The sequence below is a fragment of the Acinonyx jubatus genome, chromosome C1 (genome assembly GCF_027475565.1).
Source record: "Acinonyx jubatus isolate Ajub_Pintada_27869175 chromosome C1, VMU_Ajub_asm_v1.0, whole genome shotgun sequence".
Taxonomy (NCBI): domain Eukaryota; kingdom Metazoa; phylum Chordata; class Mammalia; order Carnivora; family Felidae; genus Acinonyx; species Acinonyx jubatus.
This window is the reverse complement of record NC_069381.1, coordinates 50484132-50541618: the sequence shown is the minus strand read 5'-3', so window position 1 is coordinate 50541618 and position 57487 is coordinate 50484132. Positions and strand designations below refer to the sequence as shown.

General features: G+C 39.7%; 1 protein-coding gene across 3 annotated transcripts; it reads right to left on the bottom strand.

The window, feature by feature from the left end:
- Nucleotides 1-1543: 1543 nt before the first annotated feature.
- USP1 (ubiquitin specific peptidase 1) lies at nt 1544-30661 on the bottom strand. 3 transcript variants are annotated; one of them, XM_053214174.1, is made up of 9 exons: nt 30453-30661; nt 10766-11004; nt 9188-9308; nt 8329-8433; nt 7625-7785; nt 5764-6455; nt 4909-5079; nt 4036-4237; nt 1544-3042 (listed from the first exon to the last, which is right to left on the bottom strand). In XM_053214174.1, the coding sequence occupies exons 2-9, from the start codon at nt 10933-10935 to the stop codon at nt 2310-2312; spliced, it is 2355 nt and encodes a 784-aa protein (XP_053070149.1). In that variant the 5' UTR covers nt 10936-11004; nt 30453-30661; the 3' UTR covers nt 1544-2309. The 3 variants fall into 3 exon arrangements, with proteins under 3 accessions (XP_053070149.1, XP_053070150.1, XP_026914817.1); XM_053214175.1 differs by lacking the exon at nt 30453-30661 and adding an exon at nt 13221-14025 and having other exon boundaries at nt 6091-6455; XM_027059016.2 differs by lacking the exon at nt 30453-30661 and adding an exon at nt 13221-14021.
- Between the last annotated feature and the right edge of the window lie 26826 nt (nt 30662-57487).

The following is a 57487-nucleotide window of genomic DNA, read 5'->3' as shown; positions in this document are numbered from 1 at the left end:
ATTAGCAGTTTTAGTTAAATTAAGAACTAATTTAAAATATAGGACATGAAAAACTAAGGCAAAAATTATTTTGGAGAATATTTATTTTCAATTACTTGCCAGGTTTATCCAAGAAACTACCGATTAATGATTTTCTGAGGAGTGTTTTGAACAATGTGTTTTTCTTTGTGTCGTTATATATCTTACAGAAAGACATTTTAAATCTATCCCTTTGATCCATAGACCATTGACACGAATCACTTAAAAACTGATCAAATACAGTGCCTTTATTCTTTAGTTGCTGTTGAAACAAGAGCTCAAAAAATGTCTACTTCTCCTGAGAGCATAGGAGATGGTTGACATCCTTTCTCCAGTTTACCTTTATAACTGGCAATATTATGTCACATTCATCTTGTCTACACCAATTCAAAGCCTGAATCACAAAAAGATTTTTCAGATGAGTCAAGTGTTGGACCAAAAGGGTTGTGAACTAAAGGAGTCAGAAAGGCATAACCTCAGAAATACATTTGAGGACAGAGGATCCACATGCACAATAAGTAAAGCCCAGGAGTCAAGAATGGAAATTCGTTAAAACTAAGGTAACAAATACTCTCATCTTTAGGGCAAGGGACGGGGGAGGTATACATAAGGGAAAGAATATTAAAGAACCTGTAGGTCATTTCTCATTAAGTTATATTATGGAAGAGTTTAAAGTGTTTCACATGAATCTCAGTGACAGTATCAAGAACCCTAAAATTCCTATGATTTAACTGTCATGCAACACTGTTTTCTGATTGAAGAAGAGACTTCCTCCGAGAACACTGATACGATACTGAACACATCCCAACCTTCCATATACTTCAGTTTTCTTAAAATACAACGTTCTCATATCAAGAACTCGTACCAGTAGTTCTTAACATTAACTGTCTCTGGAGTGTGAGAGGCCCAGGCTCTGTCCTAGAACTACTCTATCAGAAGCTTATGAGTAGTGTTCAGGGCCGTTTCTTTTAAAAAGTTCCATTAGTGATTCTGAATGTAGAGTGAGGGGAGAACCATGACTTTTTGTAACACACCATCTTGTGGAAGAATGTTGAGACATGATTTAACTGTGACTAATTTATTGGTACTTGAAATGGGGGTATCAAAGTGTTATTCTAATAGTATTTGTGTATTTTTTAGAATGGTTTTTAATGTCTTAGCAAGTCATAAGGTAACTGATGATTTGCCAATTTAATATACATTTAAAATGAAAATTTAACCACATTTTTGTGTGTGCCCAAAGCCTCATCTTACGGATTCCATAAAGTATGTCTACTTTAAAGGGCAACCAAGAATGCAACAATTTTTACTGTAAACCTCTTTTAAGTATGACAACTTGGATGGACTAAGTTTCTCCTATTTGAAAAATCTCTTCACCTCCAACTATTACTAAAGGTAATTATGCATGTTTATTCTCTTCTAGGTATGTGTGTGTATATACACATATATATTATACATATTCTCAAGAGAACTCCACTATATTATAGCAAAAAATATGCAAAACAAATATGAGCAGTTGTACATGTAGTTGTTAAGCAGTTTAAATTTTATTGACCTCCCAGTTTTTAAAAAAAGTTAAATTTAAGGTCACACACCTCTAAATTTGATATACTATATACAGATCGTGCAGAATATGACTATGAAGAGATACAAATTAGTCCATGCCCAAAAAGATTTACTAGAATACAGAATCATTTTCATAAATACATATAAAATTCTTCTCAAGATAGAAGGGGGATTGGCTGTCCAGGTTTTCTGAGACACTTTTCAAAGTGATTCAAGGCACAAAATGTACACTACTGTGAATACACACATATTCCAGACTTTGTGCCTCTAAATACAGCCCATTAAAGATCTGGCTTCATGACTTAAAAAACTAAAGGTACTGAAATGAGATTCTTCTTCTTAGCTGGAAACCCACAGGACCTATAAACATCATATAGATAATTACTCCAAAATATGGAGATACAAATACAAGCACTTTATTTTAAAAAGCAAACACAAAAGATAGATGTGAATTCAAAAGTGTTTAAATGCTTCCATTTGGATAATTCAATTAAGAACCTATACAAGTTTGTTCCCAGAAGCTAATGCATCACTAGTCTCTACTATGGGAAATGAATTCTAAAAATTAACATGGTTTTCAGTAATTCAAATTTCACTATTTATATAAAAACTTTAGAGAGACCAATAATATCCAATAGCTTCAAAAGATAAGCTAGACTCTTTGATGTAATCAACTTTACCAGCTTTTGTCCAGGTCTGTTTAATATATACATAAGGAAAATACTCTATAATTTCTTATAAAATAGCAAGTAAGGAGTAGATGTAGGAGATGTAGAAGGAGAAAGAGAATTGAGAAAGTCCTTCTCTTCAGTAACTTTCACTTCAGAATCATCAAAAAGTAACCACTTTCCCTCATACTCCTTTAAACTTTGCACTACATATGAAATTTTGTTCTCAAATCCACTAAAGTTAAGGCCTGTTTGGTCACTGGATTCCTTGTTTGTATCAACTTCATGAGTCCCATTAGTACTGTTAGTCTCAGAATTTCTGTTTTCAGCAAATGCTGTATTGGCAACTTTATCAGGATTAGATGCTTTGTTGTACAGCTCATAATCTGCTTTGCTCTTTTGTCCTCCAAGAAGTCCAATAGCTTCTACATTTTTTTTGTTCAGAACTTTGCTTGGCTGTGTATTTCCACTGACTCTAATTGACATTTCTTCATCATAATTTTCAACCACATCCCTTGCTTCCTCCTCATTCAATGGTTCTGGTTTACCTATTTCACACATTTGGTCAATCACAAAATTTCCCTTATCTAGTTCTAAACTGTTAAGGTCAGTGACTTTAACAGAAGCAGTGTAATGCCCACTACTGATGGTAATGCCACTGTGCATCACAACTGCAAATAACCCATAGCTGTCGTTGGTTGGCTTTGTGCTCCATTCTTCTAGTGACAGTTTAAGAGGTGTCAGTAAAGGAGTGTTGATCTTGGAAAGTCCACCACCATAGCAATCAAACCTTTGGAAGGAAAAAAAAAAAAGTTTTCTGCAATTCCACTTTACACATTTCAGTTTTACATCCAAATGTGAAACCAAGTAGAAGTCTGAATGAATCCTTAATGTTTAGTGCACACAAGAAATACTGAAATAAGTGCTAATATTCAGCAGTTTCTATGAAGAACAGCTCCCTTTTATTTACTTTCCTAATTTTTTAAAAGTTAATGTTTATTTATGAGATAGCACCAGAGGGAGGGGCAGAGAGAGGAGGAGACAGATTCCCTGTCAACATGGGGCTCAAACTCACAAACTGTGAGCTCATGACCTGAGCCAAAATCAAGAGTCGGATGCATAACTTAACCGACTGGGCCACCAAGGTGCCCCTTTAACTTTCCTAATTTTGTACAATGAGAAAGCCAGTGTTTTAAATGCCATTTAACTTCAAAATCCTTTAGTGAGTAATTTTAATGTGACAGCCATCTCTACCAAGATTTGGGGAACAAAAATAAACAGCAAAGAAAAAATCCACTGAAAGGAAACACTGTATGTCTTCTTCTGTAATAATAAAGTGTGTAGAGGCTCCCGTGCTAACTTCGAACAATTCATTAATATGGGACGGAATAAAATCTACAATGACATGTATACATGTCACAAAGATACTTGAAAATTCTTCAAAGACTAGTTTGATTCTTGGCTTACCTTAAATATAATTTTGCCTTTTTCACCCCTCAAAAAACCTTGATGTATACAAGATCTGTTTCCTGCTTTAATCACTTCAACTTGAAACTGTATCTAGTAAGGAACGAAGATTAAAAGATGTGGGAAGAACCCTAGACTATGTATTCATACCAAAAGGATTTATATTGATGCATTTTTACAAGTAAACTTAATAACAAACTTTTCTAAGGTTATCTTTATATTATGCTATTACACTATTTTGTTACTATTATAGTATTTTGAACAAAACTTATAGCAGCTCATTTTTTTTCATATAGCTTTTATTTATAATACTCACTCCAAGCCACTAGCAGCAAAGCACTTCAAATGAATAGTTATAACTTCAGGCATTTTGTCAAACAAAAGACTTCGTTCGGCTTCAGTATAATGATGGCAATTTTCACAGAAATATTTATCTTCTCCTACAATCCTCTCCACTGAAGCAAACTGTGAAATTGCCCATCTCAGGGTCTTCATTTCTGTTTTTGGCTCTGGAGAAACTACATAAGAGAATCCTTTCACTCACAAATGAAGAACCTCTCAGACATTTAAAAATTAAACAAGTTCCATGTTCAAAATTAGCATGCCATTTCATTTGACTAATCCTTCCCAAACAATAAAGACATTTTAGTTTCAGAAACTTAAGTTTATCATCCTCAACAGGACACATATCTTTTAAATATTTATACTTGGCTGGCCAAGTACAAAGTATTTAGGTGACAGGGCCAGCAAAATGATAACCTAGTCTCTGATTCAATGTTAAGACAGACTTTTTAGTTTACACTTTAATGGCTAACTTCCGATATCTGAACAAGCCAGTCTCATGATCACTTCCCTTAACGTTTCCCTACTTCTTGTCCTTTTATACTAGACAAAACACTGGCTCAAATATTGTGAACAAAAATATCCTCTGTAGCTCTAAGGCTGAGATACCTAAAACTTAATAAAGCATTTCACTTCCCATTATAACATACTCTACACATCAAAATAAAGATACCATAATCTTCTAAATGTTAATTATTAACAAGTGAACCTATATGAGCAGAAAGATTTTATTATACCAGAGACACTATTTTTTTTCCCCAGTAATTATACAAGCTATTATTAGACTGTGTTTTGTTGAAGAAAACTACTTATTCCATCATCCATACAAGACTCCAATTTTGCTTACTTTCAGAACTCTCTTCTACTTTGGAAAGCTCATCTTCTTGTACTGGCACACTGATGTCCTGAAAATCTTCTCTTCTTTCTGTTAAACTTTCACATTCTAAGCATCGAGTCCTTAATACCAGCTGACCTTGAAATAATTTCTCTACTAGCTCAAAACCAATTTGCTCTGCACCTAAAACAAAAATAGGAAAAATTTTCAGCTCAGCGTAGCCCAAATAACCAATATTGTTTCAAGTGTATCATGAATAAAAAGCTGACTTTTAGATCTAAACTTGCTTATTAAGAGGTGTCTTATTCATGATACATAAATTCCCTGTAAAGATCGTTTTGAAGATGAATTACTGTGGTCTCTAAAAAAGAAAGTCACAATTTTGTCACCTTAAGTCCCTTCCCAAAGAAACTCCTATAGAAACAACCCCAAAATAAGTACGACACTTTTGGTAAAAACCATTAACCACATCAATACTACACATTTTCCCTGAGAGTTGGACACAATTAGGTAGCTATCCAGTTCAACTACAGTAGAACTACTTAGTTCTCTAAAATTGTATTTCATTAAATGCAATTTCTTTCATGAGTTTATTGTCTAGTACTACAGAGGGGGTAAAATAATTCTCTTTCCATTAAAATGTATGGAATTCCCCTCGTTTATAAACCATAAATTAACATTACCTTAAGATTAGTGAGATTTATACACACACATCTGAGCACAGTGGTTAAAACACCACACAGTTCACAGTGTTAAAATTTTCTTACAACTTGAACCACATTTACCTTGTACATGTATCTAAGAGAACACTGCAGTTCTGCAGCTGTTAATCCTACCTATCAATGTCTAAGAATAAATTATACTGACCTTTGTTTATGGGCTTAACTTCATTAACATTAACGGACTTAACATTATTCCCTGGAGATTCAAGTTCACAACCATTAGTTGTGCTTTCATTTTCACACTTCCCCAAGTCCTCTTCAAGATCATATTCATTTTCTTTCGACTGTCCTTTGGATCCCTGGTTTGTTGTTATTTTCCCCAGACTACAGAATTTAGAAAGAATGCTGGGTTGCTTAGTTGCAGGCTTTAACCAATTTATTTTAACTCTTGATTTCTTTTGTGAGGGTCTTGAACTTTCATTTTCAGAAACATACTTGGGGATTATTTTAGAAGGAATCTCTAATGTATCACCTGTAGCTTTCCTTTTTGATCTGGTTTGTCTCTGGTTCTCTTCCAGTGACTGGTGTTCCTTAGAGGCTTTAATTTTTTTCTTTATGTTACCAAATTCAATGTCATTTTTTCTTTTCCCATTTCCTTTTGTGAGTTTTTCTTTATAGTCTTCAGAATGCCTCATACTGTCCATCTCTGTGGTGTTAATACCACTCATTTCCTCCTTCTGATGAGGTTTTTCTTCTACCTTAGTAGATAATTCTACCACATTTTTTACTTCTTCTTTTTTTAGGAGTTGGCATGTTTCTTGAATGTTTCCCAAAATACACTGTAATACTTCCTGTGCATCGTGCTGTAGATATCCTTCATACATAGGGTTGAGTTCCCTATAAATAAAAATTTCCATTTCATCTATTCTAGTTTTCAAGATAGAATATAAAAAACACATCCTTTCTATAGAGAAATTAATTCATTTACAGGGGTATCAAATTATTTTAAAAACGTAAAAACATTTATTCAACTAATTTGAAACTTCTTACCTAAACTTGTAATTAAAAATAAAAACAAATTTTACCTCATATTCATTATCACAAATACTAGTAACAGCTAGTATTTGTATAGTTTACCATGTACCAGGGTTTATTCAAGATGCTTTTTATATTAGATGTAGAACATAATTCTCACAATAATCCTATAAGGTAAGTACTGTATCACCATGATTTTACAGATAAGGTAGCTTGCCCAAGGTCAAAGAGATGCAAAGCCAGGACTCAAACCTGCTGTTGGCCACCATGCTATACTGCCCATTAACAAATGTATGACAATTACACCTAGGTCTATTTTTTTTTTTTACTGTTAAGTAATCTCTACACCCAATGTGGGGCTTGAACTTACAACTCTGAGATCGAGTCACATGCTCTACCAACTAAGCCAGGCACCCCTCACCTAGGTCTATTCTTTAAAAAGTTATTTAGTTTTAAGATTTACCCTGTAACATTAGGTAAGGCTATTTATATATTGGATAATGTTTCATTTAAGACAATACAAAAAAAAATCTAATCCAGTGAACTAATAGTTACGCAAACACATACAACAAAACTGGAATATTTGGTATTTATAGTTCTTATGCATAATATATTTTGACTAAAAACCTACAATTCCTAATCTGAAATCTCTTAGGACCAAATCTGAGAATTCACTAATTTTCAGATTAAAAAAATACATATGGCATGTAATAAATTTATTTTAACCCAAGGGGCAGTATCCCATAATTAAACATATTACTATTCCTATTTAAAAATGTGTGAGTATTCACATTATAAATAAAAATGAACAAAGACTATTAATAGCCTCATACCAATTCACATCTAATGAATTTAGTACCAAACTTACAAAAAGATTTCTGATTTCCAGAGCCTCTGGGATATCAGTGAGTATAGGATCTGTAGTTTCTACTTTCCTGGCCCTTCACTCCCCCTATTTGTTCCCATATCACTCTCCCCCAAAGAAAGCAGTAAGCTACTAAGTTGGAATCCTAAAATTATAGGCACAATACCTGAGTGTGTTAAGCAGTCGCCTTGGCTGAGTAGCAAGTTCATCAGTGTATTTCTCTGGATTTAAGAGAAAGCTAGCCTGAAGCTGTTCAACTGAAATGATCAAGGACTGTAAACTGCATATGAGTTCATAACTTGCCAAAGAATCTTCTTTACAATTTCCCTGTCAAGAAAGAAACACACAAACCATTATTTTTATTTATGAACAAATTAAGTACCTTCCCCTTTTCTTGTGTTTCACTAGACAATACTAGCTTTGCTAAATTTAATTTCATTCTAACACTAATTCTATAGAGGTATACAAACTTTAAACAATTTTGAGTTTTTGATTATTTTCAATTACAGGGAAGATAGTGGTTTTCTGACTGTGTAAATCAAAGGTTGTGAGTGAATTTGAAAACACAATATATAAATAACAGGAGATACAAGGGCATGATAAACTGTGACTGTGATATACAATGTTTATTGGTAAGCAATAAATTAGAGGGCAAGAGAAGACACTGTAAAAGAGGATAACCTAGTTAGCTAACCTACAAGAATGGAAAAATTGCCTTTCTTAAAAACACAGGATACTAAGAAATTCCATTTCAGAGAACCAGTCTGTTATCCTCCTCCCAAATCCTGTGTTTCTATTACTTTTTAATTTCTAAGCAAGTTAATTTCCATTACTTTACTTTTTATATATTTTCTGTTCTTTTATTTTTACCTTATCTTTTTGATTGGCTTCATCTTTCAGGGCTTCTTTCTTCCTTGAAATAATGTTAAATAAGTGCTTCACTCCAGACTTAAAACCAGGACAAAAATATAATACCTATAAAAAGTAAGACTGTCTGAGTGTTTACTGAACAAACAACAATGTAACTAAAACCATTAAAGTACTATGTTTTTTGTAGAGCATTTTAAAAATTTTTTTTAAATTTTTATTTGAGAGAGAGCATGCGAAAAGGGGAAGGAGGGACAGAAGGAAACACAGAATCTGAGCTGTCAGCACAGACCCCGACGTGGGGCTTGAACTCAAGAACCGCAAGATCATGACCTGAGCCAAAGTCAGAAAACCGACTGACCCACCCAGGCACCCCTGTAGCACATTTTTAAATGTGCATTAGTTAAAATTCTGAAATTAATACTGTGTCAAAAATTGTTTTATATTTCATCATAGTAGCTCACTGTCTTCCCTCACTGGCAGCAAAGCAGTGAGCCTGGGCACATATTGCTAGGATGTAGGGTTCTAAGAGTACAATATAAAACAGAGTTCCAAAGGTTAAAATACACATCACCATAGTACTAGGAATAAGGCAGGAAAACCAAGGATTTGTCATCTTCCAGTTAACCAATGTCAATTCAATTTTGCTAGCCCAATTTTATTTATTACTTTCTCTTACCCCAAAGGAAGCTGGTAACATGCAATTTAGAATCATTACTTTAGTCCATTCTAGTTCATTTACAGTCAAAGACAAAGACCCTATGGACAATTAAAATACTCCACTCTGAAATTCTCAAACATTAAATGTTACATCATGCTTTGCCTACTAAAGCTTTATTATATAGCAAAATCCTCAACTTACCTGAAGTATACTGTTAAGATAACAAGTATTGCCGAGATTATTCAGTCCCACAAATGGTAACAAGTTTTCTCTCTTCTCACAGTTTATAGGTGAGGACTGTGCTGCAGGAACAACTTGATCACTATAAAATATAAGCAGAGAGAGGTATTACGAAGTATAGTATCTTAAAGAAACAAAGTGGAACGAACACTTCCTTAGATATAGTCTTTTCCCAAAAATTGTATGAACTGAGATATGGATTTTATTCAGGTGACACTTTTCTAAGAAATCTATACAGGTGCAAAAATTGCTACATACTCAGAATAAAAGTTTTATAAACACTTTAAAACCATTATACACAACAAGCCTCAATTCCATCCTGAGCTATTAATCCCATTTTAGAGAGTAGAAAATTGAGGGCCTGGTACTGTGATGAGTTAAACCTACATAATTTTTAAAAGCAGTCTAACTCTGAACAGAAACCTGGAAATAAGCTATGACAATATCTAGGAGAGGATGCACCACCTAAGAGGTCAGGTTCTGGTAAAAGGAAAGAGTAGATAAAGAGAATTACACAGTTGTCCTTCACTTTAAAACGAATTGTTCAAGTTATCCTTTTACCTTATTTTAACAAACAGTAGGTCCTCACAGAATTTTTATTTTATAGCAGCTAGCTACTACCCTGGCACCTCAAAGTGTTTACAGGCATGAATGCTGGTACACATAAGGTTCACATCTCCTAAACAGATTACTGGGAAATATTAGGAAATTACACATGGGACCAAACCCATTTTAGTCATATAGCAGTGTACCTATGTGTTGAATAGTGAGCTAGTATAGACTCTAATTACAACAACTATATGTAAGTATTCCATTTTGTTCAGATTTCAATCACTAAAGGATTTGCACCAAAAGATTTATTTTTATCTTACTGGCAACTACATACCAATAGGTTTGATAATTCATACACTAGGTTGTCAAGTCTTCTGAACCAAAAAAAAAAAAACCCCAAAATCACGTTATTTCTTTACCCTTACACAGAATGCGTTACATTACAAATAAGTTTAAATTGAAAAATAATTTTAGCCAACAAATATTTCTCCAAGTCAATCTAACTGGCTGACCATCAATGTAAACAGGTTAACATTATGGATGTGATCCTGTGCTGAGCCAGCCAGTTTTGCGGTTTCTAAATTTTTTAACATTTATTTTTGAGAGACAGACACAGAGCATGAATGGGGAAGGAGCAGAGAGAGAGGGAGACACAGCATCCAAAGCAGGCTCCAGGCTCTGAGCTGTCAGCACAGAGCCCGACACACGGGGCTCAAACTCGTGCACTATGCACCATGCACTGTGAGATCATGACCTGAGCCGCAGTCGGATGCCTAACCGACTGAGCCACCCAGGCGCCCCCCCGCCCCCCCCTTTTTTGACGATTATTTACAGTTTTGCTGTTTCTACTATACACTGCTAGGTTTGTCTCACTGCTGTGTGTTTTTGCCTCCATAGACTATCAGATCAGAATGGAGGTATCAAAGTTCACTGCTTCTTCACTGATACGGAATTTTAAAAGTACCGAAATATACTTAAGATACATACATTTCAGATCCTCTATATTCAGAAGCCTTTTCTTCATTTTCTTGAGAATCTGTGAAATCCAAGGCTCTCTTAGTTTCCTTTTTCTGAAAAAACTTCAAGGAAAGTCTATTTTTTTTGGATGGGCTACCTTTTGAAAGCCCATTACTTTCGCTAGGTATGACACCAGGCATTTTCTCTTCAAATCCCAAGGAGTTGACAAGAATTAACTTATACAAGGATGTTGTAATCACCAATCATATCTGTTAATCACAGAAAAGGTTTCATTATTTTCAATTATCAGCTGTAGGCAGTAAGATCATTAAATTTTGAAAATTTACCAAGGAATGGTACCAATTAGATCTTCACATTTGAAAACCCAATGCTTGATCAATAACAGGCACTCAATGTTTATTGCTTAAACGAAGGAGCTTGTCATTTGTCCTTAACTTTCTTAAATAAAAATATCAGATACTGAATTTTTATTATTTATTAGCCTACGAGATTAAGGGTCACACCACAAAATACCCCCATTTGAGTAGACCTACGGTAAAGCAGTATTGACTAAGAAGTTAATTTTTATTTTAATTTATTCATTCGGAAAACACTGAGCAACAACCATCTCTAATTCTAAAGCACCAGGTAAAAAAGGGATGAATGGGAAATTAAGAGTGCTGGAAGTGAAGGAGTCCTCCCTCCAAAGCCTTTTCTAGTTACTAATATGAATACATGAAATAGTCTCTAAAAAAGCTTATATAAAATGTAACTTGCACAAGTCACTATGTTGTACACCAGAAACTAATGTAACATTGTGTGTCAACTATACTCCAATAAAAAAATATAATTTGGATACAAGCAAAGGCATAGATCTGGTTTTCAATTATACCTAAACATTTGAGTGAAAAGTAATAAAAGATGCAAAGTTGAGAAAATGGTGCAAAGAACTGCTGCACTTGTGCTACCAAACTGTTACTGACTAGACACAATATACTGAGTTTCCAAAACTTCTTTTAAACTATAAATTTTGTTAAATGCTCCCTTGAGTAGAAAAAAAGATTTACCTTTTTTAAACTTTTTTCACTGTTAAAACTTTTGGATGAAAACCCCCCCAGCAGTATTTGTGGTATTTATTTTATACACACGTCCTATTTTCTTAAGATATCGGGGGGAGGGGGGAGGGAATTATCTGGGGTATTAGAGTACAAAACCTCAGCAATGATTTCAATACAGACACAGTAATAGGATGAACAGAGAAACTAACAAAATTCAAACTCCATCTTTACTAACAAGCATTTCACTCCACTGTCTCTGATCTGGGAATTCGCAACATTGAACTCGGTTGTGAAACCACACTTTTGAGACTCAACTCAGGAGTAACTGCAAAGTTGACCAATTTCCCCATCCCCCTCCCCAACTCAATTTACCCTCCTAGCCACTTACTGCTACTGATGGAAAGCTATCACGAACGATAAACCAGTCTACGCGAAGTTGTCAAGGATCTCTAAGCATTAACGATTCTCGTAAAAGATTTTTCTTGGGAGCCAATTCTTATAAATGATGTAAAGTGGATTCTCTAAGACACAGAGTAGTAACCGGACTTAAATAAGCAGAAGAAAAAACGACCAAGCAGTTGAAATAACGGATAGATCCTAAGCAATTAAACCCTCCTGGCTCCCTCAAATCACTAACCATTTAACGTTGCTGAAAATACCACATTTTTACCAGATGCCGTATCTTACACCATTTCTTACTCCTGGCTTTATTACTGGAAAAACTAAAACGTTTCTCCTAGAAGTCTAAATCAAATGTCACAGAAAACACAATAAATCGAACATTAGATACTCTTGAACAAATGACAATATGAACATTCAGTCCCACTAGTTTCAAGTTCTTCCCTTTATAAGACGACAGGACTCAATGCCAGTTTTTCATGAAAAACGTAAAACAAGGATAACATCCTCGACAAAGGCTTAAAAACACGTGGCTTTCTAAATACTTCTGGAAAAATTAAGTTACAGTGCGCGATAAAATTTAGCAATTCCCGACACCGGACAACATTAGTAAAAACATGCTCTCCCTACGCCGCACCTCTAGGAACGAAAAGTGAAAAGGCGAGGCTGTGCTGCCGTCCGTGTCGGTCAGACACAGCCCTGGGTCCTGCGGGAGGCTGACCGGTGGCGACTCCGGCCCGCACCGCAGCTCCGGGCCCCTCGCCCGCGGAATTGGCCTATTGACGCCCAGCCCGCACCTGCCTCCCCGTGTCCCCGCGGCGGCAGGAGGGGCGCCCCTCCCTGCCACCGGTGCCCACAGGGCTCGACTGGCAGCTCCGCAAGGGCGCAGCAGCGAAGCGGTCCTGGCGTCTCCCCCCCCACACCCCCCCGCGGATCCGACGCCGGGGTCCTAGGGCGACCCCCTTGGGGGCCGGCCGAACTTGTCTCGGCGCCCAGACACCGGCCTCTCCTCCCCAGGCCCTCCTTACCTGGTCATGGCCCAAAGCACGGTCCGCGGCGGTGACGCCCCGAGTCCAGCCGGGATGTATGTGGGTGCGACAGGTGAGCCCCTGCCCCGAGCCCGCGGGGGCCCCGACCCAAGGAAAAGCTGCCCGGATTGCCCTCCCCGCAGGGGAGTGACCATTCGCTCTCAAGAGCGGGAACCCGGGCTGCCGCTCGGTCCTGCCCTGCGCCGGCACCAACTACATCCCCGGAGCGGCGCCCGCCCCCGCCCTCCCCCGCCCCGGGATGGCGAGGCGCGCCAGAAGTAGTCCCGCTCGCCAAGCGCCTGAACCGCTAGGGTCTTTCCCACTCCACCACCGAGGGGAACTTGGCGCGTTTTCCTCAGTCTCAGGACCCCCGTGTTTTAGCCTCCGCCCGCGCCAGCACTGCGATTGGAGGTGGCGTCCTTCGAAAGTGCCGGTTCTAGTCTCCACGCTGCAGGGACGCGAAAGGCAAGAGCCGCCTCGCGACCGCCACTCGCCCCCCTGCCACGCACGGGGTCCGGAACCAGCTGGAACGGTAGTTTTCCCAAGATCCTAACGGGTTCTGCAGTTTCAAACAGCGCAGGCAGCGTCAGGGGCAGCTCGCGCGGGTCCTCGCTGAGGGCGCGCGCTAGGTGCTGGAGGCCTGGCTGGCGGGCTCGAGCCTCACACCCTTTTTTTTTTTTTTTTTTTTTAACCATTCGTGCGCGCGAGTTGAGGAAAGGCGTACGGGTCGGGAGACGGGACAGAGAGAAGATGGGACGGACTCCTTCCTCGGGAAGACGACGCTAGGTGCTCAAATCCACCAATCTGTGATGACCAATCCCCCAAACCTTGTCCCCCCACCACCACGCTGAAGGAGCCAATCAGAAGTACCTAGACAAAAGCAGTGGGTGGGCGGAGGAAGTCCAGCCAATACCAAAAAGAAGACAGGAGGACTCCACCAATCATTGCTGGATATGCAGAGTACCCTTCAGGAGCGGTCCACTCCTTCCGCTCTCATTGGCGTTCGAGTGCGCGCTTTCGCTGCCGACTGTTAAATCTCGCTCCGCGTTTTGTGAATCCTTGGCGGTGGGACGCCTCCGCGGGTGCGGTTTCCGGAGTGAGGCCCTCACAATAAGTCCCGCCCCCCCTTTCTTGCGTACACATTCGGGCGGGGTTACTAGGGAGCCTAGTTTCGGAAAATGGCTGACGGCTGTGCTTGGTGCTCGGTGCCTGGGCTTTCTGATCGGAATCACAGCCCCAGCCCCGGGACCATCCAATAGAAACCAGCGCTGTCGTGGATAACAGCGTATTCTCAACCGTATACGGTAGCACTGAGGCTCCTTCCTCAGCCCTTCCACGCCTCATTTTCTCCCGTTTACTCCTTTCCCTTCCCGGCCAGACAAGGAAACGAAAAGAGCACTTTAAGGCCCAGCTCCGGCTGCGGGTGCTGGAAAGTGTTTCTGCGCGAGCCCTTACTTGGGGCTCAAATGCGGCGAGCGAGGCCTTAACCTGATTTTTGCTTCCTTTCGTTAGTATGCTTACCTTAGTGAGGTGACCTCGCAAAGCAAGTTAAGCAGGATAAGTTCAGTTCAAATGCATTTAATCAAGTTTGTTTTTAGGTGCCTACCAAGTTGCAAAGCATTTTTCAAGGCGCTAGGGGTACGGCGTGAATGAAATGCATTCCCTGCTCGAAAGGAGCTTTACATTCTAGAGAGGGGCAGAAGTTAAAATGATAGGACATAATGAGTGGTAGGGAAAGGAGATAGAGAGTGGACAGTTTTAGATAGAGTCTGGAAAGACCTCTTTGAGTTGACATTTGAGCTGAATGAAAGTGGAGTGAGCCTTGGAGGAATCTCAGGGAAGAATGGTTCAGGCAGAGAACAAGTTTTTAAAAGTCCAAGCTTCATATGCATATACTGGAAAGAAGCAAGTAGGCTAGGGTATTTAGAGCAAAATGAGCCTAGATGTGATAACTGTGGGAAATGAGAGTAGTGACATCTGCAGGGCTCTGATTAAGCAGGGTAAGGAGATGGAATTCATTGGATGGTTTTGAACTGGGCAGTGGCATAATTTGTAAAGTGGCTGCTTATGGTGGATAGATTGTTGACCTTCAAACATGCAAGCAGGAAAGTTAGCTAGGAGGCTATTTCAGACTTCCAGGAAATAAATTATTTGGCTTGCAATAAGGTGGCAGTAGAAATGTTAAGAACTGGTAGGATTCTGGATGTATTTGGGGTTTTGTTTTTTTATCCTGAGAGAGATCCAGCAGGGGGAGAGGGGGAGAGAGAGAATCCCAAGCAGGCCCTGTGCCACCAGCACAGAGCTGGATGCAGGACTCCATCCCAGGAACCACAAGATCATGACCTGAGCCAAAAGCAAGGGTCAGATGCCCAAATGGTTGAGCCACCCAGGCTCCCCAGTTCAGAATATATTTTGAAGTAGAGTGAACAGGATCCCTTGATAGATTGTAACAAAAAAGAAACAAAAATGACCAGGATTATTTTTTCCCCAAAGCAACTGGATAGTGGTTGGCCCTTGCTTAAAATGGGGAACATTAGGTAGCAGTGGGTTTGTTGTGAGGTGACATTGTTCTCACACACTAAAACTCAGATGCCTATTTTAAATAGAAGCTGAGCCAACAGTTAGCAAGGTTGGAGCTGAGGGGAAAATTTAGATCAAGTGATATAAATTTAGGAGTCACCAAATGGTATTTAAAACCACAAGACTGGAAGAAATCACCTAGAGTGGAAATCTTTATCCTAAAACTCTGCAGAACATTGATGACCATTTCCCTTGCCCAGCCAAGAATCCTAAATCCAAGTAACTGCCTCTTAATTTACCCATCTTAGAATCAACACCCATAACAAATACTCATTTTAAGAGTGAGACCTTAGGGGCGCCTGCGTGGCTCAGTAGGTTAAGCCTCCAACTCTTGGTTTCAGCTCAGGTGAGATCATTATCTCACGGTTGGTGAAATCAAGCCCTACATTGGGCTCTGTGCTGATTGCTTGGGTTTCTCTCCTCCCTCTCTCTCTCTCTCTCTCTTTCTCTCTCACTGACTCTATCTCAAAAAAAAAAAAAAAAGTGAGACTTTAAAGGTCCTAATCACTGAATTTATACAAAGAACAGTATGACACGTTCATACTGAACATAAAGTTCAAAGTCACTGCCTAAAGAGAAATTAATGCTGCTATCACTTGGTAAAATAAACTCAAAGTTAGGGTTTGAGCTACTTTCAAGGGATTAATAATTCCTATTTGAGAGCAGAAAAGAAAGCAGCCCAACTCATTTTGAAGCCAGTATAACCCATAATAGACAAGGACAGAACTAGAAATATAATTATAGGTCAGTCCCTTAGTTTGCCATTGTGTATCATGGACTAGACAATCTCATTCTCTAGTACTAGCAGAATCATTGCTACTTTCAAACTCTACCAGGATAGGTAACCAATTCTAGTTTCCTATTATAATTTTCCTAATTCTAGTTCTCTTTTTTAATTTTTTTTAACGTTTGTTCAATTTTGAAAGAGAGAGAGTGCGTGTGCGAGCAGGGGAGGAGCAGAGAGAGAGGGAGACACAGAATCTGAAGCAGGCTCCAGGTTCTGAGCTGTCAGCACAGAGCCGGACGTGGGGCTCAAACCCACGAACTGCAAGATCATGACCAGAGCCAAAGTCGGACACTCAACCAACTGAGCCACCCACCCACCCCTTCTCTTATCTTAACTGAGATCCTATTGTCTGCAGCCACCATTCTTCCTCTATAATACATAATATGAGTCAAGATTCAGTTGAAGAGAATAGAATCCACTCCCCTGGTATAAGCAAAAAGAGCATTAAATACTGGGGGTGTTGATTAAATAGACTCAGATTAATTTTCAGGAATGAGTCCCAAAGTCTTCACAGAACTGGCCACCAAGGGAAAGATGACTCTTTTATGATCAGGAAATGAAAACTCCTGAACTACATTGCTCCTGCAATACCTAGGAACCACGACCATCAGAAAGCTGCCCGTGTTGCCAACTCCAGAACCACACTACACACACTGTGATCTACTCTTGCACAATACATGTGTTCAGTCCTGAATGTTAGAGCCCACAGTACTAGTGGCTAGATATTGACACCTCTGCTAATGCTGCTCCAGAAATCCCAAAACCTCCATAACCGTGCTTGTCAATAGCAAGAGCGGAAGCCCATGGATGCATAGCAGGCTTGGTGTATCTGGCAATATAACTGATGCAAAAATGTAAAAGGTCTCTGATCCTTTTCCTTTCACTCAGTACTATGTGGGAGAAATTACAGCTGTAGTTCTTGACAAGATATAATTTTTAAGCCCAAAGACTCTTATTTCCTGGCTTCCATGTGCAGTGCAACTACCTCACTCTTAATGACAGCTACCTTGGGGGCATCTGAAACAATGGGACTTAACAGGTGGACAGCATTCTTAATCCCATTTTTGTCAGCCTTGTATGGCTGAACGGCAGGCACATTTCCTTGCAAGGCTTTTATTCACAGGCAGTTCCTGTGTGCTTTGACTTAAAGGTATAAACGTAGTTGGTATTTTTTCAGCCCTTCCAAATTACAGAACTCTTAATCCACTTAGATTATAGACAGAGTTCCCCTCTTAGGAAAGCTGAATACCCTTCCATCCCTACTTGCAGATTGACTAGCTCTGGCCTGAGTTAATCTCTCAAAGAACTTTGCTGAAACTGGCAAAAATTTAAAGCCAGCAAATACCAAGTTCTATAAATTTTACCAATTATTTCCCTCATGCTACAAATATCTTGCAACTGGACAGTAAGGGTCACCAGTTTTCCATGTGGCAATATCTGAGTCTTTACCACACATTGCCCTAATGCTTCCACTAAAGTGACAGTTCATTTATTTTAAGGTCATGTAATGTGCTGTAGGAAGTTTCTAGGGCTCAAATTCTGCATCAGATAGGAATAGGTTAATCTATGAGAAACAGAATATTTTTTAAGTGTCCTTAGCCAAGATGCACATTTATTTCTTCATCACATAAACAGAGTGCAGAAGTAGGAAGTCTAAATTAGTGGTGATTCCATGACCATCAGGGACCTAATTTCCTCCATTCTCGACATGTGTGGCTTCTACCTTCTGGTCCAGATGGCTACTTAAGTTCCAGCCATCTTGTCTACATTCTAATAAGCAGAAAAGAGAAAAGGGGAAAGATGATCATGCCTCCTCCCTTGAAAAATACTTCCTGGAAGTTGTACACACCACTCCTGCTTACAACCCATGGGCCAGAACTAACTTTATTCTCTGTGTCTGTATGTCCAGTAAGAGGTCATAACATCAAGGAAGAAGTATACAATTGATATTGGAAGACAAATATTCTCTGCTATGCTTCTCCTTTCCTGATTCAATAAAAGATTTCCCTGAGCGCCTGGGTGGCTCAGTAGGGTAAGCATCTGACTCTTGATGTCGAGATCTTGTGGCTGTGAGATTGAGCCCCACCTCTGGCTCTGCGCTGAGTGTGGCACCTGCTTGGGATTCTATCTCTTCCTGTGCCCCTCTCCCACTCGCTTCCTCTCTCTCTCTCTCTCTCTCTCAAAATAAAAAACTTAAAAAAAAAAAGATTTCTCCAGGTGGGGGAGCAGAAGATTAAAAAAAAAAAAAGCGTATTGTTTGGTTCTTTGCAGAAGAGGATGTGCTCGATAACTATGTTTGCCCTAGTAGTAGATATGGACATGATGCCCAGAACACCCTTCAAGGAAGGACTTGCTCCCAAGCTGCGGGGACTATCTCCACTTGTCAGCTCCATCAGGGTCTACTTTAGCTGCAGAGAGAAGCCTTGCCCAAGGTTATGACATTTCCAGGGCAGCCAATATTGGGTGATTGCACAAGACTGGAATAGAAAGGCTCAGCCATTAGGGCCCACCATGGGACACCTCTGATGTATGATATTCACTCTGGAGCTTCTGGGCAGGTTGTTCAAAGCTTTATTACACCTGTATTAGAATTTGACTTCTTTCTCTGCCCAGTCCTGCTTCCTCTCCCTTCCTTCCATATCTTCTATGCTCTGTCCCAGTGTCTGCTACCCAAGAACCCTACCTGTGATAACTGGTACCAGGATTGGTTGGAGAGAGTAGACAATAAGATGGAATTTGGGAGATGGATTATGGACCACCTGCTGATGAAGCACAGGCAGCCCCTGGCACAAGGTGATAGTCCAACTGGGGTGATATACCAGGTGGAAGGGAACACCAGAGGTGTGACATTTCAGGCATTTGAGATATTGGTAAAAGAGTGATAAGAATAACAGAACTGGATGGCTATTACTAAGCTCCACTGGTTACAGAAAAATAATGAACAACTGAGGATAGGTAATAGGCAATTGCAAGTGAGGAATGAAAGCCAGAGAACCTCTTTATTGTACACACACAAAAAAGGTCTCATTAGCAGGGAAGGGGTGGAGAATGACAAGCAACAAGACTCAAACTTTAGAGTGGCTAAAATATGGTTAAATAACCAAAAATGGCAGGTCTGTTGTGCCAAGGTCAGGGCCATGATTGAGAAAATCTAGCATTCCAACAACATGGAAGGGTCATCTGGGTGGTGCTCCTAAAGATTTTCAATCCTTGGGCTCCTCAGATGCCTAGTGACTGTGGCTCACTCCTCCCTACCAAGAACTGTCACTTTCCTGTGCTAGAAGACTTTGCAGAGGCTTCTAACTGGAAGGCAACATGTTTCCCCCTCCCGTAGTAGACCCCCCTCCCCCCTGCCGCCACATGCACACACAAATCTTCCGGCCACTAGGCCTATAATTAGGGCTTATAGCATAACCTAGTTGAGAAGTGCTGTGCCTAATAATGGAGGTAAAGGACTATTCCCCAAAAAAGATGTAAGACCTAACCAGCATGTACCACCAGGAGCTTGGGGACTATGCATGGGACTGGATTCACAGAAGGCTTGATAAAGGAGGCCAGACCATAAAATGGGATAGGGAGAATTCTATTGATGGTGGAGCACTCTCCCAAAATATTTAACATCCTGGCCAGGGTCTCAAGAGTTGTGTGAACTCACTGCTATGATGGCTCCTAGAAGGATGAAAAACAAAAACAAAAACAAAAAACAAAAACAGTGACTTTGACTAAAACTGAAATGCCAGAAGTGCTAGGGCAGGTAGGTAGGACATGAAAAGATTAAAAGGCTCAAGGAAGTGAATAGGTTAGAATGGATGTGCTATGTACAGCCCAAAGGTTATGATAATTCTGTTCTGAAGGACAGCTCAGAGGCCATTTATCAAGGCCATAAGGAATGCATTGGTTCAAAGGGCAGGAATACCACTCAAAATTTGTGGTGACTCTCAGCAAGTCATGGCTGAAGGTAGTAAAGGCCTCTAGAACCTGGTTCACTGATAGCAATGCATATGCCAGGACCCCAAAGCAGTAGAGGCCAAGTGGTAGTGCTCAATGACCAGAAGCCAGGAAATTACAAGTATTATAATGTGGACCTAACCCACACAGTTATGGAAATGGTTAACAGGACATGGTATCCTTAGGGGCAAAACAGGCAGCCAACAAAGGTCCTATTTAGTTTGTATCAGCAGAAGAAAAAATCAAGGATAATGACCAGGAGAGTAAAATCCTTCATTCAATAAAGTCACCCACTGTTCTTTAATCCATTTGCACACCTGAGTTAGTTTATAGACCTGGAATCCACTGACTGAAGAAGGCCTCAGGAGGAAGGACCCTATTACATTTCAAGTATAAATGGTAATGATTTTCCTAGCCCATCCCCAAAGTATCTTTTGTCATTTACCTGGGTAATTGTACCTTGAGGAAATGGGAATACCCAGACATTTCAAGGACTGTTAGACACAGGGTCTGAATTGACACTGATACCCAGAGACCAAAAGCATCATCATGACCCTGTTAGAGTGGGAGCATAGAGGCCAGTTAATAGATGACAAGGTCTGGCTCAGAGTGGGTCCATTGGGTATGTGGTCTCACCCAATGGTCATTTCCCCAGTCCCCAAACTATAATGGGATTCACATATTTGACAATTGGTACAAACCCCTTGGGATGTTTGCCTGTGAAGTAAAAAAGCCATCATAGTGCAGAATGCCAAGTCGGGGTCTCTGAAATAGCCTCCCCTCCCCAGCCAACCATGGCACCAGAAGTCAAAATAATACTGTATCTCAAGAAGGGATGGCTGAAATTAGGGCCACTCTTAGGAGTTTAAAGGATACAGAGTTGCAGATTCCCATCATAGCTCCATTTAACTCGTCATGTGGCCATGCAAAAAATAGATGGTCTCTGAAGGATGACACCAGATTACTGTAAAGCTCAACCAATTAGTAGGTCTGATGGCAGCTGCCGTGCCAGATGTAGTGCACTTGCTAAAGTAAATTAATACAGCTTCAAGTATTTGGTGCACATCGTTGATTTAGTGAACGCATTCTTTTCCATTCCAATCATAAGAAAGGATCAGAAACAGTTGGCATTCCCACAAAACAGACAAAAGTACACATTTACAGTGTGGCCCGGGGCTATGTTAACATTCCTATCCTGTGTGATAAAAAAAACCCGAAAGAGATCTGCACCTTCTGGATATCCTGAAGCACATCCCATAATCTCTGACATCAATGACTTCCTGCTGATTGGGCAGGATGAGCAAATTATGCTGTGAGAATTAAAAGACTAGAAGTACACATGTGTGGTGGTAGAGTGCAGAGGAATGTGCAGAAGAAAGCTGACTCCTTGCCTTTCGTATCAAGAAGTCAGTAGATAATGGCTGACTGAAAAACCAAGAAGTAGAAATATGAGCATGTTATTTAGATAAGTGGAGGTAAATACCAAAGAATCAGCTTAAAGTTGAAAGTAGTTGCCTTGAGGGAAATGAAGTCTTGTTGGAAGCATTTAACTCTTTAAGTCAGGCACATGTATAACTTTGAAAAAATTAAAAAACTAATATATATATATATTATATATATATTATATATATTGTAGTATATATAATATATATATTATTATATTATAATATATATATATTACACACACACACATATTTAAGCACTGTAAGTGAATTATTTACTGATTTCATCTCCTGGGAAAGGAGCAAATAGAGCAAATAAGCTCAACAGGAATAGATTATTTGAGATTGGAATGACCGTTCTTCCAACCTCACCTTCTGGGTGCTAGTTAAAAAAAAAAAAAAAAAAAAAAAGGCTCAGTATGTGAACATTTGGCTGTAATCCAGCATCTTTAGTAACCACAAAAGGCAACCAACCTCAAAACAGCTAGTAAAACCACTATTCAGTAGTTCAATTTAAATAAATGATTCTTTCCACAAATTAAAGTCTGTTTAAAAGGTAAAATCCACTTGGCTTCAAGATTTAAAATTTTTGTTTCCCAATCTACAGCCCCAGGGTCAGGTGGAATGACTTCCCTTGCCTATTCAGGGAATGCCTTGCTCCACTTCTTTAATGTTTGGTAACAATTTAGTAGAGGAATGTCCGGTAAGGGGGTGGGTGCTGTGGGGGTAGCAGGAAGTCTCACGAGCCTATTTATATTTTACGGAAAGGGAGTCTTGTCTTTCTCATACCATTAAGATTCTCTTATCCTTTGTATATTTAACCCATCCTGAAGAGAGATCTACAGTTAAACTTCAATATTTTTTTCTACTCTGAATAAAGTTTACTTTAATAAAGTACTAAGTACTTGGAGAGGAAATAAATTCCAAGAGAGTATTATTATGAGTATTATTATGGACTCATGGCTTTTTATAGTCTTAACATGTTTTAATTAAGTATAATTCTGATTGGATTTTTGAAGCAAATAAGATTCCTGTTTTAACCCGTGGGGACTCCTTTTAAGCAGGCTTCCAGGTCTCTGAACATTTTTTTAATGTTTATTCATTTTTGAAAGAGAGAGAGAGAGCATGAGTGGGAGGGGCAGAGAGAGAGGGAGACACAGAATCCAAAGCAGTCTCCATGCTCCGAGCTGTCAGCACAGAGCCCGATGAAGGGCTCAAACTCACAAACCACAAGATCATGACCTGAGCCGTAGTCGGATGTTTAACAGACTGAGCCACCCAGGCACTCTGGTGTCTCAACATTTTGAAAGCATCCTTGCCTTCTGGCGATTCCAGGTCCATCTTTAAAAATATTTTCTTACTAACTTGAATGTACTATATAATATGTTGTTTTTACCATATTACCTGTTTAAAAACCACAATATTATTATACACCATAATTAAAAAAAATAAATCTAAGTAAGTCATAAGTCAGTGTATACTACTTTGCCATTTCATTCTGGGCTTTTAAAAGAGTGCATGTATTTTTCAATCAGAGAAGAATACAGTTGGCTCTAACATGAGGATTGTATGATGATTATCTTTCAGCCTAACTAATTCAGATTTAGATTTTGTGTAGGTCTTGGTATGGAGCACCCCAAAACTTGGTGGCGTAAAATAACAATTTCTTATTTCTCATGATTCTGTGGGTTGGCTACGTTCCCTTGGAGGATGCATTCAGCTGGGACGGTCACCCGGGAACTGGAATCAGTGGGGCTGACTAGGCTTCCCTCTCCCTCGGATGCTCCTCCTCAAAGAGGTGGCATGAGGCTTCTCCACACAGTCATGGTAAGCAGAGTTCCACGAGGGCAAAACCCAGTGTACAAGCATGTACCAACCCTCTGTCTGCATTACTCCCTTTGGCCAAAGGAAATCCCATGGCCAAACCCAAAGTTAAGGGTTTTCATAAAGGCATGGATATGGGGGAGGAGGGGGGGTCCTGAGTCACTGGGGTCATTAATATAACAAATTACTCCAATCTTCCTGTGAATATTATCTTAAAGTAGAAGTCCTATCACTCAGGGTGTTAACCTTAAAAAATAAAACTGCTAGTTATTTTACCAGCAAGAATGGTTTTGTCCAGTAATAGCAGAGAATTACAATCTAGAACTAAAGCAAAATCATAGGCAAATCTAGAGAACGAAGGAATGGAACCCTGTTTTATAGAGGAAAGGGGAAGCTGGGAGGGCTATTATAAGCAAAAAGTCCATTGGAGTAAACTGGGATTTCAAAGTATAGTAGCTTTTCATTGGCTGACTTCTGACAGTCACTCATTGGCCGGGCTGTTGCCAGGGGAGTAAGAAAAACTTTCTTCCTTCTGCTGGGATGGAGTAAAGCAGTATCCACTTGCAAGGTCCCTCTCTCTTCCTGTTGGTTCTGCAGCTGCCAAGGAGTGCCAGTGTGTAAGAGCACTCCCTTTGCTGGCCTCCCAGCTTCATTCTAAATGATATTCCCTATTATTAATTTTCATATTTCACCCTTTTGTTCAAGATCTTTCTTAAAAATTTTTTTTCAACATTTATTTATTTTTGGGACAGGGAGAGACAGAGCTTGAACGGGGGAGGGGCAGAGAGAGAGGGAGACACAGAATCGGAAACAGGCTCCAGGCTCTGAGCCATCAGCCCAGAGCCTGACGCGGGACTCGAACTCACGGACCGCAAGATCGTGACCTGGCTGAAGTCGGACGCTTAACCGACTGCGCCACCCAGGCGCCCCACCAAGATCTTTCTTTGAAAGCATCACTGATCAAGAGTTAGATTCTCCATATTTAGTAGTTTTGTCCCTCAGTGCCAAGAAGAATCTTTCCTAGTTGTCATGTCCCATGTCAAAGAAAAGGAGCATAGCAGCTGAAAAACACTGAGGCCACATCTGAGTAACAAGGAAGGTTGCGGGGAGACCTCTTAGGCACTTCCCATCTATAGTCCATATTTATTAAAACTGTAAGTGTTGGAGATCGTCTCAAAGCATCAAACCAGCATTGCCTTATTGGGTACATCATTTAAAAAACTTGACAGGTGACAAAATACAAAACTTAAAATAATTATATAAAACAGAAGAAGTAGAAGTAACATGAGAATTCCAAATCGTGCATGATGGTTCTACACCAGGACTCTAGGTGTGAAAGTAGCCAACTGAGATATTTATTGGCACTGATTATTATTATTTAGGGGAAAAAGGCTCTCTCATGATGGTAAACCTGTAGTCATGTATGTCTCCTAGAAACCTCTGCCTAAAGCAACCATGAACACAAAATAGTGAATACTGCAAAGGCACACTACAGAATTAACTGAGTGGATTTGGGAAGATACGGTACAGGTATAAACAGGAAGCAATAGCTGATGAACTTTTTGCAAAACAGCAAAACTGCAAAAGTGTTTTTGAAAAAGTGTCATCTCAAAAGAACTGTTTGGAACCAAATGTGTTCTCAGTGATATTGTAGAGTTGTAAATTCAGAAACCATGAATTTGGATAAGAATCCAGAGTCAGTTAATGGTTCAGATGAGAAAAGACTTTTTGTGAATTCTAAATTTTCCAAGCCTTCAGAAAAAGCAAGTGAAAATTAATTTGTCATAGGATCATGATGAGGCTATTTCCAAAAGATGGTAAGAGGTTTCTCCCTTTTGTATGAATTTGAAAAAGCAGATAAGAGAATGGTCTTTCCACAAAAGAGACAGAAGCAGCAACAATGAGAAAAAGGTATACAGGCCTGGTCCAGACATCCTGGGAAAGCTGTCCCATCAAATGTCACCTGTTTTGATTCCCGGAAATCTTTACTTTTAGGTCACCAGATAATGTGCAGGTATAGTCAGGGCTTGTTGCTTTCTTTAGATGTGTCACATGAATCCAAGAGTCTATTTCCCCAATTTTGGTGGCATAAGGGTTGGTTAGAAGTTCCTAATGAAGGCATTTCCAGTGAGGTTGAAGAGAGTCTTTCTGGAGGTGTCTTTTGAAATCTCCATGTTGCCAAGGCATGATTTTAAGGTTTTCATCTCCTGGGAGTGCACAGTGAAAAGATTGCTCTACCAAAGCATGGTTAGTTTTAATAGAAGAAATTGGGCCTTTACAATATTGAAGTATATCTCCTTTTATCAACTGTGGGTCAAAGGAGGCAGAGGGCAAGTGCATTGGATGCCTGTGACTGTCTCAAAGGATGAAAGTCTGTGAGTTCCCAAGGGGGTGGGACTGAGATTTAAAAGGAACAACGGCAATCCTTTCGGCCAATGTATTTTGAGGGTTTCCACAAATTTTCCCAATTGAGTCTTAATAGTGCCATTAGTGTGTTCCACTGACCCTGAGGATTGGTGATGGTATGCACAATAAAAGCATTGTAAAACTGGCCAAACAGCACAGGCTTGTTGAAGCACCTGACTGGTAAAAGGGTTCCCGATTACTATGAAGTTCAAGAGGGGTTCTCCAGGTGGAGGTAATCTTTTCTTCTAAGGTTTTATTTGTAAGTAACCTCTACACCCAATGTGGGGCACAAATTTACAACCCCAGGATCAAGAGTTGCACGCTCTACCAACTGAGCTAGCCAGGCATCCCAGGGGTAATCTTTTCTAACAGAGTTTTAGCAACAAAGGAAGCATGACCTGTCTACAAGAGAAAGCTTTGGTCCAGAGAGAAAGCATACAAATTATGACTAAAACATATTTATGTCCATGAGATGGGGAAGCTCTATGAAATCCATTTGTACGAACAGGTTTCTTTGGATTCTGCTTTGGACAGGTTGAACAGCTGAGGTAGGCACTTTTTGTGGCCTTATTAGTATTTCCCCACCAATATTGATTTATAAATGCTATTATTTTGTCAGTAGACGAATGGTTTAATGCTTGTTCAGTGCTAGTGGTACTGTTAGAATTTCATAGGGGCTGGATTCTTATTTGGTCCAAACCAGACTTACTAGTTTTCCAATATTGTTTTTCCCTCTCTGGGGCTAATTGTTGGATATCTCTTATTGTCAATTTCTCCAAATGATCATTCCTTTGGACCATAACATAGGTTTGCTTACTGGTTTCATTTGACCTCCAGGGAGATGAGTCTGGAATGCCTAGGAACCTTAGTGATAGCCAGAGAAGTCAGCAAAAGTATGGCATCTAATAAATTCTGGACACAGGAAACATTTTTAATTTTATCCCCATTGGAGGTAAGGAAACCTTGTTGTTTGCATAACATTCCAAAGTCATGAGCTTCCCCAAAGGCATACTGACTATTGGTGTGAATGTTTGCGGGTTTCCCCTTGGTTAAGGTACAAGCTCGAGTCAGGGCATGTAACAACTTGTTGGGCTGAAATAGCCAAAGGTAAAGGTGCTACCACAATGACTTCAAAAGGAGTAGCAATAGCATACCTAGCACAATACTTGCCATTTTCATCCCTTAAATAAGAGCCATCAATAAGTCATGAAAAATCTGCATTGGTTAGAGGAGTTTCCTGTAAATTGCCACAGAGAGTCAAAGGTAATCTCTCAGCATAAGCAGTAACTGAGGGGCTTCATTTGGATCCAAACATTGCCCTTGTTTCAAGATCAGATGCAGTTAAGTACCGAATCTGAGTTTAAGAAGACTGCCAAAAGTTTTCTGTCTTCCGGCGAAGAGGTTTGAGAAGGAGAGCAGAGAAGCAAATCATCTGTGTATTGTAACAAAGTGGAGACTGCAGAAAACTTTCTGTCATCCAAACCAATTTTTAGGGTTTGTGAAAAATAAAGATTCTGCAAGATCCTGGGGCATGTCTGTCCAGGTGTATTTCCATTCTTCCCAAATGAAAGCAAAAAGATATTGGCTACCCTTATCAGCTGGAATACTAAAAAAAACACACTGTATAGATGAATTACAGTGAAAAATTTGCTTTCAGTGGGAATGGATGTCAAGAGCCTATGGGGGTCAGGAATAACCGGGGGCCAAGAATAACAGGAGTAACAGGGTTATTTGTTGCTCAGAGGTCCTGGACGAACCTGAAGCCTCAGACATTGGGTTTTCTCACAGATAAAAGTGTGATATTATAGGGACTAGTGTAGAGGATAATGAAGCCCTGAGCCTTGTAATCTTTTATTATGGGCTTGATGTCTTGAAGAGCTTCTTTATTTATAGGGTATTCTGGGGGGGAGCTTTTGAGGAATTGATGTGAATCTTGATGGGAGGTGCACTGTGGATTGTGCCAATACCAATTCAGGATTTTGCCCGTAAAGAGGATGGTAGCTAATCCAATAGGAACAAATAACCAGTGTCCCCAGACTCAGCTGTACAGTGTTGTTGGAGATGGAACAAATAAAAAATGTTGAAGGGAATAGGTTAGAGACAGGGATCTGTCGAAGTTTATTAGAGACCCCTGCTATTTGAACTGTTTTTGTATTCTGAGACAGGCGCTGCTTTATAGCAGTGGGGCTGAGCACCAAGTCTGTAGCTCTGGTGTCAATACTGAGAGATTCATTCCCAAACTGGAGAGTGGATTCTGCAAGCTGATTAAGAGAAATTCCCATCCCCCCCACTGGGAATTGGGAGGACATTGGAAAGGCTGGCTGGAGGGCTGAAGGTACCTGGAGCTCTTAAACTGGCAGCAATCTTCGTGTGCCTGAGGGACTCAGTCAGTTAAGCATCCAACTCTTGATCTCGGTTCAGGTCATCATCTCACAGTCCGTGAGTTTGAGCCCTGCACTGGGCTCTGTGCTGACAGCGTGGAGCCTGCTGCTTGGGATTCTGTCTCTTTCTTCTCTCTCTCTGCCACTACCTTGCTTGTTCTCTCTCTCTCTCTCTCTCTCTCTCTCTCTCTCTCTCTCTCTCAAAATAAATAAATAAATAAACTTAAAAAATAAAATAAAATAAATTGGTAGCAATGTTTTTTCCCCAACACCCTGGCTCTTTGCAATAATAGCAGAAACTAGGAGGTTTGGTTAGTTCAGGAGCCTTCATTTGCCAGAGTTAAAATTAAGCATTTTAGTGGTCTTTCTCTTAGGTGACTGATTTATCTAGGATATGAGTGAGCTAGTTTATCAAGTTAACTAAATCTGAAATGGGTATAGGTTCCGATTCCATCTTGGTCCTTTTAACTAAAGGAGAAAGATCCTGGTTCAGCCTATTTATAAGCCAAAAGTTAAATGCTACCCAAGTGGATTCAACATCTAAAGGAAGACCAGATTCTTTAAAAACAATTTAGAGTCTTTTGTAATAGCTTTGAACAGGCCCATCAGGCTTTTGTGTGCAATCCTGAAATGTGTTCCAATCAGCAGGCTTAGGAAAAGCTATTATAATTGCTCTGTGGAGATTTCCAGGGAGTATTCTAGCCATCTTGCCAAAAGTTAGGGGGTTGTTTCTCTAAATTTGCTTCAGGATGTTCCCATTGGGTTAGTTCCATCCGATGTTTGGCCTGGTCCTCACCAACAAGCATGTGGACTAATTGATAGAAATCTGAGAAACCAAGTTGGTGAGTCTGAATAACTGTTAAATTCTTCAGCAAACTTATGGGGGGCCCTCTGTCACTTTAGGAAACCCTTTAACTGTGGTTTGCGATCCAGCCCTAGTCTGGGGGAGATAAAATTTAAGAGTATATTTAGATCCTCAGAAGAGTTAACTTTAAAGACGCAATTTTTAATAGGTTCAGGAGAGGAGAAAGCGGAGAGAGATTCAGAGGAAAAGAGAAATTTGGCAGAGAGAAAGAGGAAAATGGTGCTGGAGGCAGGGCTTGAGCACAAGGTGGCTGCCATATGTCTGTAGATGAAGATAAGGGAGGGGAAAGGAGGTCTCAGAAGCTATTTTGATTTCTTTCAATTGTTTGTTTGCCTCAGTTAATTTAGAAATAGTATTTTGTTAAGAGGCAAACTTAGAATCCTGAAAAAGTTTGGAAGCTTCATGTTACCAATTACAATAGGCATCCCATTCAGTTATCTGTTTCTTGCCTGTTTCTTGCATAGTTTTCTAATTCATTTTTTGAATAAAACAAGTCTGGGGAGATTGAAAATTCCCCATAATGGATGTTGGTGTCCCAAATTACTTTTTGTAAAGTTAGTCCATTTAGTTATACATGTGCATGAGGTGGACCATGGTTTTTAGACATAAAACTGGCCAGAGTCCCAGTAAAGGAAAGTGAGGCACCCTCAAAGCATTCTGATGGCTGGGGTTCCATTTCTTGAAGGTTTTTCTCTAAAGCAAAGATAAAAATTCCTAAACAGCAGTTTTAACAGGAACAGCCTGGTTCCAGAAGGAATCAGACCAAAGGTCAGCACAGTTCCAATAGGAACAGCCCAGTGCAGAAAAGGAGTTGGATCAAAGGCCAATACAGTTCTAACTGGCACAGTGCCAACAGAAACAGTCTGATTCTCAAAAGGAGTCAGACTGAAGGTCAAATTAGTACTCCCAGAAAAACAAGGCCTTAACAGAGATCCTGACTAAAGCCTAGAGGACTTGAACACAAAGAGAGCAAAGCTGAAAATCCAGGAGAAAACTCACCCTCAAACTCCAGGGTCAGTGAGAAAGCAGTGAGCTCAATTGGTTCTGTGGGTACTGGTACCTGTTTGCTCACCTGCTTTGGGGCTGTTGGGGGCCTCTCTGGATTGCACTTCGTATCACCAGGTAATGTTAACCTGAAAAAACAAAATTGCCAGTTATTTTACCAGCAAAAATAAGTTCATGTGGGAATAGCAGAGAATTGCAATGTGGGATAAGGAAGCTAAGGCAAAACCATAGGCAAGCAGGGAGAACAAGAAAAGACTGCTCTTTTATAGAGGAGAGTGGGAACCTGGGAGGGCTGTTACACACAAAGTCCATTGGATTAAACTGGGAGTTCAAAGTATAGGGGCTTTTCATTGGATGAGTTGTGACAGTTTCTCATTGGCTGGGCTGTTGCAGGGGGAGGAGGAAAAATTTTCTTCTTCAGTTGAGATAGGGTAAAGTAGCATCCAAGTGCAAGGTCTTTGGGTCTGCGATTGACAAGGAGTGCTAGGGTGTGAGAGCTCTCCTTGCTGGCCTCCAGATTCCATTCTAAATGAGTTTCCTTGTATTAATTTTCACAAGGGATATATCAGACAGATGACCTAATTTTGATATAGAATTTTATATGAGATTTGGTATAAGTATCCCTTTAACTATAGGGTTTTTAAAATATGCAAATATATATTTCCTAGTATTATTTTTAATCTTTTATTGCAGGCAGTTAATGTTGAACATTTATTTTTATGCTTATTTTTAAAAAAAATTTTTCTCCAAGTTTTTATTTCAATTCCAGTTAGTTAAAGTCAGTATAGCATTAATTTCAGATGTAGAATTTAGTGATTCATCACTTACATACAACACCCAGTGCTCATGACAACCAGTGCCCTCCTGAATACCAATCACCCATTTAAACGCCACCCGCCCCTCTCTGGTAACCATCAGTTTGTTGTCTACAGTTAAAAGTTTGTTTTCTGGTTTGCCTCTCTCTCTCTTTTTCCCCTCCATGTTCATCTGCTTTGTTTCTTAAATTCCACATATGAGTGAAATCATATGGCATTTGTCTTTCTCTGACTGGCTTATTTCACTTAGCATAATACTCTCTATCTCCATCCACGTCATTGTAAATGGCAAGATTTCATTATTTTGATGGCTGAGTAACATTCTAGTGTGTGTGTGTGTGTGTGTGTGTGTGTGTACACATACATACCATTTCTTTATCCATTCATCAGTCAATGGGCATTTGGACTTTTTCCGTAATTTGGCTATTGATGATAGTGCTATTTAAACATCTGGGTGCATATATCCCTTCAAATCTGTATTTTTGTGTCCTTTAGGTAAATACCTAGTAGTACAACTGTTGCAATGGTAAGGTGGTTCTATTTTTAGCTTTTTGAGGAAACTCCATACTATTTTCCAGAGTGGCTGCACCAGTTTGCATTCCCACCAACTGTGTAAGAAAGAGGATCCTCCTTTCTGTGCATCCTCTCAAACACCTGTTGTTTCTTGTGTTGTTAATTTTAGCGTTCCAACAGGTGTGGAGTGATATCTCATTGCAGTGTATCTCATTTGTATTTCCCTGATTATGAGTAATGTTGAGCATCTTTTCATGTGTCCATTAACCATCTCCATGTCTTCACTGGAAAAATGTCTATTCATGTCTTCTGCCCATTTATTTATTTAAAAAAAAGTATTTTAATGCTTATTTATTTATTTTTAAACGTCTATTTGTTTTTGAGAGACAGGGAGAGATAGAGCACGAGTGGGGAAAGGTCAGAAAGAGAGGGAGACACAGAGTCTGAAGCAGGCTTCAGGCTCTGAGCTGTCAGCACAGAGCCCGATGTGGGGCTCGAACTCATGGATCGTGAGATCATGACCTGAGCCAAAGTCAGATGCCCAACCGACTGAGCCACCCAGGTGCCCCAATGTTTACTTATTTTTGAGAGAGAGTGAGAGAGACAGTGTGAGCAGGGGAGCGGCAGAGAGAGAGGGAGACACAGAATCCCAAGCAGGCTCCAGGCTCTGAGCTGTCAGGACAGAGCCCGATACAGGGCTCCAACCCATGAACCATGAGATCATGACCTTTGCTTAAGCTGGACGCTTATCCCACTGAGCCACCCAGGTGTGTCTTCTGCCCATTTTTAAACTGGATTATTTGTTTTTTGGGTGTTGAATTTGATAAATCCTTTATAGATTTTGGATACTAACCCTTTATCAGATATGTCATTTGCAAATATCTTCTCCCATTCTGTAGGTTGCCTTTTAGTTTTGTTGTTTCTTTCACTGTACAGAAACTTTTTATTTTGATGAAGTCCCAATAGTTTATTTTTGCTTTTGTTTCCCTTGCCTGAGGAGACGTATCTAGAAAGAAGGTGCTACTGCTGATGTCAAAGAGGTAACTGCCTGTGATCTACACCTCTAGGATTTTAATGGTTTTCTGTCTCACATTTAGGTCTTTCATCTATTTTGATTTTATATTACAAAGCTATAGTGATCAAGACCGTATGATATTGGCACAAAAACAGACACACAGATCAATGGAACAGAACAGAAAATCTAGATAACGAACCCACAACTATATGGTCAACTAGTCTTAGACAAAGCAGGAAAGACTATCCAATGGAAAAAAGAGTCTCTTCAACAAATGATGTTGGGAAACCTGGACAGCAACATGCAAAAGAATGAAACTGGACCACTTCCTTACACTATTTTTTTTTAATGTTTAAAAAGTCTTTAAATAAATATAGCTACTTCTTCTACATTCCAATTAAGAATTTTTAAAGGTGATTTAATATTAACATACAATAAAATTAATATTGTCATTAAGAATCATCATAAACATCACAGTTTAGAAACTACCCATTAAGATTAAAGAAAATACTTTGTACAGGTTTGCATTTTATATTTTATATGTAATTATAAGAACTAATATAAATGAGAGTGGGTGTGTGAATGATATTATATCTCAACTGTAATATGTTTACTTTACATTTATACTTGTTTAAGTATCATCACAAATATTTTAGTTACTTTAACTTTAGAGAAAAATTCTGAATCTTTGCAAGGAATAAAATAAACTATGTTGGTGTTTCCAATTTTTTATTTTTTTAAGATTTTTTTAATGTTTATTATTTTTTGAGAGAGAGAGAGAGAGAGAGAGAGAGAGAGAGAGAGAGAGCAGGCAGAGAGGGAGACACAGAATCTGAAGTAGGTTCCAGGCTCTGAGATGTCAGCACAGAGCCCAACTTAGGTCTCAAACTCACGAACTGTGAGATCATGACCTGAATGAAAGTCGGATGCTTAATTGACTGAGCCACCCAGGTGCCCCTAAGATTTTATTTTTAGTTTTTGGTGTTTTGTTTTGTTTTATTTTTGAGAGAGAGAGAAAGAGAGGTGCAAGTGGTGGTGGGGAGGGGCAGAGGGAGAGAGAGAATCCCAAGCAGGCTCCATGCTTAATGCAGAGCCTGATGCATGGCTCAATCCCATGACCCTGGGATCATGACCCAAGCTGAAATCAAGAGTTAGACACTCAGCTGACTGAGCCATCCAAGCACCCCTAATATTTTTTTTAAAAATGTAATGTAATCTCTACTCCCAACATGGGGCTCAAACTCATAACCCTTAATTTGGCCAACATTTCAACAATTGCTAGGGAGAGGATGGAAAAGATGAGAACTGACAACATCTGCATAATCAAAATTTCCCTTATCTCCGGAGGCAAGACAGACACAATTATATAGTGTAAAACTCCCATAACAGGGATAGTTTTGACATTTTTCCACTTCAGTCTTTTAAGGAAGCTTGAGATAACCTGATATAAGAACCACAAGCACTGTCACCAAGCAGCTATATTTATTAGAAATCCCTCATGTTCCTTGTTCAGACCTTTTAAACAGACATAGTACAAGTTTAGTTAACACAAATTTAGCTAGCATTTGCTTGAAGAAGCAGGATTCCACAGAAGGAAAAACTATGTATCTGGTAGAGCAAGACAAATTTCAGGAATTTTCAAAAAATTACCCATCATAGATTTCTACCTGCTACATAGTAACTTTTGTTACTGTCCCACACTTCTTCCTTTTCACCCATTTAGCCTGCTTTCCAGATATTTTTTATTCGTTATGAACTATTTGAGAGACATGGAATACACAAGACACGAATATAACTTGTGGCACAATAATAAAATGAGCACCTGTGAAACCACAAACCAACTGAAAAGCTGGGTGTCAGTAGATCTGAAGGTTCCCCATTGGGCCCCTTCCCCATTCCATCCTGCAGCCTTTCTCCCTAGGTAACCACTACTTTGCATTCATTCTGCTCTTATCTTTATAATTCTATCAAATATACATGTGCATTGGGATAACTTATCCCATCATATTTGGTATCAAAGTTTATATAAGTAGTAACATTCTATAGCTTGATTTTTATTTTTCATGTTGGAGGGCTTCAGCTATGTTATTGGATATAGCTGTAGTTGACTCATTTTTTTTGAGGTTGTGTGCTACTCTACTGTGTGACTATGTCACAGTTTATTTATCCATTCTCCTATCAGTGAACATTTGAATTATTCCCAATTTTTTTTCCCTTTAATAGGTATCCATGTATATCTTGTAGTAGACACATGCACCTGTTCATGGTATATGTCAACTTTGCTAGATAATGCCAAACTGTCTTCCAAAGTGTTTATACTAGTGTACTCCTACACAATGTACAAGAATTCCTGGTTCTTTTCATCCTCACTTGAGACATCCAACACTTGAGACTGTCAAATTTTTTAACTTTAATTTAAAACCAGAAGATATAAAACAGTAACTCATTGGGCGCTTGGCTGGCTGAGTGGGTAGAGCGTGTGGCTCTTGACCTTGGGGTTGTGAGTTCGAGTTCCACACTGGATATAGAGATGGCTTAAACAAATAAATTTTAAAAAGAAAAAAAAAACCAGTAACTCACTGTGGCTTAAATTTGTATTTTCCTAATAAGTAATGAAGCTGAAGAGCTTTTTATGTGCTAGTTTGCCATTTGTATATTTTCTTTTTAAAATTTTTCATGTGTATTTATTTATTTTGAGAGAGAGAGAGAGAGAGAGAGCGCGCGCACAAGGGAGGGGCAGAGAGAGAGAGAATCCCAAGCAGGATCCATGCTGTCAGTACAGATCCCAACCTGGGGCTTGATCTTATGAATTGTGAGATCATGACCTGAACTGAGGTCAGGAGTCGGATGCTAAACTGACTGAGCCACCCAGGTGTTCCTGTATATTTTCTTTAACAATGTTTCTGTTCAAGTCTTGTGACTATTTTTTTAAATTGGGTTATTTTCTTCTTATTGTTGTAAGACTTCTTATATTCCAGATACAAGTTTTCATCAGATATATTTTGCAAATGTTTCCCTTATGTAGCTTCCCTTTTTAGTTTTTTAACAATGTTTTCTGAAAAACAAAAATTTTTAATTTTGATGAATTCCAGTTTATCATTCTTTTTACTTTATGGTTCATACTTTTAGTGTTGTATCTAAGAAATTGTTGCCTAACCTAAGGTCAAAAAGACTTTCTCCTATGTTTTCTTCTGGAAATTTTATAATTTCAGCACTTATATTTAGTTCTATTTTCTTTTTTTTTTAATTTTATTTTAAATTTTTTTTAAATTTACATCCAAATTAGTTAGCATATGGTGCAACAACGATTTCAGGAGTAGATTCCTTAATGCCCCTTACCCAGTTAGCCTATCCCCCCTCCACAACCCCTCCAGTAACCCTCAGTTTGTTCCCCATATTTATGAGTCTCTGTTTTGTCCCGCTCCCTGTTTTTATATTCTTTTTGTTTCCCTTCCCTTATGTTCATCTGTTTTGTCTCTTAAAGTCCTCATATGAGTGAAGTCATATGATTTTTGTCTTTCTCTAATTTCACTTAGCATAATACCCTCCAGTTCCATCCATGTAGTTGCAAATGGCAAGATTTCATTCTTTTTGATTGCTGAGTAATACTCTATTGTGTGTATGTGTGCATATATATATATATATATATATATATATATCACATTTTCTTTACCCATTCGTCCATCGATGGACATTTGGGCTCTTTCCATACTTTGGCTATTGTTGATAGTGCTGCTATAAACATGGGGGTGCATGTGTCCCTTTGAAACAGCACACTTGTATCCTATCGATAAATGCCTAGAAGTGCAATTGCTGGGTCGTAGGGTAGTTCTATTTTTAGTTTTTTGAGGAACCTCCATACTGTTTTCCAGAGTGGCTGCACCAGCTTGCATTCCCATATTTAGTTCTATTTTCTACTTGAAGTTAACTTTTGGATGTGGTGTGAAATAACAGTTGAGATTATCCAATTTTGTGTATAGATATTCTGGCACCATTTTTTGAAAAGACCATATTTTCTCCTTTGAATTACCCTGGTACATTGGTTAAAAATCAATTAATTATATACATGTGGGTTTATTTCTTAACTCTATTTTTTTTTGCTTCTGAACTCTTAATAAATTCTATTAATTTATATGTCTGAAGATTTTTGCAAATGATATATCTGATAAAGAGTTAGTATCCAAAATATATTGAAAAACTATACAATTCAACACCAAAAAAAAAAAAACCCCACAAAATAATCCAATTTAAAAATAGGCAAAAGACCTGAATAGACATTTTTTCAAAGACATACAAATGGCCAAGAGATACATGAAAATATGCTCAACATTATTCATCATCAGGGAGATGCAAATCAAAACCACAATGATATGTCACCTTACACTTGTCAGAATGGCTAGTATCAAAAAGACAAGAAATAACAAGTATTAGCCAGGATGTAGAGAAAAAGGAGCGCTTGTGCATTGTTGGTAGGAATGTAAACTGGTGCAGCCACTGTGGAAAACAGGATAGAGGTTCATCAAAAAGTTAAAATTAGAAATACCGTATGATCTAATAATTCCAGTGCTGGGTATTTACCCAAAGAAAATGAAAACACTGTTTTGAAAATAGTGCACCCCTATGTTTATTGCAGCATTATTTACACTAGCCAAGATATGGAAGCAACTGAAGTGTCCATCGAAAGATGAATGGATAAAGAAGATGTGGTGTATATATACAAGAGGAGGGGGGCTGGAAGGATGGGCAAAATGGGTGAAGGGGAGTGGGAGATACAGGCTTCCAGTTATGGAATAAAAAATGGAAACGAAAGATAACTCCATAGGGAATATAGTCAATAGTATTATAATAGTTTTGTATGGTGACAGATGGTAGTTCCACCTGTGATGAGCATAATATAACCTATAGAGCTGTTGAATCACTGTGTTGTACACCTGAAACTAATAGAACACTGTGTGTCAATGTTCAATTTAAAAAAAATATATACATCTGTCCTTACACAAATACCACACAATCTTGATTATCGTAGCTTTATAGTGAATCTTAAAATCAAGTAGTGTCAGTCCTCTGACTTTGCTCTTCTTCAAAATTATTTGAACTATTCTAGAATTGCTTTGCATTTCCATGTAAATTTGGAATCAAGTGATTGATTTATAAAAACACACAAAAAAACACTTATGAGATTTACTTTTTCACTCTTTTTATGTTTTGTTTCAATAAATAGATGTTCCTAATTTTAATATGGTCAAATTTATCAGTCTTAATCTTTGTGCTTTATCTTTATGGTTAGCTTTTTTTTTTTTTTTTTGCTTTTCCTTTTATTTTCAATCTAGTCTTTCCTATCCTGAGGTTAAAAACATTTTTTCCAATATTTTCTTCAAAAAGTTTAAAAGTTTTTACATTTGGCTTTTAAATAAAGATTTTTTGTGTGTGATCTAAAGTATGAACCCAATTTTATTTTATTTTTTCCATATGGATAAAAAGTTATCCCAGCCCATTTATTAAATAGTCCATCCTTATCCCAGGGATCTGTAGAAACCTCTGTCATATATCTGTTTACAAATATGAGTCTGTTTACACATTTTCCGGATTAATTACCTGTATAATCACTATACTTTTGAAATAAGTCTTGATATCTGATAGAACAAGTATGTCCTATTTTACTTCAAGAATGTTTTATCTAATTTTAGCTTTTACCCTTCCATGTAAATTTAAGAATCAGATTGTAAAGTTCCGTAAAAACCCAAAGTAGCGTATGTAGGTTCTATTTTTCTCTCTTCTTGAAGCTGGCCTGTCCCTGTGACCTATTTTGCTTGATAGAATGTAGTAGAAGTGATACTTTATAATTTTTAAGACTGATCTCGAAGAGATCTACAGATTCTTTCTTTGTTGTGTGGGACACTCTCAGCACCAAGCCACCCTTGAAGTTAGCCCACCAAGCTACGTGAATGATGTGTAGCAGGCAGTGTAGAGTTCTAGTCTTCCAGTCGGTCCTGCCAAGTCATCAGACATGGGAGGGCACCAGCACCATCTGACATGCAACTTCATGAACCAATGTGGAGCAAAAGAACTATCCACCCAAGTTTTGGTCACATTCTTGACCTTCAGAATGTGAACAAATAAAATGGTTGTAGTTTTAAGGCATTGTGTTTGGGGGACACCTGGGTGGTGCAGTCCATCGGGCATCTGACTTTGGCTCAGGTCATGATCTCATGGTTCATGAGTTCAAGCCCTGCGTCGGGCTCTGTGCTGACAGCTCAGAGCCTGGAGCCTGCTTCCGATTTTGTGTCTCCCTCTCTCTGTGCCCCTCCCCCACTCACACCCTGTCTCTCTCTCTCTCTCTCTCTCTCTCTCTCTCTCAAAAATAAAGATTAAGAAAAAAAGGCATTGTGTTTGGGAGTAGTTTTTATACAGCAGGTAAAGGCCTAAATAGTAGTAATGTAAGCCAAATATTTGGCAATACTCTCATATGTAGTATATGAAAGATAGATATACTTAATAAACTTGCCTTAACTTTACCTTCTATGTCTCTTAATTTCTTCATACTTTTCATATGCATTTGACCACCATTTCTGCATAATTTCTTCAGTCCTATCTTCCATTTAACCAGTGATCTCTTTAGGTACATCTAGTTTGCTATTTATCTTAGCACTATCTACCCTAGCACTGAGTTTTTATTTCCTTTGTAATGTTTTCCATTTCCTAAAGTTACGTATATGTGTGTGTGTGTGTGTGTGTGTGTTTTATACATACATATATATATGTGTGTGTATGTGTGTATATATATATATATATATATATATATATATATATATATATATATATAAATGTTTTCATCTGTCTGCATATTTGGGTTTTTTTCCCTCTTTACTCATGTCTTAAATTTTATCTTTCATTTACTTAAACATAAAATATTGTTATTTAAAAAAAACATTTTTTTTTGAGTTTATTCATTTTTGAGAGAGAGAGACAGAGTATGAGCAGGGGAGGGGCAGAGAGAGAGAGGTAGACACAGAATCCAAAGCAGGCTCCAGGCTTAAAGCTGTCAGCACAGAGCCCGACGCGGGGCTCGAACTCACAAACCACAAGATCATGACTTGAGCTGAAGTTGGACGCTCAACCAACTGAGCCACCCAGGTGCCCCCATAAAATACTGTTATTTAAAATTTTTCTATCCAGTAATTCCAGTATCTGAAATCTTTTCCAGTCTGGTTCTATTGATTTTTTTTTTCTTTTTTGATTGACGCTTGCTCATGGTGGCTTTTTCTTTGTGTCGGATTTTTTGTTTTTTGTCTTTTTAGATTGTAAGCCCACATTTGTCATAACTAGAGCTGCAGGAATATTCTGAGGTATGGGTTGAGGGTTCTTATGGTAGGTAGAATAATGATCTCTCAAAGATGCTGATGTCCTATTGCCTGAAACCTATGAATATATTGTCTTACATGGAAAAAGAGACTTTGCAGACATGCAAAATCCAAAAAATTATTCTGGATTGTCCTGTGGACATCATTACACGAGTCCTTATATTGTTTTAAGCCACTGTAATTTGTTACAGCAGCTGTAGAAAACTAATCCGACTTTTCTCCCAAGGAGGATTTCTTCAATTACGCCCAGAGGCACTCCAGACCTGGATCCATATTAAATAATTATTTGGGAGGAGGAGAGGCTTTCAGTTTTTAAGACCTTCAGAATAAATGTAAATTCAGGCCCAAATCATGTGAGAGTCAATTACTAAAATTCTCTTCGGAGACTTTCTGTTTTAAACCTTTTCTCCAAACCCAAACCAAAAACAATTTTCTTTATTCTCAACATTTCTGGAGAAGACTCCCCCCATCCAGCTTCCTTCAACAGTGTTTCCTGTGTCCCAGCTTTACCTAGAGTGGTCTCTACCATCTCCCTGCCTGGGTGGGCCCAAGTCTTTATTCCCAGGTTCCTCTGTGCAGTGACATTGCTACCCTTGGTTCCTGTGCCTTAAGATGCCCGACGACTTCATCATTCACTTCCCTCACTGATTTCATCTTTCCTTTTCCTACTCTCCTTCCAGGCTTTAAACTCCCATTTCATTCCTGATTCTTCTGGTTTCCCTTTCCTTCTTGCAACTCATCTAATCATGTAAAAGAGGGAGACTGAGAGAGTGTGTGTATTTGTATTTTGTTGAGTAATTTTGGATGATATCCAGCAGAAAAATTTCAGGATCTCTAGACCTCCATATTGCCAAAATGATCACATATATCTTCTGAATGCGTTCCTTTCTCTCCATCTCCATGGCCTTAGTTCAGACCGCACTCTCTAATTGCACACCTTCTTGCCAAGTTTCTCCTATTTAGTTTCCTTCCCACTTTGATCCATCCTCTCCATGCCATTAGAGTTGCCTTTTTAACACATCTGTGCACAGTAATGTCCTAATTCCCACACATAGTGTGCAAGCACCACCCCCGACCATGAAGTGAGTTTCCCCCTATTTCTCTAGTTTCATACCCCATCACTTCCCTATTCCCACCCTACACTCCATATATACTGAGCTATTGACAGTTTCCTCAGTGGGCTATGCGTGTTCACAAATCTGTCTTTTCTGTACTAATTCCTTTGCTCAGATTCCCTTCTTTGGCTTCTTTTTTCCAATCCCGTCTCCACCTGTTGTTAACCTTGAACACTTCTTAACTTCCACATCCAGTTCAATCTTCTCCTTGGTGAACCATTCTTTGTCTTTTCTCTCCCTTGGGCACAATTTGCTCAGCCTTGGCTGGTTGCTATGTTGCAGGCCCTGTGCTGGCCCAGGGGTTACAAAATAAATAAACAAAACCAAGTTTCACCCTCAATGGACTCATAGTCCAGTGGAAGGACTCACTGAGTTGTGGGGTTAATCATGCCATCTTTCTGTTACCAATGTAAACTGTAGTTACTCCTATTATAACACTTTACACTGGGTCTTGAGTTCTTTGTATGCCTAGGTATCTGGGTCTCTTGATGTTTACATTTCCATTCCAAATTACCAAATTGTATTCTGGTTTAATACAAAGGCAGGGGTGTGAATAACTTGTTTAAATATCTTGCTACCTAAGCCCCTTGCTAGCTGTGAGCTCTTTTAGAAAATGAATTCTGTCTGATTTATCTTTGTACACAGGGTAGGCACTTTATAAGTGAATGGACAAATGAATTAGTTCCTTTGTTTTTTAAGATTTTATTTTTAAGTAATCTCTACACCCAACATGGGACTTGAATTTACAACTTTGAGATCAAGAGTCATGTGCACCACCAACTGAGCCAGCCAGGCATCCAGAATCAGTTCCTCCTGTTCTGACATTCTGTAAATCAACTGTCACTTCTGCAGAATCTCATGCAGAACTAACTGTCCCCTCCTCTCTTTTCTGGTTTTATTTCCTATAGATTTCCATTTTAGCATTTAACATTTGATATTTTTAAACATTTTTTTTAACTTTTTAATTTATTTTTGAGAGACAGAGAGAGACAGAGCATGAATGGGGGAGGAGCAGAGAGAGAGGGAGACATAGAAACCAAAGCAGGCTCAAGGCTCCAGGCTGTCAGCACGGAGCCCGACACAGGGCTGGAACCCATGAACTGTGAGATCATGACCTGAGTTGAAGTCGGACACTCAACCAACTGAGCCACCCAGGTACCCCAATAATATTTTTATATTGTTGCTCTCTATTGAGATAATTTTTTAAAACTCTGTATCCCCTTGTGTCAAGTGCCTGGCATAAAGAAAGTGACTGATGAAGGAAGAATTGAAATTTCTTGGTTTAGCTCAAAAATGCAAGCCCATCAAGCTAGTCTTAGAAATGCCAATTACTGAAATCACTCAAAGTTAAAGCAACTTAATTTAAATTTTAAAACTTAAAACCTCTTAAGTAGTTAAAAGATAAAATTTTCTAGTTAAAACTTTCTAGGAGGGGGGATATTTGGCCATTTAACGAATTAACTAGTTGAAAGTAAAAGAGGACTTTTCAAGTTTTAATTTTTTAGCTAGCTAACCGAAATAAGTACCATCTAAGTTTCATCCGTCCAAAGGATCTCTGGGACAAGTAATGTCTAAACCAAATCAAGACATTAGGACTATCTGAGAATGCCTTTAAGTTTCTCAGCAGTAGGTGGCGCTCTCTTCATAGTGTTGACTGGTCTCAAACCTGCTGGTTTTCCAAAAGACTTGGGGACGGAAAAGGATGGTCTCCTGCATTCATTACATATGCTGAGGGAAGAATATGTAATTGTTATGAGAATTAAAGAGTAAGTATTGTATTAAAGAATAAGTATTGTTAATATTTTGTCCAACTTCTCTTGGTTAGTACTCCGGACACTTTAGCAAGTTTCTTTGCCTGAGTGGCTTAATCAGAAGGTAAGAATGGTAATTTAGCAGGATGTGAAGTCACATTTACTTTTTAAAAAGTTATTTAGGGGCACCTGGGGAGCTCAGTAGATTGAGTGTCTGATTCTTGATTTTGGCTCAGGTCAGGATCCCAGGGACATGGGATCGAGCCCATGGTAGGCTCTACGTTGAGTGTGTAACCTGCTTGAGAGTCTCTCTGTCTCCCTCTGCCCCTCTCCCCTGCTCATGTGCTCTCTCTCTCTAAAAATAGTTTAAAGAAAACTTATTCATTTGAGTAATCTTTACACCAGACGTAGGGCTCGAACCCATGACCCCAAGATCAAGAGTCATATGCTCTCTGAACTGAGCCAGTCAGGCATCCCATGATGTGAAATCATTTAATGGAACATTTGAAAGTTTGGAATTAGGTGGAGTTGAAATTCTATAAAATGGGAGATATTAATACTACTTCACTCTATTTTTTTTTTAGTTTTTTTAAATTTATTTTTGAGACAGAGAGAGACAGAGGATGAAGGGGGCAGGGACAGAGAGAGAAGGAGACACAGAATCGGAAGCAGGCTCCAGGCCCTGAGCCATCAGCCCAGAGCCCGATGCGGGGCTCGAACTCACGGACGGTGAGATGGTGACCTGAGCTGAAGTCGGACGCTTAACCGACTGCGCCACCCAGGCGCCCCTACTTCATTCTATTTTTAAAGCTAATGTTTGTTGAGCGCTTACTGTGTACCAGGCACTAGATTTAACCCTTCACGTGGATTATGCATTTAATCATCACCACAATCCTACGAGGTAAAAACTTCTTAGAGGTGCCTAGGTGGCTCAGTCAGTTGAACAACCAACTCTTGATTTCAGCTTGGGTCATGATCCCAGGGTTGTGGGATGGAGCCCCCTGTGGGGATCCCCACTGAGCATGGATCCTGCTTAAGATTCTCTCTTTCAGGGCACCTACTCAGTGAGTAGAACATCTGATCTTTTTTCTTCTTTTTTTGAGAGAGAGAGAGAGACAGACAGACAGACAGACAGCGTGTGCACGCAAGCAGGTGAGGGGCAGAGAGGGGGACAGAAGATCCAAAGTGGGCTCTGTGCTGACATCAGAGAGCCTGATGTGGGCTTGAACTCACAAACTGTGAGATCATGACCCGAGCTGAAGACAGACACCCAACTGATTGAGTCACCCAGGTACCAGTAGTGTCTGACTCTTGATCTCAGCTCAGGCCTTGGGCTCCACTCTGGGCATGGAGCCCACTTAAAAACAAAACAAAACAAAATAAAACAAAAACTAATCCTTCCTCAAAATCCTACAACCCCCATAGGTGCTGCCCTTGCCTATCCTTCACAGACAAACTTCTTGTTAATACTTACTGTCCCTGTCTCCTCACCTCCTCTCATAGTTCAATGTGAGCCCTTCAATGTGGCTTCCACCCACATCACTCCAACAAAACAGCTTTCTCTAAGGTAATTCACAACATCCATGTTTTCATTGCATGCTGAACCTTGTTGTAACACTCTCTTCTCTTGACTCTGATGGACCCACGATGCATGGATTTTCAGCAAGTGAGTAAAGGTGGGTTACAAATGCTGCTGTTTTATTGAAAGAAAGGGAAATACTTGGTGATCCTTAGTTCCTTTTCTTTCAGTCCTTCCTTAATCATCAGTAAGGTGAGGGTGAAGAGTGTTGGCAGAATGTGTGTCTATCATCAAGTAAAATAAAGCCAGTTAAGCTAGTTTTATGCAGTGTTTCCACTGTTCTGGTAAGAACAAAATACATATTCATATATGAGCTATGAAATCTGAATTGAGTAATTTCAGTGATTCCACAAAGGAGTTAAAAGTTCTTAAATTTGCATTTAAAACTGTCATTGCACAATATAAAGATGAATGGTAAAATTCACACTAATAATTTAAAACTTTAATATTTCTTTACTCAGAATGACATTAAATGGCAAATTAAAAACACCACGACAAGTTGAGAGCGGGACCTTGGAATAAAGCGTATTACACTTTTAATATCTTTTAGAGTACATTATTCTTACTTTTTGAACAAGGGGCCTTGCATTTTTATTTTGCACCAGCCTTCAAATCATAGAGCCGGCTCTGTTCACAGCACTGACTCAGGAGTGCTCAAATGTAGCTTCAGTTTCCATAACTCAGTTTGATATCTAACTCTGAACCCCTATTGTGCCTGATGCAAAAACTCGATTGCTCCCATTCGGGGAAATTCAGTTCAATTCAGTAACTTCTTTGTCAGCCTAAGGTTCAGAATTCAGATTTGGGCTCCGTCCATCCCAGAACCGTCTCCTTTGTCCCCCTAGGTTGGCATGTAAGCATAGAGGGAAGGCGGTTTCTGGTTTGTCATCATCCTTGGCCAGCACCTGCTGCAGATGACAGTCTGTAGTGTCATCTTTCTTTATCGGTGTCTATGTCTACTGCAATTGATAATCACATGCATGAGATAATGACAACTGAATTGAGGCTCTTTTCTAAGTTCCTGATTTATTTCACTCATTTACTCTACACAATAATCCTATAAGGTAGGAACTATTATTACATCCATTTTATAGGTGAGAAACCAAGGTAAAGAGAGGTTAGGCAAATTGCCCAAGGTCACATAGCTCGGAAGTAGCAGATACACTGGTTCCAGAACCTATTGTCTTAAATATACACTGGACTACGTCTCTCAGCCTCGTGTTCCCCAAAGGCCCTACTTGGTCATGATAAATGTTTTTGGCTTTTGTTTTGTTTCAGTAATACAGTGTTAAATTTGATTTACAATTTTTTAATTCAATTTTTAAAATTTATAAGAGAGATTGGTCTATAATTTTATATTCTGATTTGAGTATCAAAGTTATACTAGTCTCATAAAATGAGTTGGGTAGCATTCCCTCTTTTTCTAGTCTGTGAAATAATTTATTAAAGCTTTTTTGCATGAAGTTTTAGAAGAGCTTGGCAGGTAAGCTGTTTGGGCTGGTGGATTTTGAGTGTGGAGAGACCTATTTAACTAGTTTCCACCAAACACACATTGCGTGCTAGACTTGAGGCTCCTGCAGGGAGCACTGACTGGCGTCTGGCCCCTAATGTCAAAGGTACAGAGTGCAGGTAGCAGAGGTGAGGCAGTGAGGTTTATGCTAGAGCCACTCCATGATGTGGTTCGGCATTTTTCCTGGTTGTAGGGGCCCTGAACACTTTGCTGCTGATTATGTGCTATACAAGCCTGGCACTCTGGCCCTCCTGGAGAATCAAGGAACTACCTAATATCTCATTAGTTCCCTTCTGTTCAAATTAGCTTGGGTAGATTCTGTTGTCTGCAACTAAGGATAAACTTTAGGACATAATACATGGTCAGCTTTTGTATATTTATGCTCTATTTATTTACTACTAGTTTTTAGTTCACTTGAGCACTCATGTCTGATGAGTATATTAAAATATAACATGTACAATATTGAAGAAGAAGAAATCTGGAGGATTGACACTACTCAACTACAGGACATACTATAAAGCTACAGTAATCATGTCAGTGCAGTATTGGTCCCCCCCCCCCAAAAAAAAAGATCAACAGAACAGGATAGAGAGTGCAGAGGTGTCTGGGTCCAACTCTTGATTTTGGCTCAGGTCATGATCTCATGGTCTTGGGATCAGCCCTGCATTGGGGTCTACACCCAGCGTGGAGCCTTGTTGGGATTCCCTCTCCCCCTCTCCCTCTGGCCCTTGCTCACACTTACTCTCTCTGTCAAAAAAAAAAAAAAAAAAAAAAAAGAATAGAGAGAGCTCAGAAATAGACCCACATAAATATAGTAAGATGATCTTTCACAAAAGAGCAAAGAGAAAACTATGCAGCAAAATAGATATTTCAGCAAATGATTAACAACTGGACATCTACATGCAAAAAAAAAAAAAAAGAATCTAGACTCAGACTTCCTTATACTCTTCACAAGACTGACCTCAAAATGGACTAGAGACTTAAATGTAAAATGCAAAACTATAAAACTCCTAGAAGATAACATAGGAGAAAATCTAGAAGACCTTGGGTTCGGTGATGACTTTTTCAAGGCAATGTCAAAGGCAGGATCCATGAAAGAAAGAATTAAGTCGGATTTCATTCAAATAAAATTTTTTTCTCTGCAACAGAATGAAAAGACAGCCACAGACTGGGAGAAAACCTTTGCAAAAGACACATTTGATAAAGGACTGTTACCCAAAGTATACAAAGAACTTTTAAAGGTCAACAATAAGAATACAAACAACTGATTTTTAAAAAATGGGCCAAAGACCTCAACAGACACCCCACCAAAGGAGCTACACAAATGACAAGTCAACATATGAAAAGATGTTCCCATCATATGTCATTAAGGAAATGCAAATTAAAACAACAGGATATCTCTACATACCTGTTAGAATGGCCCAAATCCAGAACACTGGCAACACCAAAATGCTGGTGAGGATGTGGAGTAACAGAAATTCTCATTCATTTCTGGTAGTACTGCAAAATGGTATATTCACTTTAGAAGACAGTTTGGTGGCTTTTTTTTTTTTACAAACAAACTCCTACCATACAATCCAGCGGTCATGCTTCTTATTATTTACCCAAAGGAGTTGAAAATTTATGACCACCCAAAAACCTGCACACAATTGCCCAAACTTGGAGGCAACCAAGATGTCCTTCGGTAGGTGAATGAACAAGCTATGGCACATCCAGTCAGTGGAAAATTATTCACCATTAAAAAGGAAAGAGCCGTCAAGCCATGAAAAGACATCAAGCAAACTTAAGTGTATATTACTAAGTGAAAGAAGCCAATCTGAAAAGGCAACATATTGCACAATTCTAGCTATATTCTGGAAAAGGCAAAACTATGGAAATAGTGAAAAGACCAGTGGTTGCCAGGGGTTAGGGAAGAGTGCAAGATGAACAGGGGGAGTACAGAGGACTTTGAGGGCAGTGAAATTACCCTGTTTGATACCATTACGGGGGATACAGGTCATTATACATTTGTCCAAACCCATAGAATGTACACCACCAAGAGTGAACCTTAGAGTAAACTATGGACTCTGGGTGATAATAATGTGTCAGTGTAGGTTCACTGATCAGAAAAAATGTACCACTTCGGTTGGGAATGTTGATAATGGGGAGGCTACGCATGTGTGGGGGCAGAGGGTATATGGGAAAACTGTATACTTTGTTTTTTTTTTTACTTTTTTAATGTTTATTTATCCTTGAGAGAGAGAGAGTGCAAGCAGGGAAGGCACAAAGAAAGAAGGAGACACAGAATCCAAAGCAGGCTCCAGGCCCCGAGCTACCAGCACAGAGCTTGATGTGAGACTGGAACTCACGAACCATGAGACCATGACCCAAGCCGAAGTTGGACACCCACCTGCCTGTGCCCCCCAGGGGCCCCAAAACTGTATACTTTCTATTCAATTTCTCTGTGAACTTAAAACTTCCCTTAAAAATGAAGTCTATTTAAATATATACACATCTTTATACAACATACTATGTTAAGTTCATTTAAGAACATGATTTTGGAGGAGGAGAATTATTCCTTTTATTATTTAGGTACTGCCCTTCTTTGTCACTACTTATTACTTTCAGCCCCAAATTCTTTTTTATGTAATGAAATTTTGCTACACTGGCTTTTTCTTTATTACCATTTATATTAGTTAGAATTGAGTTCAGCTGCAAAGAACTGAGAACCAAAACAGCAGTAGCCAACATGAGAGATTTTCTTCCTCTGCTACGTGGAAGTCCTGAGATGGGCAGCTCGGAGGTGACACAGTGGCTCTGTTTCACACGCCCCTGGGAACGTAGGTGTTCCAGCCTCACTACTCAGCCATCCACAGGGCCTGGCTCTCATCTGCCAGGTCCTCCCCCACGGCACTAGAAGCGTTGTCAGCATAATTTAAGCAGGAACGCTCACTCTAGCAGGGAGATCATCCCCCTGTGAGATCAGCCCTGGCTGTTTTCAAGATAGTGTCTGGGCCCTTTATCACCCTCAGTTGTACATCCCAGCTCTCCCTCTAATATCCAACTCACACCATTCAAGTCCACTTGTTCCATCTATGTCTGACATGGTCAGTCCCGCCCCCTCTACTCTCCACGAGCACACAACTGTGCCATCTTCTCTTGAGCCCAACCTTCCTTCCCTCAGTGCAGAGCCCGATGCTGGGCTTGATCTCATGAATGTAGGATCATATCTGAGCTGAAATCAAGAGTCAGAAGCTCAATCCACTGAGACACACAGGCACCCTTACCACCCTATTTCTTTTTTAAAAATGTTTTATTTATTTATTTTTGAGAGAGAGAGAGAGCAGGGAAGGGGCAAAGAGAGAGGGAGCAGAGAACCCTAAGCAGGTTCCATGCTGCCAGCACAAAGTCCAGTGCAGGGTTTGAACCCACAAACTTCGAGATCATGATCTGAGCTGAAATCAAGCCCAACCAACTGAGCCAACCAGGTGCCCCAAAAGTAGTCATTTCTCACCGTCCCCAATTTCCTCTCCTTCTGTTCACCCCCAAGCCCACTCCACTCAGGCTTTGTCCCAGGTCACCACTGAAACCTCTTCCTCTCTGTTAAACCCGGGGGGTGGAAGGGATCCATAGTCTTATCTGCTGGTAGATCGGGCTCCTCTGGGGCCAGAAGCAGCAAGGCTTTCCTCCATGGGACCAGCAGGGGAGGAGAACCTGCCTGACCTTCCCATACACATCAGTGTTCGTCCTGCCAGGGTCATTTGGTTTTACTGACATCAAATCTTACCAGTTAATTTTTAGAAGTTACATGGCAGGGCCTGTGCTTCTGACTGCCCACAGGGCTGCAGGGATGGAGACCATCGTTAGTGAACTCACCTGTCGTCTCTCCAGAAAATATGCACACTGATGTGGTGACCTCAGCTGCAAGCACTCCAGGGAAGCCCAGCCTTCTGGGAGGCTCCTCCTTCAGCCCAAGTGATGGAATCTAGGCTAAGCTGGGGTCAGAGGAAGGGGAGATGGGAAGGAAAGACTAATCATTCTCACCAATCTGTCTCACAGATAGTAGTACAACATTTAAGAGGGCTCGACACTTTCAGATCCTGTGCACTTGGAATCTGCAATAATCTGAGCACGAGCATTGTGATCTTCTCTTTGCAGGCTCTGCTCTTTAAAAGCATTCATCAAGTAAAATGATAGTTGTCCAGCTGGAACCCCTTAAAACCCACTCTTTACCTCAATCAGTCCCGACCCAGATTCTGGGATCGCTCCCGGCTTCAGGTCTGAGGACTCTAAGGAGCTTTTGCCGGAACTCTAGTTGCCTAAGAAAACAGTCCTGAGTCCTAAGCCTGACCTTCATGACCCTTTGTTGCTTGCGTACTAGCTCTGTGCTAGGCTAAGTGTTAGGGGCTGGGATACAAATGTTAAGACATGCTTTCCTGTCCTGTCCTCCCCCAAACACAGCCTCATGGATATGCAAAGAAACTGCCATGTGCAATGATAGGCAAATGCACAGAATATATTATTTGCCAGAGAGGAGGGCCTATGTTTGGACCTTGGAGCCTCCTCCTCTCCCCTCAAATGCACACCTTTGTTCCAGCAGGTTTGGTCTCTCTGGAGGACATTCTCCTTAGCTTGTGGATGGTGGCCTTCTTGCTGTGTCCTCACATGGCCTTTCTTGTTTGCATGTGTGTATCTAGTATCTTATCTCTCTGTGTTCTACTAATCTCTTCTTATAAGGACACCAGTCAAAAGCCACCTGAGTCCATTGCACATGCTGCAGAAGAGTCCTAAGAAATACTTGTATTGGGTCAATGAGTAGTATGTATAAGTCTACATATATGAACTGTGGGTTAGGGCCTCCCCTAATGACACCATTTTACTTTATTATTTTTTTTTAATTTTTTTTAACGTTTATTTATTTTTGAGACAGAGAGAGAGCATGAACAGGGGAGGAGCAGAGAGAGAGGGAGACACAGAATCCGAAACAGGCTCCAGGCTCTGAGCTGTCAGCACAGAGCCCGACGCGGGACTTGAACTCACGGACCGTGAGATCATGACCTGAGCCGAAGTCGGATGCTTAACCAACCAAGCCACCCAGGCGCCCGACACCATTTTACTTTAAATACCTGTTGAAAGGTCCTATCTCTAAATATAGTCACATTCTGAAGTACTGAAGGTTAGGGCTTTGACATAGGCATTTTAGGGGGAGGGAGACATAGTTCAGCCATAATAGTGCTCAACAGAGATTTTTTTAAAAAATGAATGAATAAAGCTTTAGATATTAACAGATTAACTAGATATCCCTTAGATAAATTTATATTAATAGACTTCTAAAAAATTCCCCCAATAGTATCTTCCAGGAAGAATAAAGGTATAGCAATGAGGAGAAAAACACATAAACCCACATGATGTAAGGTTAATGACATAATCACTTACCATCTGTATTTGCAGAAATCTTCAAGACTTAAAATGACATTGGTTGAATTCATCCTTACTGAAGCATAATCCACCTTACATTTAATTCTCTCTATAGGTTTGATAAACCATGGGGAGCCCCCATATCAGTCACTGGACGTATTTCAGAGGCTTTATGTTTTCCTGTGGAATGTAAATGTTACCTTTTGATTACAAGCTCACATGGTTCCCTGTGTGGTCATTTAATTTTTTGGAACTGGTTAATCAACTTAGACTCATCTAAATTCAAAATCAAAGTCTGTAGTGAAAGGGTTATTCATCTAGGGTAGACCCAAAGGTGGTGGCAGGTCATTTTTTTAACAAAATATTCCTCAGGATCTGGACTTCATGTATCAGCTCTTAGCATTCCAGTATGACAAAATACATTTCTACTGTCCTTCCAAAGTTCACTTTATAGTTCCATAGCTTACATAGAAAACATTCTGGCTCTATGTTCTATCACAGTTCATATACGTAGACTTATACATACTACTCATTGGCCCAATACAAGTATTTCTTAGGACTCTTCTGCAGCATGTGGGATGGACTCAGGTGGCCTTTGAGCCTACCCACTTCATTCATTCTGAAAGCAACACCCTCCAGAAGGCTATGGGTTCCAGTCATCACACTCTTGTTCTACTTTAGACCCTGCTGAAAAGTAGTGTCATGGCGGGGGCACAGTGAGGGGAGGGTAGTAAATACAGCAGTCACATGGGCCTGTGAGTTCATAAGGATTCTATCATAAAACAAGGTACAGTATATAATTTCCCACCAAAACCTTCTCAGCCTCCTGAGACTAATTCCATCAGGCACAGCTAGCAGTTTTCCACAGTCCATAGGTGGGCTTAGACAGGAACCACTGGAATAGGCCTCATTCATCCATGAGTCAGGCCATCAAGACCCCTGAGGTTATAGTGCTCCAAGAAGAAACTTAGCGCCCACCCTATGTCTGCCACCAGAATGGTACCCAAAACTGGGCTTTTTGCTAAGAAATTTTAGCATCCTAAGGAGCCTTCAGCTGGAGCTTCCAGTTTCTCATTCCGTTCAATTTCTACCAGGAAAAATACCAGGACATTCTAAGTATTTCCATAGATAAGAGATACACCCTTTTAAAGAAAGTAAATTCCATGGTTGTAAATGGTAAATAATACACATGAGCAAGGGCTGGCAGGCCAAATTTGCCTGCTGCCTATTTTTATAAGTAAAGTTTTTTTGGGAACACAACTATGTTTATTCATCCATGAATTGCCTTTTGCTTCTTTTGTACCACAAACGCTAAGTCAAGAGTTATGACAGAGACCAAGTGTCCCACAAAGCTTAAAATATTTACTATCTGGACATTGACAGATGAAGTTTGCTGACCTCTGTGATTTGAGCACACCTTGACCTCCTTCTTCTAACAAGTAATGGATTCAAGCTACCCAATGTTTTACCCCAGGGCTCCCAGCTTTGCCTACGGCAGCTGATTATATGCAATTATTCTCAATTTTTACTACAATATTTTTTAAAGTGGCAGTATAATTGGTTATTAGGGTCCTCAGGACACACAGAATGCACAACTTATAATGGAAGGAAACCATTCACTAGCACTAAGAAATTTGCTCCAGGCAACTGCTAAGAATACAATGAGTCTCATCACTAAGTTGGTCTGGAGGCATGTACAACCCATCTCTCATCTTATGGTCAGGTGAAATTCATATACAATTTTTTTCTCTATCTCTGGTTTTTATAGATGTGGACAACTAATAATAGGTAACCCTGGGGTACCTTGGTTTTACCTCTGCTTCCTGGGCCATGACTATTGAAGGGTCCTGAAAGGAGGCTGGTTTTGTAGGAATTATTTTTCCAATCATGAACACAATAGAAGACAATCCACTTTACCATCCAACTTAAATTTTAATTATCAAATAAAATATATTAAAAAGTATATTATGAGGAGACCAATAATAGAAACCAACTTTCTCTAGAGCAATATTTTCCTCAATCTTTTTGTTGTTGTTGTTGTTGTTATTGCCTTTCTAAGGAATCTTTTTTTGACAAATTTTCCAAATCACTCTCCACTCCATAAAATTTTAATATCATAAATATACTGTATATCTATTTATGTAGTATGCCCTTTGGAGAACAATGGTTATTATAATATCTAAGATTTTATCACTCCCATTTGAGAACACATGCTCTATCTAGAAAAATTGTCTAAGAAACTAGGAATCCAGGGAAACAATTATCCAACATAACATCATCATTTTTAATCCATCATCCCATTTTTTTAATCTGGCTTTAGGAATGTAGTTGATACTGTGGCTCCCTTCTTGGGCCAAAGTGCCCCTACACTTACCCCTTTTGGGTGATTTGCCAGGGACTGGTGTGGGCTCAGACCACCATGTATATAGTAGGAGCTAGACTTACTGTCAGAGAACCATTAACAGCTTATCAAGTCTTTGTTCACTTAACTACACCTTGAGTTCTTGCCAACTACTTTTGTTTACTGGATATACTTGACTCATTACCAGTTAAAAAATACTGAGGGTTGATCAGGGGTTGGGGTTAATACAATATGATTGAGAACATTCCCTGTATGAAATTGAGGCTATAAAGTTTTGTCAGGAAAAAAATCAGAACTGGCACATACTCCAAAGCAGTTTCCTTGAGGTCACCTCTCCATCAGTCTAGTACTCTTAACCCTAAAGTAGAGTTAATCCAGCATAAGAACTCTTGTGGTAAACGTAGAAAGGAACCAGTCTAGAGGTGAGTAGGAGGACAGAGAGACTCAGGAGAGATGTAACCAAGAAAAAATAAAGTATGTAAATTACCTCATGTGTTTGACCATCTTGAGAGATTTATACTTCAGTTCCAAAGTTTGAATATGAAATAGTGATGTTTATCTAGAAAACTAAAAAAACAATACCAAAGCAAATACTAACTTAACAGAAAACAAAAAGCTGTATAATAAAGTAATCATAATGTACTGCATTCTTCAACTTGGAATAATACATAGTTTTATTATGTTAACACTGAGTTAGGGTGGGGTATATTTTTGTTCTTAGTATTTCCATTTCCTAATTTCTTCCTCCAAGAATACTTGAATATGTCATTTAGCACTTGTTGATATTTCTCATATAGAAATTATATAGACTGGCCATTTACTCCAACCCCCACCCTATGAATTACCGTGATCATTTAACTAATGCTATCATGGGTGAGCTAGAAGCCTGGGTCTTTCTCTCTGAAAGAGGACCCTTCCTCATATCAAGAACACAACTGCACTGGAACTGGGTATCAGCCCATAAAGAAAGATAGCTATCCCCATCACTGAGACACCCTATGATGTTTCTGATAGTCTATATGTGAATGAGCAACACTGAAACTTCCAGATTTGAAAATGAGATTTCCCACAGTAAAATAGTATCGCTCAATTGGGGTTGGGGTGGGGAGCTGATGTCTCATCAGGATTTTTTTTTTAAACTGGGGTTTTAGGAGCTTGAAAGAATTATTTCAATATTTTCTTACCACATGTATTAGTTTCCCATGTTGCTGCTATACCAATTGAGTAAAAACACAGTGGCTTAAATTAACACAAATTGGTTACCTTACAGTTCTGGAGGTCAAAAGTCTGAAATCACTTCCAGGAGGCTAAAGAAAAGGTATCATCAGGTATCATTCCTCCTGGAGGCTGTAGGTGAGAATTCTTGCCCTTCTACCTACTACAGGCTACCCATGTTTCTTGGCTTGTGCCCCGCCCCCCCACTTTCATGTTCAAAACCAGCAACTGTATCACTTTGATCTCTGATTCCATTGTCACATTTTCCTTTTCTCTGACATTTCTGCCTTCCTCTTATAAGGACCCATGTGATTACAGTGGGCCCACCCACCTGGATAATCCAGAATAACCTCCCCAATTTACGATCCTTAATTTAATCACATCTGCAAAGTGCCTTTTGTTTTGTTTTGTTTTTTTAAACATTTTTTTGATGTTTATTTATTTTTGAGAGAGAGAGAGACAGAACATGAGCGGGAAAAGGGCAGAGAGAGAGGGAGACACAGAATCTGAAGCAGGCTCCAGGCTCCGAGCTGTCAGCACAAAGCCTGATGCAGGCCTCAAACTCATGAACTGCAAGATCATGACCTGAGCCAAAGTTGGATGCTTAACCAACTGAGCCATCCAGGCACCCCAACAAAGTGCCTTTTATTGTGTGAGGTAACACATTCACAGATCAGGTGGATTAAGACATGGACATCTTTTAGGGCTGATTATTCTGCCTTCCACACTGCAGGCGTCAGGTAGATTCTGGTGGTGAGAGTTGAAAAGAGTGGCATCAAATGGAGAGGTATGACCACTACTATCTCACCCCAGGTCTAGAAAAAAATACTCAGGTCAACTGTGGCCCAGGGTTGCCTTCACAGTCTGTCCCCCACAAACAGTTCCAACCCAGGTATTTGGATGCCATTCATGACCTACCTGTGTCCTCACTTGACCCAAGGAGATTTGTTAGACTAGTAATTTCACCATCTCCGCAGATCTTCAGTTCTTCCAATAAACTTCTGGAGCTTTGCCTCAGCCTGTTCAGCATACCATAGAGAGTCTGACCTGGAAGACAGGGACATTTAACTTGGCACTTACCTTATGACACCCTCACTTTTTTTTTTTTTTTATGTGTAAGGATGTTCATTGCGAGATTATTTACAATAGTAGAAGAACCCCAGCAACAACCTAAATATCCATCAATAGGGGACCAGTTAAGTAAAATATAGTACAAAGGAAAAGCCACATACAGTCACTAAAAAGAACATGGTAAGTCTATAAGTGCTACTATGGAAAGCAATCTGAAATGCTATTAAATTAAAAGAAAGCAAGATACAGATCACAAAAAGGTCATTATACACACAACTTTTATTTTATTTATTTAAAAAATTTTTAAATGCGTATTTATTTTTCAGAGAGAGAGAGAGAGAGACAGAGCATGAGCAGGTGAAGGGCAGAGAGAGGGAGACACAGAATCTGAAGTAGCCTCCAGGCTCTGAACTGTCAACACAGAGCCCAACACGGGGCTCGAACTCATGAACTGTGAGATCATGGGCTGAGCGAAGTCAGGCGCTTAACTGACTGAGCCACCCAGGTGCCCCAACACACAACTTTTAACATGAGCATCCATAATACTTTGTAATTTATAGAAACTTTATATCCATTATCCATCAATTATAGCTCCTTTCTCTCCAGATCGCAGCCTCTTTCTCTATCAGCTTTTCCTCTTGGCAGGTAGAATGTGTTCCAGAGTAGCATTCCCCAGCCCTTTTGATGGCACGGCACAGATAGATGACAGTGTTTGCATGACATGCTGAGGATGAATTAGATGAGGTTGCACATGCCAGAAGCACCCTGTGGTGGGGGAACTCCAGGGTCCAAGCTGGAGCGGAGGGGAGAAGTGATCAGTATCAGTGTACTATAGCCCATTCCTAGTACGCTGGTATACTGTGTAGGAGTGTTTCCTCAAGAGTCCTGGCAGCTGAAGCCTTGGGCTGCTCATAGAAGGGATTGGCCTGGGAGGGAGGTAAAAGGGGAATCTTGTCCTGGCACATTCTGGGTCAGTGGGAAAGACAGGGCAGCATCAAAGGAGGAGTTGAGGGGAGGGATCTGAGGTTTTGAGTTCAGGCAAGGCAGGTTCCGGACCTTGGGAAGAGAAGCCAGCTGCATCCCTTTCCAGGGATTGCAGACAAGATGATGCTTGGGGGCCATTAGGTTTTGTCCTAAGATGAGCAACTTCTGCCAAGATGAAGCATGGGAAAAGTGACACCCTCACCTTCTTAAACTTCACCCTCTAAGCCTGCATTTACTGTGGGCTGTCCCGAATTAAAAGCCTCATTCTCCTACTGGTGGACTGCTTGAAATCAGGGCATCCTGTGCTACCCAAGCTAGATCATCCTTATCCCCTAGATAGC

Bases quoted from the DNA above. Each gene is read 5' to 3' on its own strand.
- USP1 (XM_053214174.1), bottom strand. From the start codon at position 10,935: ATGCCTGGTGTCATACCTAGCGAAAGTAATGGGCTTTCAAAAGGTAGC. The intron at 6,456-7,624 runs GTATTGTGCCTA...TTTTATTTATAG, and splicing joins CGACTGCTTAACACACTCAG to GGAACTCAACCCTATGTATG. The intron at 3,043-4,035 runs GTGAGTATTATA...TTCCTTCCAAAG, and splicing joins TTTGCTGCTAGTGGCTTGGA to GTTTGATTGCTATGGTGGTG.